Below are 72,089 nucleotides of genomic sequence, written 5' to 3'. Positions count from 1 at the left end.
AACATGAAACCTATATTTCATTTTGATCTTGTTAATAGCTTTGGAATTAGTACACTTATCCATTCTCCACTCTCTTTAGGGGCTAATACAATAGGTACAACACATGGACTCAAAATTTCTTTGATCAAACCCTTTTCCAAAAACTCAGTCCTCTAGGAACTATAGCAAAACAAACTTGATTCTTCTTTACTTCTTTTTAAAAATGCCTTCCATTAACCATGCAGAATTTTATTGCAATACAACTAACCTCATCTAGACTTTCAATCAAAGGCAGCAATGTTTGCTTCTTCCTATTTATGTAAAGATTATATTGATTCAATCTTCCATCATGTACAACATATCTATCATGTTGCCAAGGTCTACCCAACAAAATATGACATAATATCACACAACACTTCATCAAAGTAATGTCCAATCTTGAAGTTCACAATAGATTGTTCACATACCAATAACTTATGCTCATCTTTGATCCATGAAACATGATAAGTTTTGGGATGTTTCAGCTTTTGCAATTGTAACTTTGTAACCAACTCTTCTGATGCCAAATTTTGATGAACTTCCACTGTCAATAATCACCTTGCAAGATTTTCCATCCATCTTACATCTGGTCTTGAAAAGACTTCTTCTAAGAATAGGTTCCTCATCATTTCCCTTGTTACATAAGGTTCTTCTCACTATTAAATTATTTCAATCCTCAAGTTCACTTGGTGAACTCTCAATGTCCTCTTGGATTACAACATTCCTACTATTCTACCCACTTTTAGAAGATCTACATTCACAAGATCTATGCCCTTCTTTACCACATCTAAAACAAATACCATGATAACCACCTCTAGAATAAGAGTTGCCTCTTCCTTGGTAAGAACTAATACCTCCTTAGTATAAACTACCACCACTCCACTTGGTCTTTTCTTTGTCATCATTCTTCCATTCATATTTTCTTTTATCTTGCACAAAATTATTAGATCTACCACCTTCACCATAAGATCTATCTCTGCCTCTCTAGAATCTACCATCTCTACTTCTTTGTCTTTATTCATGCTTCTTTGTCAAGATCTCCTAAGCTTTCAAGGCATATTGATATGCTTCTTCTACACTTTCTAATTTCACAAAACTTATCTCATCTTGAATTCTAGATCTCAATCCATTTATGTATTTTGCAATTTTCTCAACATCATCATCCAAATGTCCAGATCTGATGTCCAATCTATAGAATTCCTTAGTATACTCTTTCATAGTCATGTATTTTTTTCTCAAATTTTGCATTTTTATTAATAAACTAACTTGATAATTAGTAGGAAGGAATTTGTTCTTTACCTTGTTCCCCATTTTCACACAAGTTCTAATCTTTTCTTTTCCTCTCCTTTTTTCTATCAATTTGGAAATTCTCCCACCATAGTGAGGTATGTCCTTTTATCCTTGTAACTAAAATCTTCACCTTCCTATTATTAGGGGTGTTTTTGTGCTCAAAGAGCTTCTCCATATCAAAGACCCAATCCAACACAAAATTTTTGTCCAACTTTCCATTGTAAGGAACAACTTCTATAGTAGGCTTCGAATGTGCCCTAGACAATATTCTTAGCAGTCTATCCTTATCTTGATCTTCTTTTGATTAGGGATTAAGGTTTGGTGCTCTTGCTTCATCATCACTTAGATCCTCAAGATGTGCTCCTCTCCTATAGGTTTTCTCCATAACATCTAATCTAGCTACAATTTGTCTCAATGCATCTAACATGACATTATCAACATTTCCTCTACCATGAACCATATTTACAAATCAGGTTCCTAAAAGATCATAACCCTCTACAAGTTATAGGTCAAATCTGTAGATTTTCAACCCTACAAAAAAATTCACTTAGGGTTCTACATGATCCAATCTCCACAAGGACAAATCTCAACCTCTAATACCACCTAACATAGGGAGGCATGAATAACTAAGGCTAACTGGCACACTTAGCTACCCAAACCATCTTGCAAGAGTTAACACAACATAAGAAAACAAAAAAGAGAAAAACAAAATTGGTAGAGAGAATTTTTTTTTGTATTGATTCACAAAAATATCATCATATATGTCTAGCTATAAGGCCTTCTAGGTTATGACTAGATACAAAATACATTCAAATTCAAATTTTTGAACACATATGCAAACTTCTACATCCAAAATTCTCCACCTAAGAATCCTTTACCAAAATTAATTGATTAATACTTTACCCAAGACCACTAATTATACTAATCTAAGCCACAATTTGGCCCAAAATGTTAAAAACTAAAATTAAATACCGGAAGAGCCACAAGTCAGCCTCCAACAAAAATTAAATGTCCAAAAATTGATGCCCAAGAAAAATCATGATATCTCCTACCTCTAATTGAATTAGAACTTGTACATCAAGCTAAAGGTAGAAATTTAGGTCCTCTACAACCCCTTAAATGTGGAAAGGCTTCTTCACCAAGAAAAATCATGCATCCATTCCTGAAAGTTAAGCATAGAAAACTATCATGCAAAACTGCCAAAAATTGATACTCTAGGAGAATTGGCATATCTCCCAAATTATAATGAATTAGGAATTTTTCTTTGGATCATAGATATTACTATAGGCCTATTCAATGCTTGAAATATGCATGTTCTCATTCATTGTGAAAAATTAGTTACACAACTTGCAATAGGAACCTAGAAACTAGAAAACACAATTCCAGCAGCAAGGCAAAAATGACTCAAAGAACGGAAACATGCAGGATAGCAGTGCAACCCAAGATACTCCTTCATTAGAATTTGATGTGTTGAAATATTCCTTTCTCTTCCATATCTTTTTCATCTCATCTTTGACATTCTCAACATCTGCCTTGGCTTTGCCTTTGTTGAACTCACTACTTGGCACCTTTGACCTTGTTGGACAATTCCTGCTTATGTGACCATCCTTTAAACAACTAAAACATGTGGTTTGACTCAACCATCATTTGTAGTCACTTGTAAAATGTGTTCTTGTGCAATTTACAACAAAATTTCCATACTCTTGACAATAGTGACAACTATACATAATATTATAATTCCAATTATAATAGTTGCCATTGTGCTTTACCATTGTCTACTTGTTTGATGACAATTTAGGCTTGGATTTGCACTCATATGCTCTATTTCCATAATTCTAATAGTTATATTAAAATATTTCAAATATTTGTGTGCTTATGGTCTTGATTTTGCATACATGTGCTTGATGTCCTTGTTTGTTGCATTTGTGGCAATCACTCATGAAATTTTGCTTAGGATTTTGATTTGCAATCTTGCTCCTACAAACATTGGCAACATGACCTATCTTACCACAATTATGACAAGTAGGTTTGGAGTTATTACCTTTTTTACTTCTTTCTTCACCACTTTTGGATGATTATCCTTCTTCAATACTAGTGTAACCCAATACACTAGTATTACTATTGAATCTAGGAGAACTCATCAATTCGCTAGGGTTTTTGAAGCTTCTAGCAAACTCTTTTTCTCTTTTTAGATCATTTATTAGTTGTTCATTTTGCAACTTTAGTGTTGTGATATCAATATATTTTCTAATTATTTCATGATTTTTAATCATCATTTGATTCAATATTTCCAATTGCATGTGAGCAATCCTATTCACCTCTGATGTTTTCTCTTCTAGTCTATTATTCAGTATTCTTTTGTCATCTTCAATCATGACTTTGTCCTCTTCGGCTTTCTTCTTTTTCTCAATCATCTCACATAGTAATATTGACTAGACTCCTTGTTCTCTCTTGTGATTTCTAACCTCTTTAGTTAGGGCTCCATTCTTTTCCATCTGATCTACAACTGCTACATCAAATTCACTTGTGTTTCCATCTGCAATCAATTCAGTAGTGTCAATCTCTTCTAGTAGTATGTGTCATTCTCTTTAGTGGTTATTTTAACTCATTTCTTGCTTCATTTAGGTAATGTAGGGAAAGTTTTATTTCAATCTTTTGGTTCTCAATAGTCTTTCCCAACTTGTAGACTTCCATCTCCAAGATCTTTCCTCAAAGCTACAAAGCTTGACTTTCAGAGAACTACAATTTGATACCAATTATTGGAAATACAATAGGAAATTAAACTTTGAGAGGGGGAGATGAATCAACACTTAAAACTTCAACCTAAATTTTGTTTAGCACACACCCATTTCACAATCTATGCATATAAACTAAAATACCAAATTAAGCATCCACATCCATAGCATAAAAGTAAAAACATTCAACACATGTATGACACAAGATATTTGGTTATGCAAAAACCCTCCAAGGAGAAGGTAAAATTGGGGTGGAGAGGAAACCAACAAATCTCCACTACTATAGTAATAAAGTGTATCTAATAAAGGTTACAATGTTTTGATCATGGAACATGATCTACCCTATGAAAGGTCTTCCTTGTCAAAGGCTTACAAGATTGTTAGATCTTACCCTATTAAAGGATTTCAACACTCTATTAGAAGTGTTCCGAAATAGAGGACTTCAACTCACAATGAAGTAAGCACGATGTTAAAGGATTTACCATAGCCTATTAATACTACTTTGTTAAGAGATTTAATTGATTCACCTATTAGAATGTCTCAGCAATGATCCTTTAGTTAGCACTCCATTGCTTGATGTCAAATCACCTCTTTCCTAATGTGTACTTGATCCTTTCTGATCAGACATATCTTATTGTCTTCTAATTCCTTTCTTATGTTCTCCTCTAACTAAATCTACTATGTATCTCAAATCACAACTCCTTAGTCACCATGAATGCTCTGTTTGCAGATGAAAAATTCTCTTCAATTCTCCTTACACATTCATAAAAAATTTAGGATCTTTCCTCCTTAAGAAGACTTAGGGTTAGGTATGAATCAACAATTGTGATTCACCCATATTGCTGCTTAATCCTTCCCTATTTTCTGATTGGGTGCATGAACTACATAAGGATCGTTAATTAAGATTCATCCTTAACATCTAAGATCACAAAAAAATCCTTAAGTTGACTAAAAAATGGTTTAAATAGAAGTTTGTGCTATTACAAAGAACTATGTCAAAACTATCTTACTCGACACTTGAGGTCCCTAGTGCTTAGCATCAACTACAACTTTAATGTTGTAACTCAACCTCTAAATGACTCAACATCCATTGATCACTCAGCATGTGAATAGCTTAGCACATACTATCTGCTCAACACTTGAATGACTCACCACTTACTAGTTACTCAACTCATATCTATCACTCAACATATACTATCTGAAAACTTATGCTCATTATGTATTACTTGTTTGGAATGAACTAAGTAAATGACTTAAGTATATTGTAACTCATATGTCAAAACCAATCTAAGATTAACACAAAAAATTCTAGCTCATAGTTTAAGAGATGAGTCGAGTATCATACCATAGTGATGTTGGAAGTTTGATGTATGCTATGGTTTTTACAAGACCATACATTTCCCAAGTGGTGGGAGTAATTTCTTGTTGCATGTCTAATCTAGGAAGAATGCATTAGGATGGAGTAAAAAGAGATTTTAGATACTTGTGGTGTACCTTAAAGTACTCTATATATTGTCATGGAGCATGAAATGAGTATTCCTAGGATATTTGATACTATGTGCATTCAGAATGGGTTGGTGATATTGATTGAAGAAGATCTAGTAGTGCATATGTGTTTATATTATTTGGTGGTGCAATCGGTTTGATGAGAAAGTGGCAAGTTGTATTCATTTTTTCCACTAGAAAGGAATCATACAGGGAAGCTAGTCATGCCTACAAGGAAGCCATTTGTCTTGAGCAATTGTGTTTAGATATAGAGTTCAAATAGGGTATAATAAAAATTTATAGTGACAGTCAGAGTGCAATCTTCCTAGCAAAGAACAAAATTTTTCATTCTAGGACAAAGCACATTGATGTACTATATCATTTTATGAGAGATATCATTCATGATGGAATGATGAAGCTTGAGAAGGTAGAGACTTTGGTGAATGTTGTTGATGCTTTAACTAAGCCAGTGAGTATTGAATAGGAAGAAAATGGATCTATAGTAATGTATAGGATATTCACCACTTATCATTTGTTTGTTTTAGAGTAGATATGAAATAAGTAATATAAACACTTGAAATTTGACAAGATAAGATACATACCTCAAAATGGAACCAATATGAAAATACCTATTTTTTGATGCCTATGCATAGTTTCCAAAAAAATTGCAAACCCATTCCACACTAGAAATGTCAAAATGGAGAATACCCATAAATATTTTGTCTTTTTAAAGGGAGGTCAACCTTGACATTTTTTGTGGGCTATAATTGTGCCTGGGTGTAAAATCTTGCCTCAAAAAGTCAACCTTGACCTTTTCTACTCTAATGAAAATTTTGTTTGTGGATCTCAAAAGTTTGTTGAAAAGGGTATCCAAATCTATACTCTGATCTTCAAAACAACACTTGCATATATCTGAAGATAGAGTTTTTGGATGGCTATATAGGGTTTTTCCTTAGTTAAACCCCCATTTTGGTGATTTCCACCTCCACAAATAGTTTTATATAGAATGTGTGTGCGTATTGAACGTGTAATGCCAAGATCTAATCTAATAGATTGAAACCCTAGCATGAATATGTATGTATATGTGTCTGATAAAACAACACATAGACTTGAATAAGATAAGAAAGCATAACAAGCCCCCAAGGATAAAGTACTCCTATGAAACTCATAATTTTAAATTGCTACCACATGATTGTATCTTTGAATGCTTCAAAATTGATAATGGTGGACCAAGGAAGATTGGATCTCTTCTTGCTCTAAATAGATGTTCATAATGGTATAAAAATGCTTGATATCCATAATAGCTTGGCTTTCTATATCATTCTCTTGAAATCTTGCATCTTCTTAATATTGTCTCTTGATTGTAGTTATCATGTTCATATTATCTTCTTGTTGTTGTCTTGTTCTAGTTGTAGAAAGATGCAAAATGTGAGTCTTTATATAGAGGCTTCAAGGTGAGGTTCCTAGAGTAATGTGAGGATCCATAATTCAAATTTCACCTCAAATTGTGGTCCAATAAACATAATCAACTAAGGAGGGAAAAGAAATAAATGAATATGAAATTAATCCCTTCCTTATTAGAATCTGAAAGCCCGACACTAATTTTAGAGCCCTTCAGGACCAAAAATGAAAAAGGGGATCAAACTCCTAGAGAGGTCAAGGATGACCTCAACCCTAACCTAGGTTAGAGTTGACCTTGGCCTTGCCCTAGGTCAGGGTTGACCTAGGAATCATCATCAAGAAGAGTAGAAAAAGAGGAATTTAGAGGATGCCCAAAAACCTAGAAATGATGTCTGAATACGACTAAATGCCTAGAGTAGACACCAAGCCTTGTAATGCATATGATAAAGGATAGGAGGACCTATTATTAAGTCCTACCTAGAAAATAGAGCCATAGAGGAGGGAAATTAGGGAATCAAGTGTAGAATACATCCTAAATGCAAATATATCATGACAAATGTACTAAAAGAGGGTGCTAAACCTAGCAAGATGGAAGTGCTTCCATTTAGCCCTGACTTTATCTTAGATATGAAACTACATGAATATTCAAACTAAAGCAAGAAAATGTCATAGTAAATAAAAAGGATATAGCCAACTCCTTGATGTAGAGGTCCTACAAAAAACTATTAGAACATGCAACAAACAAGGTTAATGAAAATCTATAAACAACCTAAATCTTACTAAATGATAGTTGAGAAGTGCACAAAGCCCCTTATGCCCCAATGTTTTTGCTTTCTACTTCTAAAGGGTCAAACAAGGTGATAAGGATAACTCTAAGCACTGAATATGTGGTTTATTCAAAAGATATTTATTAAACCAACTATAAGGATTCATAATCATCCTAGATTGATTCAAGGAGTTAGGTATCTAAATCACGTTTCCAATGCCACTGATGACACCAAAAATGGAGTTACCTAGCTCAAGTTACGATGGAAAGAGTGAATGTATATCTAAATGTGTGAGACAAGATGAATTTGAATTTACCATGAGTAAACCCTAAAAGAAATCCTAAGCTACTAGAAATCACCTTCTTGAGGTGAGTTTGTTGTTGTTTTAATTTTGTACTTTCCAAATATGTGATTCCTATAGGCAAGGTCAACCTTATCCTAGAAATATTGACATGGACTATTATATTTGCACTCATTCTTGGATGAGGTTGTCCTTGACCCAAAAAGGTCAATCCTGACATAAAAAGGTTGACCTTGACCTAGCAAGGTCAACCTTTACCTAGGTGAGGTTGACCTTGACTGATGCAAGAGAATCCTAGGTTGCCTTGTTATCCTACTCATTTTTGTTCATTCTACATGTTGGAGCTGAGTGCCAGTGGTTTCTGATCTTCTATTACTATCACGATATTAAGTGGATGTTGAGTTACTATACCTCTAGTGGATGTCAAGTTACTATAGCTCTAATGGATGTCGAGTTACTATAGCTCTAATGGATGTCGAGTTACTATAGATCTAATGGATGCTAAGTTACTATAGCTCTAATGGATACCAAGTTACTGTCGCTCTAGTAGATGCCAAAATACTATAGCTCTAGTGTATGCTGAGTGTTCTTTCATGTGCTAAATGAATCTATTGGTCCCAAGTGTTACTATTGGTGTCGTGTGTTCTTGTTGGTGTTGAGTGCTAGTATTTGTCTTGGTCCTTCTTTGACTATGTTTTCTATGTCTGGTTCTAGTTTGGGTTGACCTTGCATGTATTTAGTTTTTCTATTGGTAGATAATATTTGATGTGAGCCAACTTGTGGCTGTGTATACATTTAATGTAAGGTTTAATTTTGTGATAGGCTAACTTGTGGCTACACAAGTATTTAAGGAATTCTAGGATTTAGTTTTAAGGAGAGCTGAGAGAAGATGTGAAAGGGGGAAGCATATGTGTCTGGAAATCCAAAATTGAAGCTAGATCATGGATTTGAATGTATTTTGTATCTGGGAATAAGCTAGAAGGTCTTACAGCTAAGCATGTATGTGGATTATTTTATGAATCAATAAAAGTGTTTTATCTTCTCCCTCCGTTGGTTGATGTTCTTTGTGTTGTGTTTTCACTATGTTAACTCTCGCATGGTGGTTTGAATAGCTCAGTGTGTCCTTGGCTATAGTTCTTCATCCCTCCCTGCATCAAGTGGTATTAGAGCCAAGTTTTTCCTTATGGTGATTGGATCATGTGGAAACCTGAGTGAATTGGGTTGTAGGGTTTCAATCTATGGATTAGACCTATAGCTTGCAAAGGGTTACAATCTTGTAGGAACCTGATTTGTAAATATGGTTTGAGGTAGAGGAAATGTTGATAATGCAATATTAGATACATTGAGACAAATTGTAGCCAAATTAGATGATGTGGAGACAACCCAGAGGAGAGGAACACATATTGATTATGTAAGTGATGATGAAGTAGTAGCAAAAAACTCTTATCCAAAACCTAAAGAAGATCAAGATGAAGCAAGGTTGTTGAGAGTGTTGTCTCAAAAAAATTTAAAGCCTATTGTAGAAGTTGTTCCTTATGATGGAAAATTGGACACCAATGCTCTGTTGGATTGGATCTCTGATATGGAGAATTTCTTTGAGTATGAAAACACTCCTAATAATAGGATGGTGAAAATTGTTGTTACAAGGTTAAAGGGTCATGCCTCACTATGGTGGGAGCATTTGCAAACTAATAGGCAAAGGAGAGGAAAGGAAAATATCAAGACTTGGCAAAAGATTGTAAACAAAGTGAAGAAATAATTCCTTCATGTTGATTACTGTAGGACCAGAAAAAATGGGCTAAAAGCATAACATACTATGAGAAAATCACAAACTCAATAATCATACGTTAGCACCCACTAGTCTACCATGAAAGCCAAACTAAAAAAAAGAAAAAAAACATAATCAAAAACTCCCTTTTTTGTTTGTAGCTCCCATGCCCTTCTTTATTCTCCAAATGATTGTAGCTCCAAAGTTTCCTATAGCACACACAAAATTCAAGAAAAAGCCTATGATAGTGATAATTCCATGAGAATACTTGAAGTGTGATTTTATGTGAGAGAGAGAATGCAAAATGAAAATTAGTAAAGACTCAAAAACTCAAAGATTCAAGGATTCAAGATTTAAGCATTCTAGATCCAAGAGACCCCAAAATGAGAGAAGAGTGTTCATTTTATAATCAACACTCAAAGTGAGGGCATTGGATTTGTCACCCATAGATGTGCGATGTGGCAAGAGATTCCTATGACCCATATGACAGAATATGCCAATTTTGAGATTCTATGACACATGCAAGTCAAATTTGGAAGAGAATCTATGGTGCATCATAAGATTCTTCAACCCAATTAAAGCCAAGAATCTATGACGAATAAGCCAAATAGGGACATGCGTAAGAGGTAATAATAATTCCTATGACGCATATGATAGAATATGCCAAAAGTAAGATTCTATGACACATGAGAGTCAAATTTGGAAGAGAATCTATGAAGCGTCATAAGATTCCTCAACCCACTTAAAGCCAAGAATCTATGACGAATAAGCCAAATAGGGACATGCATAAGAGATAATAATATTTGATTATGAAAAATCTCGGCCCAGTGTCAAAGGAGAATCCACGAGGTGTCACATCCAAGTGTCATGATGATGAAATATTTTATGGAATATTTGAATCAAAAATCCTTTTATTCCACAAAATAAGAATTAGTAGAAAATGGAATTAATGATGGAAAATAGAACTTAGGAAATTGTAAATTTCCATGGTTTGTAGTTAATGAATCAATTAATTAATAAAATTAATTAATTGAGGATGATAATCAGGAAGAATAATTAGTGAGAATAATAGAATTAAATTATGGGTTATTTAATTCTATAGAGAAAATTAGTAGATAATTGGCCAAATTGATTAAATGAATTCGACCGTCTCTTTTGATGAAAATGTGACGATGATGGATATCGAATAAGATGATGAAAAGGTAGACCAAAGCCATGGTCAAATTAATTGATAGATCAAAATTGATAACATGCCAAGGACACATGACATGAATTAATTGATATGTAACATTTAACCGACATTGTAAATGCTACAGGATTGAAATTGATTGATAAGGTTTGATCATAATAACATTGACGAACACTGTCAATATTATTAAAATGGTTGATGATTCCATGATCTGACATTGAAAGCCTCAACAACATCAAAGATTGAATGACATGAATGATATTTTGACCTAGTACTGAGAGCCATGACAATACTAAGGTCAGATTGATAAGATTGATAAGTTGACAGGTTTCCAAGTCACTGAAAGCCACAACAATGCCTAGGAGCAGATAAATGATGATTGATTTGAGATGTTTGATATGTTTTGGGTTGATTAGGACCAATTTTAAGTGATTCCAAGTTGATTTGGGGTGATTTCAAGTTGATTTGATATGATTTTGATTTGATATGAAATTGATGTGAAAGGGGATACAAATGACAAAATATGGTCAATCTGGCCAAAAGATCAAAGTTAGTAGAATGAGAAAATGGGACAAATTAGTATGAAGAAGTGATGAGGTCATAGATGCGAACCATTTTTGAGCATCTACATTTTGCCCCTCTTTGATACAATCTGATTTAGAGCGTTGTATCAAAGAATAACTAATGAGAAAGCCACAACATGCCTGAGTAGGGATGATATATATGGGTGCCCCCTTGAAAAATTGACTAAGATAAGAATATGATAAGTCAATTTATCAAAAACAAGAAGACAAAACCATAGCAACTGACAGAATGAACATCAGAGCTAAAATGTGAAAGTTATGAGGCCTAGAGTGTAGACCCAAAATTGTGTGTGCATGCCAAAAATGATGGAAAGATGTCATAACATGAGGGAAATCATCAAAAATGGTTGTATTTGGTCAAATATGATGAGAAAAATGTTAGACTGTTGAACTAGGTGGAAAGCCATAGAAAGTTGATTGATAGCGTAGGATGATGCAAGAATGCATGAATGCAAGATGAAGATGATTTGGTGAATCAGAAGACATGATCATGGTAATGGAGAATGAGATGATGAAGAAAGATGAGATGAGGAGATGTTAGTATGATGGAAAGACTTTTGCTTCTAGAAAGTGCACTATATGTCAAATGGAGCTTTATTTTGATATGGAAAATGGAATGCAACGCATCATGGCATAAAGGGCCAGAGCGCAAATGCAAGCCTTTTGCGTAAACAAGCACAATGCAAATAGAGAATGACCTTGTCCTTCCTGAGGCATATGTACATGCCCCAAACTCTCAAAGGTACATTTTAATAGACAAAAATGGGAAAAGATGACCATGAACCATCCTGGCCACTCTCATAGATCAATTTATATCATCGAGTAGCATACGGACATGATCAAAGAAAAAACAAAGCAAAAATAAATCACTTACTAAACAACGTGAGCCAACAACTATTCTTGTCCATTATTACATTCTTGTGAATGTTTTAGGTGTGTAGATAGTGTTTGACATGTTGATAATGTGATAGTTCTGGTTGTGGATTCAGTTGATAAGTTCATAGTGACATGTTGGATTGATTGTTGGTTCATGCTGCACAGATATTGTGATCGGCATTGAAGCGTAGTACTTTGATTTTTAGTCTGCAAAGCGCAAGTGTTTATGCAAAAGGGGTGGTTATCCATAGTGAAAATGTGCAAGGTTTATTGCAAATTTTTGATGAGTTTTGTGATTTTTAGGGCTTTGTGGAGATATTTGATTTTTTTGTGTGACTAGTTTCTTCAGGACATTTTACAATTTTTAGGGTTTATCTCAGGACATTTTATGATTTTTAGTGCTTTTTTCAGGACATGTTATGGTTTTTAGTGATTTTTTCAAGATCGTATTTGAATGTTTAGGATTTTTTTCAGGACATTATGTGATTTTTATAGATTTTCTCAAGACATTTTATGATTTTTAGGGATTTTTTCAGGATCGTATGTGAATGTTTAGGATTTTTTCAGGACATTATTTGATTTTTAGTGATTTTCTCAGGACATTTTATGTTTTTTTAGGGATTTTTTTAGGATCATATAAGCATATACAAGTGTTAGCTCCAATCCGTTATGCGATAGATCCAATGGATAAAAAGCACTTAGGGGTATGCCACTAGTTCAAATTAAAACTTACACACCATGTAGGTAATACACCCCCAAACAAGATGCAAATTATGTACAAAGGCCAATGACAGAGTGTGTCCAGACTGGTGATGCTTAGGCAAGGTAACAAAGGACATTAACCAGTTCATGAGCCATGATAAGGGACCAAGGATGTCTTGCAATAAGAAGGATATGATCAAGGAATGGTGGAGGGGGAAAAGACCAGATGGAATCCTGATAGATGGAGGAGAAACACTGATTACACATGGCGCCTATTTTCCAGGTTTTCACTTTTGGACAGAATTTTTCTCTTGACTCAAATTTTCGTGCCAAGACACCTGTTTGCCAGGTTTTCATCAAGGCGTCCATTTTTTCATGACTTTTTTCACTTTTTTTTTTTGATATTTTTAGGACTTTTAGATGAAATCAAGAATGTCACTGAAAAATGCTGAGAAGATATCTGTTGTTGGTGCTGCTAGTTGATGAGCTCTTGATCCATGACTAACCATAACTATGGAGGATTTTTTCTGAGTCTGTAGCTAAAATCAAACCGCTAGAAAGGCCTCAAGATATACCATCATGTACCATATGTAAGACAATGTCTATCTCTTGCGAATCAAGGCATCTAAGGATAATTGGGTCAATAGAAATGTCATGTGGGATGTCATTGATGATGACATATGCAAAGGCTTGTTGGATAAAGGACTAATTTTGGTTATTGGACAAAGTAGGTAGTTGGATTTGGGCATAAACAAAGGGATATAAGGGAGGGTTGGGAGGGTTGAGGCCAATGACCTTTTGCATGAATGCTGATTGAGAGAGCTCCAAAAAGACTTTGTGGCATGTTGAACACTAGAACAATGATATTCATGGCATCATATTTTTCATTTTGTATCGGTGGGAGCTGCTTAGCTTTTGATTTTTTATAGTCTAATGGCACCTTTTGATTTTCACCAAGAGACCTATGCTTTCTATCTTTTTCTCTTTTTGCTTTGTAACTAGAAAGTGGAGTTGGCTCCCCAAAATATGCCAATGTGTTCTCTTTAGAAGAAATTGCTTCTTTATGTTCTTCAATCATAATTCCTTCAAAGTCTATTATGAGAGTGTCATCAATGTCGAATTGATAAAAAATTGGTGGTCCACGTTGGTCCCAATCCAAAGGTTCAGGATAACTTGAGGAGATGTCATCATCAGTGTTGAATGGGCTTTGGTTGAAGGTAGATATGTGGGTAACTAATTCAACTGGGTCATTAGGGTTATGCTCAGAGGCTAAGGGTTTGTTGGTTTCAAGTGGGATATCATCAGATGCCTTTTCATTGTTCGAAACATCCATAGTCTTACATGTAGGTACTGTGGTACTAGGAGGACCTATTCGTAATGGTTTAAATCCAAGCCCCAAACTAGGAGGTTGTCCTCCTGTAGTGATAGGTTTAATGATTCCTTATTTTTGAGATCCAAGACCACTATAGCCATCATAGCCTTGTTTCTGCATGATGGTAAACCCAAGTCCATACTTGCTAGGAGATATCAAAGTGGGTTCTCATTCTACTTTTTCTTTCTCAATACATACGGATGTATTCTCATGGATAGAAGTATCATTCTTTGTACTGATGGGAGAAAGTGGTGACTCCCTAATGTGAGAGACTTGAGACATAAAGTACTCTCCACACCCATTGTCTTCAACCTTCATCTTTTCCTTGGCTTTACTGAGTAGTATATCAGCATCCACATCCTTAGAGGGATTTGTGGGTTGTGCTTCATTGTTTTTTGAGATTTGGAGTGCAGTAGCATCTCTTAGATTAGCACAAAAATGGAAAGGGCTGGATCGCCAGGGATGGTAACCTCCATGTTATTATAGGAAAACTTCAGACATTGATGATATATAGAAGGGACTACTTTCATAGCATGAAGCCAAGGGCATCCTAGTATCATGTTGCAATTCATTTCGATGTCTAGGACATGGAACAATGTGTCTTCAGTAGCTGGATCAACTCTAACAGGTAATGTGATGATGCCCTTGGAATAGCATTCACCATCATCATAAGCTTTTATTGTGATTCTTCGAGATGGATCCAAATCATCTTCAAAATAACCCAAATTATTGACAACCTTAAGAGTACATATGTTCAGTCCTGCTCCTCCATCTATTAAGACATGTCTAATTTTGGCATTATGGATGAAGACTTCGAGATAAAGGGGATCATTATGGTTAGGTTTGTCCTTAGGAATATCTCGAGGTGAAAAAGTGATATGTTGTGATGCAGATAGGTTCCCAACCATGGCTTGGAACTGGGCAACATCAATGTTATCTAGGACTACTGACTCTTTAAGGGCTTGATCCAAGATCTTTCGGTGTTGGGGGGATGCACGCAATAGGTCCAAAATGGATATTTGTGCAGGGGTTTTTCCGAGTTGTTCAACAAGGCTATAATTAGATGAAGTAGGAGCAGTAGGTCTAGATGGGGGTACAGGTCTAGTAGAAGCAGTAGGTCTAGTTGGGGCTCCAGGTAGGGTGATCTTGCTATGGCATGTAGTGACAGCACAACAAGGGTTTTCAGCCTTTAATATGAATGTGGATATGCAAAAGTCAGACTCATTAAAGCAATTAATGGTGTAGTCATAGCTGGTGCGTGTGTAATTCACATTACCTTGTGAGTTTGAGTTTGAAATTGAGGGTTTTTCTTTGTCATGATTACACAAAGGATCTTTGAAAATAGTATGATCAAAGTTGGATGCTAACAATGATGGATCAACTGTGATGACATCATCATCAATAAGGTCTTGTATTGCATGTTTCAGTTGGAAGCATGATGAAGTCTTGTGTCCTTTGGTGCGATGGTAATCACAATACTTTTTGTCATCCCACCAATCAGCTTTAGTCAATGGTTCATCTTTGATTGGGAGTAATTGCAGAAAGTTATTATTCAGTAACTGCTGTAATGTAGTCTCAAGTGGTATCCCCAATGGTATGAATTTCCTGTCTTTTGTTCTAGGATGTCTTCGAGGTTTATCTTGCATGGGAGTCTTAGTTGTCTATTGTGGAGTTGATGTTTGATTAGAGGTTTGTGAATTTGTAGGGTTTACACCTTTCAAAGTCAATTGAGGTTGTACTGTGCTAATTGTGCGAGCATCCACAATACCATCATTAGTCACATTCTTGTTTTTGGAGAAAAATTTTGCCTTGTCATTAGATGAGTTGGTGTTTGTGCTTTCTTTTTTTATCTTGAGGACTCCCTTATGGATAAGAGAATCTTCAATACTAGCCCCTTTTTTCATTAGTTTAGAAATGGTGCTTGGACTCTTGATTTTGAGTTCATACATTAAGTCCAGGACTAAATTTTCAATGCATAGGTTTACTTGTTGTTCTTCAGGAATATCTAGTGAGCATTGACTAACTAGGTTTCTCCAACGCAGTAAGAATGTGATGAATGATTCTCCTACCTTTTGTTTAGTTGAGCACAAATCAAAAAGTGTCACCTCATTTGCGATGTTAAAGGCGAAGTGGGAGATAAACTTGTCTGCTAGTTCTGACCAAGATTTGATATTACCAGGAAGTTTGGAGTACCATTCAAGTGCAGGCCCACCTAGAGAACGAGGGAACAATCTCATAAGGTACGTGGGCTCATCACTGAGTTCAGTGCATGAAGCACAAAATTCTCAGATGTGATCAATAGGGTTTCCTTTTCCTCGATATTTTCCAAACCTTGGAGCTTCAAAGTGTTTTGGGAATGGAGGCATATACAGACTTTTATCAAATGGGTTAGGACGTAGGTCTCTTTATGTATATAGAGCTTGTTTCTTTGGACTGCCAATGTCTCAACTTGTTTGAATTTTTGTAATAGTTCTTCATTGGGGTTTTGCATGATGGTCTTTCCTTCAAGTCTTTTGTGTCTATGAGTAGACCGTTTGCTGTGGTGAGAACAATGTCTACTTGGTTCTGACATTTCTGTGTCTGATGAGTCTGATAAGGTGTCACTAGGTGGTGGAGGTATGTTGTGACCTTCAAGACAAAAAGGTCCCTGTTGTTGGGGAACTTGTGGTATTTGATGTGGCACTTGTTGTGGGATTGACTGTGATTGTTGTACCATGTGTTGTTGTTGTGCTGTGTGTTGTGGTTCTTGTTGGGATACCTCTGTTGGTTGTCTGTGAGACCATGTGCGTGCTTGTTGTTGTAGAGGTATTTGTTGAGTTTGTTGTGGCACATGTTGTTGTTGTAACAAATGTTGCTAGTATGCAATTTTTTGCTCAAGGCGTCTTTGGTATTCCAACTATTGCTTGAGTTGCTCTTGTTGTTTAGCAAACATCACTTGTTGTTGTTGGAATAGCTACTGAAATTGTTGTTGATAAATTATGTGTAAGTCAAGTGGGTCCACATGGGATTGCGTGTTAGGAATGTTGGATGTTTTCCCCACTTGTGGTTGTTGTCATTGCATTTGATGTTGTTGTTTATATGGGGGATGTGTGTCAAGTGGATATAGACTTGGTTGTGCCTTGGAAGTGTTGAGTCCTTATACCATTGTAGGTTGTTGTTGTCGTGGGGGTTGACTAAGTCCTTGAGAATTGAACATCATATTTGTATTGTTGTTTTGGTACCTTTTTGTTTTAGATGTTCCTGCTCGTGACATCATATTGACTTGACTATGAGATGTGTCCCTGTTAGGAATGGGCGTAATGTCAATAAAACTTTTCCTTTTTGCATCCATAGGGATGGTTGTACTTGATATTTCACATGTTGTATTAATGACAGGCTCCATAGCATTTGATGCCATAACACTTGGTAAAGTTAGGAGCAAAGGTGTACTTTGTTGATTTTCCTCCAAAGAAGGTATGTCTGGCATCCCTAGAGCACAAGTCCCTTTAGGTGCATCTTGTTGTTGCATCATGTGACTAAAATCAAGTCTTAATGTTCTTTTGGGGTGTTTAGGGATTGGTGGTATTTCATCAAACAAAGGGTTGACATTGATGTGTTCAAATGTACTTTGGAGGATTTCAATTGTTGGTTCTTGATGGGATCTTATAGGTGCCATTATTGCATTTGAAAAATCCAAAGGTTGTTTTCCCTTGTCTAAGTCCAAATTATCATGGGTTAGATGTTTTCAATTGTTGTGTTGGTTTGATTTTTGGACCTAGGACCTTCCAAGTTTGGGTTAAATTTGACAATTTCTTGAGCTGCCAAATGTTTGAAGTTCTTGCGAAAACTTTTGTCTTGACATGCCCTAGCCATTTCTTCATCAGTGATGCCATAATCAGTGTTAGAGTCATCACTTAGGTGTACAATACCTTGTTGTATGTTTGATGTGTTAGGTTGGCTGAATTCAAATGAATGTGATTGTTCATCTTCAGGTGAGGTTGGTACACTTCCTTCTCCTGGTGGAATTGGCATGAATATAGGTTCAAAGTCAGGACTCCATTGAACCATCCCATGTGTGGGGGAAGTGTTTGGAGGAAATCTCATGGTAGGTGCATTTTTCAAGGTTTGTTGTGCCATAGCTTTAGGATCTTGCGGATACATGTTCAAGGGGTCTGCTAGTAACGGTTGTGATGCCTCGATTTGGTCTTCGTCAAAGGTTTGTTGGTTTTTCTTGCTCTTTCTTTGTCTTGGATGAGGTTTTTGTTGTGCTTGTGCCTCAGAAAACAAAGGTTGATAGAGTTCTTTGGGTCTTTGAGCTGATTGTGTCCTAGTAAGTGCTGGCATGATACCTAAGAGTGCAAATGCAATGGAATTTTTGAGTGTTTTGGGATTTTTTAATTGTTTAAGAATGTTATTCAATGTGAGGAAATGCTAAATGAATTAGGGTTTTGATGTGCAAAGTGCAAATATCCTAGGGATGTTATGCAAATGCAAATGCAAGGTGATGTTTTGAAGTTTGACTAGAGGGGATGAAAATGACTCTAAAGTATGCAAAATGACAATTAGGGTTATGTTTTGGACTTGTTAAGGGTGATAAAGGTTGATGTATGCAAGGTGTATCATGTAAAGGATGATGTTCTAGGGTTTGCAATGACGTTTGGGACATGCAAAATGAAGGTAAATTCTCAAGAAGGTAATTTGGTTGATGGACAATTTGATAGGGTTTGGTAGTGAAAATGATGCTAAGGATTTTGATCAATGCAATATGAAGGGGATATACCACTAGGGTAGGTCAAAATGATGTTTGAGGATGCTATGGATATGATTATGCTATGACAAGGGTATATGTAAAATTTTGAACTTAGGTAAAACCTTTTAGAAAGTATTTTGTCTAGGAGTTTAACCTTGTGATAAAGGACTTTGGATCTTGACCAAAAATTGATAAAAGATGAAAAGATCAAATTGATAAAAGATGAAAAGGTCAAAGATATCAAGACATAGATAGATTTTGACCAAAGAAAATGATAAGAAAAGATAAAAAGACTAGTCAAGATCCATTATCCGTCAACACTAGGAGATACTCTAAGACTTATACTTTCTCTAGATTTTTAACTAAATTCAAAGGTTTTGGGGGTTCAAAATGACGTTTTGAGGACTCAAAATGATGGTGATTCTAAGCGGGATGTCACAAAGAGGTAAATGGTAGAGGATAGTGTTAGGGCCAGTTTGGATGCTCAAAATGATGATTAGGACACCCAAAATGATGGATAAAGTGGTCAAAATGATGAATAGGTATGCAAGGATGCAAGGTGGTGAATGCAAAGTGCTAATACTAAGATGGGAATGCAAAAACTAAGGAAAGTGAATTGAACCTAAATGGATGCAATATGAAAGGTAGTAGATACTAAATGAGGACTAAAAGGTGCAATATGAAGTCTATATGATGCAAGAATGAAGCTTGGACTAGGGTGAATGCAAGTGAAATCTATGCAAGTGTGAGATCTATGTTTTGCCAAGCACATTTAAGATCACAAGTCACCATGTTTTCCAAGGTTTGAGTTTGTTGAATCAATGTTTGCAAAGTTTGATAAAGGTTGAAATGTTTTGGAAATGTGTGAGGTTTTGACGAGTTCAAATGATATCCAAGGTGTAAATTTAAAAGTTTGGCTTTTATCTTGATTATGTTTTACACACACGCAAGACACATTAAGACAAGAATAGCTGTTGTAAAAGTTAACAAACACACCACAACCTAGGCTTTTAGGATTGTATCCACTGAATTCCTACTTGAACCAAAGTTCACCTGCACTTATCCAGAGTGAACAACCTAGGATCTTGGCACCACAGGCTCCCCCTTACAGCGCACTCACTTCTCGGGGCTACCAAGATTTTCTTCCCAAGGGGCATGACTTCCCAAAGGACTGTTGCCTCTACTAAGGACCATGAGAATGTAGGATGTCTTCACAAGCATGGGCGACCCCTTGAGCCAGTGGATAGAAAGGATTTTGGCCACTAAAACATGGTTTTCAGTAAGGGCATTCCATTCGGCAAGTTAATGATAAACTTCCATAGAAGGTCTCCCAGCCCTGAGAACTAGAGTTTGACGCACCACAAGGGTACTAGAGGAGAGCTATCACACAGAAATACTGTCGACACAACTTTCACCATAATCGAGTTTTATTTAGCGACTGGAACGTTGACCTGGCTTTGGCTCGTTACTGCTCTAAGGTCGTCCCCTGGCATACCCAATATCAAGTATCTTGGTCCAAGGCAGGCCTCCTATAGAAGTTACATGGATTTCTCTTACACCTAAGATCCACAAATGGCAAGGGGAGAGGATACGTCCAATGCAACTCCTAGGGATCTAACACCATAGACACGCTAGGCAGAAAAGAAAAAGGTTCTTTTTAAGCACCAAACGTAATGTTATCTAATCTAGAAAATCCACACACATAGTTTTGAAAGACACACAAAGTCTTTGAAAACGTCCTGCAAAGCACACATCAGTAGTTTGTTATTATCATATCTTCATCCAACGATAGCCACATGCTGCAAATAGACCATTAGTAACACAAAATCACCTAATCTATGTCCTAGAGAGTGATAGGAGCTTGAAATGTAGATTTTGATTGGTGCACGTGCTTACTATGAACCTAGGTGTGCTCCGATAGTACAGATCTAGATGTGAAAAAGAAGAGTAGATAGTCATTATACCCTTCCAAGTGAGCTCCTTCCTTGCACCTACAAGCACAAAACAAGAAAACCCAAGTTAGATATGCATGTTCACGTCGGGTTCACCAAATGTAGGACCAGAAAAAATGGGCTAAAAGCATAACATACTATGAGAAAATCGCAAACTCAATAATCATACGTTAGCACCCACTAGTCTACCATGAAAGCCAAACTAAACAAAAGAAAGAAAACATAATCAGAAACTCCCTTTTTTGTTTGTAGCTCCCATGTCCTTATTTCTTCTCCAAATGATTGTAGCTCCAAAGTTGCCTATAGCGCATACAAAATTGAAGCAATAGCCTATGATTGTGATAATGCCATGAGAATACTTGAAGTGTGATTTTATGTGAGAGAGAGAATTCAAAATGAAAATTAGTAAAGACTCAAAAAATCAAAGATTCAAGTATTCAAGACTTAAGCATTCTAGATCCAAGAGACCCCAAAATGAGAGAAGAGTGTTCATTTTATAATCAACACTCAAAGTGAGGGCATTGGATTTGTCACCCATAGATGTGTGATGTGGCAAGAGATTCCTATGACGCATATGATAGAATATGCCAATTTTGAGATTCTATGACACATGCAAGTCAAATTTGGAAGAGAATCTATGGCACGTCATAAGATTCTTCAACCCACTTAAAGCCAAGAATCTGTGACGAATAAGCCAAATAGGGACATGCGTAAGAGGCAATAATAATTCCTATGACGCATATGATAGAATATACCAAAAGTAAGATTCTATGACACATGAGAGTCAAATTTGGAAGAGAATCTATGATGCGTCATAAGATTCCTCAACCCACTTAAAGCCAAGAATCTATGACGAATAAGCCAAATAGGGACATGTGTAAGAGGTAATAATATTTGATTATGAAAAATCTCGGCCAAGTGTCAAAGGAGAATCCATGAGGTGTCACATCCAAGTGTCATGATGATGAAATATTTTATGGAATATTTTAATTAAAAATCCTTTTATTCCACAAAATAAGAATTAGTAGAAAATGGAATTAATGATGGAAAATAGAACTTAGGAAATTGTAAATTTCCATGGTTTGCAGGTAATGAATCAATTAATTAATAAAATTAATTAATTGAGGATGATAATCAGGAAGAATAATTAGTGAAAATAATAGAATTAAATTATGGATTATTTAATTCTATAGAGAAAATTAGTAAATGATTGGCCAAATTGATTAAATGAATGCGACCGTATCTTTTGATGAAAATGTGACAATGATGGATATTGAATAAGATGATGAAAAGGTAGACCAAAGCCATGGTCAAATTAATTGATAGATCAAAATTGATAACATGCTGAGGACACATGACATGAATTAATTGATATGTAACATTTAACCGACATTGTAAATGCTACGGGATTGAAATTGATTGATAAGGTTTGATCATAATAACACTGACGAACACTGTCAATATTATTAAAATGGTTGATGATGCCATGATCTAACATTGAAAGCCTCAACAACGTCAAATATTGAATGACATGAATGATATTTTGACCTAGTACTGAGAGCCATGATAGTACTAAGGTCAGATTGATAAGATTGATAAGTTGATAGGTTTCCAAGGCACTGAAAGCCACAACAATGCCTAGGAGCGGATAAATGATGATTGATATGTTTTGGGTTGATTAGGACCAATTTCAAGTGATTCCAAGTTGATTTGGGGTGATTTCGAGTTGATTTGATATGATTTTGATTTGATATGAAATTGATGTGAAAGGGGATACAAATGACAAAATATGGTCAATCTGGCCAAAAGATCGAAGTTAGTAGAATGAGAAAATGGGACAAATTAGTATGAAGAAGTGATGAGGTCATAGATGCAAACCATTTTTGAGTGTCTACAATTACCAAGTTAGCTTGTTGACAAAGATTCAAAATTTGAGGCAAAGAGACATGAGTGTGAAGGAGTATACTAAATAATTCTATAGGTTGGACATCAGATCTAGACATCTGGATGATGATGTTGAGAAAATTGCATGGTATATAAATGGATTGAGATCTGGAATACAAGATGAAATAAGTTTTGTGAAATTGGAAAATGTGGAAGAAGCATACCAAAATGCTTGGAAGGTTGAGGAGATCTTGACAAAGAAGCATGAACAAAGACAATAGAGTAGAGGTGGTAGATTTCAGAGAGGTAGAGGTAGATCTTATGGTGAAGGTGGCAGATCTAATAATTCTATACAAGATAAGGACAAATCTAAATGGAAGAATGATGAAAATGGAAAGACCAAATGGAAAGGTGGTAATTCTTATTGAGGAGGTACTAATTATTACCAAGGAAGAGGTAATTCTTATTCTAGAGGTGGTTTCCATGGTAATTGTTTCAGATGTGGTAAAGAGGGACATATATCTTTTGAATGTAGATCCTCTAAAAGTGGGAAAGGTAACATAAATTTTGTGATTCAAGGAGATGATGGGGGTTCACCAAGTGGACTTGAGGCTAGAGAAAATCTAATGGTGAGAAGAACCTTATGTAATAAGGGAAGTGATGAGGAACCTATTTTAAGGAGAAGTCTTTTCAAAACAAGATGTAAGATAGAGGAAAATTTTGCAAAGTGATCATTGACAGTGAAAGTTCTACAAATTTGGCATCAAAAGAGTTTGTTATAAAGTTGCAATTGTAGAGGCTAAAACATCCTAAACCATATCATGTTTCATGGATTAAATACAAGCATAAGATATTGGTAAGTGAACAATGCCTTCTGAAGTTCAAGATTGAACATTACTTAGATGAAGTTTTGTGTGATATTATTCCTATGGATTAATGTCATATTTTGTTGGGTGAACCTTTGAAATATGATATATATGCTTTACATGATGGAAGATTAAATCAATATAATCTTTGGGTGAATGGGAAGAAAAAAATATTGCTTCCTTTGATTGAAAGCCTAGATGTGGTTAATTGTAATGCTGTAAAAATTTGCATGGTTAATGGGAAATAATTTGAAAAGGAAATGAAAAAGAATCAAGTTTTCTTTTCTATAATTCCAAGGATACTGAGTTGTGTTAGTAGTAACTAAGTGCCAGTCAGTGGTGACTGGGTGACAATTGGTAGTATTGATCGAGTATCAAAAGAAATTTTGAAATTGCTAAATGGGTATAAAGAGATTGTTGCAAAGTATATTCCCCAATGGTTTACCTCTAATGAGAAGTATAATTAATTGTATGGATCTGATTCTTGGAGCTAGTTTTTTGAACAAAGCACCATATAGATTAACACCTATAGAGAATGAAGAACTTAATAGACAATTGGATGACTTATTGCATAAAGGTTTGATTAGACAAAGCTTGAGTCCATGTGTTGTATTTGCTATATTAGCACCTAAAAGGAATGGAGAATGTGTATTGATTCCAGAGATATTAACAAGATCATAGTGAAATATATGTTTCCTATGTCGAGCATGGATGACATAACAGATTGTTTGAGTGGAGCAAAGTATTTTACAAAGATTGATTTGAAGAGTGGTTACTATCAAATCAGAATTGGAGAAGGTGATGAATGGAAGACTACTTTCAAGACAAAAGATGGTTTGTATAAATGGTTGGTTATACCTTTTGGTTTGACTAATGCACCTAGTACTTTCATGAGGTTGATGAATGAAGTTTTGAAAAGATTTTTGGGTAAGTTTTTGATTGTTTATTTGGATGAAATTATGATATTTAGTAAGACTAAGGAAGAAAATCTTGAGCATGTTAGATGAGTATTGCAGAGATTGAAAGAGGAGAAGTTGATGATTAATAGTAAGAAGTATTCTTTTATGCAAGAGGAGATTGTGTATTTAGGATTTGTGATTTTAACACATGGTTTGAAGATGAATTTTGAGAAGGTAAAAGAAATTTTGGAATGGCCTACACCTAAGAATATGGGTGAAGTAAGATCATTTCATGGTTTGGCTAGTTTCTACAAAAAGTTCATAAGAAATTTTAGTACTATTTGTAATGCTATGACTAAGACAATGAGAGGAGATAAAAAGGAATTTAAGTGGACACATGGAGGTGATAAGAGTTTTGAGACTTTGAAACAAAAGGTTGTTGAGTTACCTTTATTGGCTTTTCTTGATTTCAATAAGGTATTTAAAGTTGAATGTGATGCAAGTGGTAGTGCAATAAGATCTGTATTAGGTAGAGAAGGTAAACCTATTGCTTTCTTTAGTGAAAACTTGAATGATTCTCAAGGAAGTATTTTGTGCATGATCAAGAGTTTTATTCTATTATTCAAGCATTGAAAAAGTGGAGACATTATTTGATTCCTAAGGAGTTTGTGTTGTATACTGATCATAAAGCTTTACAATACTTGGGAAGTCAACATAAATTGAACCAGAGACATATGAAGTAGGTTGAGTGCTTGTAGAGTTTCACATTTTTCATTAAGCATAAGAGTAGAGTTAATAATAGAGTTGCTAATGCATTGAGCAGAAGGCATTCTTTATTAAGTGAGATGAAGTTTGAAGTTCTTGGTTTTGAAGAAATTATAGAGTTGTATGATACTGACCCTAATTTTTTTGAGGCATGGATAGAGTGTAGAGCACCAAATATAACAAATCACATAAGTATGATGAGTATTTCATTCAAGAAGGTATGATGTTAAAAGGAATTCAATTGTGTATTCTTATAAGTTCTTTGAGGTTGAATTTGATTAAGGAAAAGAATAGTGGTGGATTGGCTAGACATTTTCTAATTGATAAGACATTGAGTTTGTTGAAGGATAAGTATTATTAGTGACCAATGTTTTGTGAAGAGTTGTGGAGTTTATCAAGTTGTAAAAGGAGTGAGTCAAAATACTGGTGTGTATACCTATTACCATTCATGGGAAACCTCAAAGGGACATCAGTATGGATTTTGTTCTTGGATTTTCTATGATAGTGAAGGGGTATGATTCTATATTTGTTGTGGTGGATATATTTTCTAAAATGGCTCATTTCATACCATGTAAGGAGACATCAGATTCTGAGCATGTTGTTGAACTTTTCTTTAAAGAGATTGTGAGATTGCATGGATTACCAAGAAGTATTATTTTTGATAGAGACAACAAGTTTGGTTGTTATTTTTGGAAGACTTTGTGGAAGAAGATGGGTAATAATTTGAATTTTTGTTTTACATTCCATCCACAAACAGATGGATGGAAAAAGGTTGTTAGTAGAAGCTTGGGTAATTTGCCGAGATGTTTAGTGGGAGATAAGCCAAGTAATTGGGAAACAATTTTGGTACAAGCTGAGTTTGCATATAATAATTTTGTGAATAGGAGTACAGGGAAAACACCTTTTGAGATTGTTACTAGAATGCAGCCTAGAGGTGTATCAAACTTGAGAAATGTTGCTAGTAAAGAAAAGAGAAGTGCTACAATAGAAGAATTTACTGATTTTATAGAATTTTCGCATAAGGAAGTCAAGTTGAGGATGGAACAAAGTAATTAGAAGTATAAAGAGAATGTTGATAAGCCTACAAGACATCATGATTTTGAAGTTGGTGATAAGATGTTGATTCATTTGAAGAAAGGAAGATTTCTTGTTGGAACATATAGTAAGTTGAAGATGAAGAAGTTTGGACCTTGTAAGATCTTGAAGAAGTTTGGGAGTGGTAATTCTTATGAAGTTGAGTTACCTTATGACATGGATATATCTCCTATATTCAATATTTTTGATTTATATATCATGAGTTAGATGATGAAGTTGTTGTATCAGAATATTATCCTACGAAGAAAATTGAAGAAGTTGAACATATATTGGATCAGAGAGTTGTCAAGAGAACAAGAGGAAAAAACTAGTATGAATATTTGGTGAAGTGGAAAAATAGACCTATTGAAGATGCTTCATGGATTTCTCAATCTGAGTTGGATTCAACTCAAATTGTGACATCTCAATGATTTAGGAGAATCATTTCTTTCAACCTCGGTTGTATGATGCAGGAGCATCCTAGGTTTCCTTGTTATCCTACTCATCTTTGTTCATTCTGCATGTTGGTGCTGAGTGCCAGTGGTTTATGATCTTCTCACTAGTACATTTGGTCTCTATTTTCAATGAAAGTTTTTGACAAGAGGCCAAATTGGCTTGTGAACTACTTTTTTATTTATTAATGCTCTAGTGTATGTTGAAATAGCCATGAACATGGGATTATATTTGAAAAAAAGGGAGTTGAAACAAATTTTTCATTGTTTGCAGGATTCATTGTTCATAGGAGGCAGATTCAAATACAGAGGCTGGTTCGCATACAAAGGAGGTAAGATTTTTTTGAGGTAATGCATGAAAAAGTTGAGAGACCCATTTTGTATATACTTAGAATCCAAAGGTGTAGCTTTTCAGTAGAATGAGCTTGTGGAAGGGCTTAGTATCCTCATCAAGTCATGCAAACCCTAATTAGATTTGTCATGTTTTGTTGCGAAGGATGATTGGCGTAAAATAGGATAGTGTTGTGGTAGGTCAGACAAATACAATCATGATGAATGCAAAGAATTAAATAGGGAGAGAGATAATGAACTATGAAAGAGTTTTCAAATGATATGTTAATGATATTTTATGTATATATAGGTGAAGATTGAGAGCTAATTTTGTGATAGGGAATATGTATGAACAAAAAATCCTTCAACCAAGTGAGAACAACGTTCTCATGCAAGTTGTTGGTTGGTGGATACAATGTTAAGGTTTGGTAATCCTATGGTCTTGATTGCAGGAGTTATCAATGATACCTTAAGAAGATAATGTTTAAAATTGCTTATGTAAAATTATTATCCATATTTTTATCAAGGGTTGCAATTTATGTCAATGTATTTCAATTGATATTGGGATTATTCTTTTTTTTTTTTCATTTTGATAATGGATCATTAAATGTTTTTGATTGAAAAATGAAAACATTTAAAAGTAAAAACAATCATATTCTAGTTTATAGATTGTGAAAAACTAATATGAAGAATCATTTAAAAATAAATCATTAGTCCTCTTTCTTTGAATTTATTTCCCATCCAAGTTTGAAATCTCATGCTCTCTGAGCAACATCTTTATCTTCAACTAAATTTCACATTGGTCCAAACCATTTAGCATTGAGAGTTATACCAATGCACCCTCTTTTTTTCTCCTACATGAAAGAAACATCATTTAGCTTGTAAGATAATCTAAAAAGTTTATACATAGATTTGAGTCCTAGCCGATCCATGAAAAGCTCACAAAGGAAGCACCTTCCTCCACAGGACCTCTTTTTATTTAAAATAGAAATTTGAAAAAGTAGGTTGAGACCTTTAAATGTTGCTTGTACATATTGACAATAGTAGAATAGGATAAAAGTATGTTGTTAGCAACTATGTAAGGTTTTTTTGAAGAGTTCCCTTGCTTACAAAGAAAGTAAGAAAGTATTGAACATCTTCGTGGAGCTCAACCTTAGATGAACACACCCACCACCTTTAAGAGGAAATAGTTCTTCCAAGGAGCCCTTCTCAACAATATTTGGGGTTACAATCTCTACAGATGAGTACATATTTTAACTTGATGAGCCAAATATTTTGAACATATTCTCAATTCTATATATAAAGACGAAACTCACAAAGTTTATTAAAAACAAACTTGTTTAAGAAATGGTGTCGCCCTTGCTATTAAGAAGTGACACCATTAGATTTTCTTGAAGATTTAGTATAGGGCTACACCGAATTGAGATCATTAGTAGAAATAAGAGAGTAAAAATTATAGTTGTAGAAATAGTCACTTATAAAGAAAATTTTGAATTCCATGCTATTGTTTCTCTTCCATTTACTTCAGAAGGACTTGTTTGGAATTCTCTTTTGCCAATACTAACTGAATACAAAAGGAAAAATAGTATCATTGCTTTACACTTCACATCGATGATTCATTTTAGTGAATAAAAGAAACATCTAATGGGTTACTCAAAAGGTGAAGCCATATGTTGGACTGCAAATGAATGTGTAGCCTCAACAATAGACATTTCAAAAGTATATAGATACAATTTAAAACAACATACCTTTAATTGACACATATTTTCTTCATATTCAATATCAAACAAAGTGCTATTAGAACCTTGCTAGATAGTCCTGATAATTCATTATTGTACCATGTTTCCCCCAAATTATAGACCAAAATAACTAAGGAAGGTTGAAAGGATAGAATTAGGTTTTCTTGTCTATGAGATATTTATTAGTGTTAGGATTTGACAAGTTAAATCTTGTCAATATGAAGAATTTTCAATATTCAAAAGTCATTAGAGTGGATTTGATGCAGGAGCATCCAGAGGTATAAGGGCAATCCTGTGTCACCCAAAAAAATGTACTTAGACTTAGTTTCTATTTTATGTCTTTGCATTTTTGGATACCCATTTGGCTCAAATAAAGGTTCCAACTCTCATAGTTCAACTATCAGTGCATTTAAAAATCCCGAAAAAATAGGAGCATGCAATTTGACCATCATTTTGGTGACCTAGAAGGTGTGACTTGGCCAGATGAATGTAATTGAGATTTAGAGCATTCTAGAAAAAGAATTAGGTCAAAAGGCCCCACGGTTTGAAAGTTATTGCAGTTTTTCGGGTTTTGGAGACCCCCTAAGAATGCTTCAGAGTCAGGTTTGGGGCATTAAATGACCTTGAAAAGGGTCAAAAAATGGGGGACGAGCAAAGCTTGTCCATAGGTCTATAGAGCGCTTCGAGATCTTTCCAAAAATGTAAACGGTTCGTTAATCGGAGTTACGGTTCAAAAGTTATGCCTCCCGGAAGTTCGGCTACCGTTTCTGGATTCTTCTAGAATCGCACCGACTTCTAACGCAGCTTCCGGAACCTTCTATTTTGTCGGTGGATGCCTACTAGCACTTTCTAGAATGTACTCCTAGTCCTTAAACCTCTGGGGTCTATTTAAGGAGATTTCTGGCATTGTAAAAGGCAGTTCGGATTGGAGCTTGAAAGGAGGTGCTAAAAGGAGAAATATTCTCCAGATTTATGCTATTGTAAGCCCGCAGGGCATGTTTTGAGTTTATTTTCTCTGCACTGTTTCTACCAGCTTATTTTCTCAGTTAATATATTTCCCCTTTCTATTGGGTCTATTCTGGTTGTTGGGTTGTGTCTCCATCAAGTGGTATCAGAGCCAGGTTTTCCTGAGTGTGTAGACAGAGCGCCGACTGTGAGGCAGTTTGCACCAGGACTGTGTGGTTGTGGGTTTGAGTTAGAAGATGCCTCCACAAAGAGAGCATGGTGGAAGAGCCAGAGCTGTTGATCCTGAGGAGGTTAGAGCCCTCCAGAGACAGGTACAAGCATTGCAAGAGGAGCTTCGTAGAGGAGCAAATATTGCCGCAGATGACAATAGTGAGGATGACAATGAAGAGGAAGTAATGGAAGTTGACGGGGAAGTTCTGAATCCTGTAGAGGAAAGGCTTTTTAGGGCCATTTCTAGGTTTGGGAAAAGACCTACAATTGAAGTGGGTATATTTTTGGGAAATTTGAAACCAGATGAGTTGATCGATTGGATCAATGAACTGGACGAATACTTTGAGTATGAGGATATAAGGGACCCAGATAGGGTTAAGTTTGCAAAGGAAAAACTAAAAGGCCATGCCAAAATTTGGTGGCAAGAGATTCAACTGGAAAGACTTAGAAGAGGAAAGGAGAAGATCACAAGATGGGATCGCATGGTGGACAAATTGAAGAAGCAGTTCATTCCTGTGGACTACGAGCTTGATCTGTTTAAGAAGATGCATGGGTTAAAGCAAGCAAGAAGATCAGTCCAAGAATATACAGAGGAGTTTTACTGACTCCTGATTAGAGCGTGGCATGCAGAGGCAAATAAGGAGAAGGTTGCTCGTTATATCAGTGGGTTACGACCTAGCATCTAGGAGGAATTAAGTCTGGTAAGAATGACCAGCGTTGAAGAAGCATACTAGTTTGCCCTACGAGTTGAAGAGAAGCTGAGTAAAAGGTTTGAAGGAAGACAAAGAGGGCGAGGTCAAGGAGGAAGGGGAAGCGGTAGATCATCTGGAGGCCGCAATGAAACTCAAAAGAAAAATGAAGATGAGGGTACTAGCAGGAACCAGAGGAATGAGGGTTTCAACCGCTCCCGTGATCAAGATTTTGGAAATCAAAGAGGAAGAGGTAGAGGACGTGGGCAAGGAAGAGGAGGCTTTCGTGGTACCTATTTCCATTGCAATGAAGAAGGTCATCGTGCCTTTGAATGCCCTCAACGACAAGGAAGGACAGATAGGAGAGCTGAGGGCCAAGCTAGGGTTGCTCATGTGGATGAGGATGCACAATCATCACATTCAGAGGATGCAGAAAGAGGAGAGACCTTGGTAAATGAAAGAGTCCTACTAAGTGGTGAAAATGAACCAGGACAACGGAGGAGTTTGTTCCGTACCAGATGCAAGTGTGAGGATAAATGTTGTGATGTGATCATTGATGGTGGTAGCACTGATAACTTGGTATCCGAAGAGATGGTCTCTAAGCTGAAGCTCAAGAGGGAGAAACATCCCCAGCCCTATAGGATTTCTTGGGTCAAAGATGATCATAAGGTCCTGGTAAGTGAACAATGTTTAGTAAAATTCAAAATTGGGAGTTACCATGATGAAGTTCTTTGTGATGTTATTTCGATGGATGTTTTCCATCTATTGTTGGGTAGACCATGGCAGTTTGATAGACATGCAATACATGATGGACATGCAAACACATACTCTCTGATAAAGGATGGAGTTCGCCAAAAATTGAAGCCCATGAAAAAGGAAGGTGAAAAGGTATGTAGCAGTGCTAGGATTTGTCTTGTTGATGGAAGGAAGTTTTTAGATGGCATGAAACATCAGCGCATGTGCTATGCTTTGATTCCTAGAAAAGATAAAGAAGGTAGTAGTGAAATACCATTTGAAGTTTCAGATTTACAAGGAGAATTTGGAGATATTATCTCTGATAATGTTCCAGATGGATTGCCACCAGTAAGGCAAATCAGTCATAAAATAGATCTAATTCCAGGAGCTAGTTTGCCTAACAAGGCTGCTCACAGGATGACTCCTACTGAAACAGAGGAGCTAAATAGACAGGTTCAGGAGCTGTTGAGGAAGGGCTTGATTCGAGAGAGCCTGAGTCCATGTGCAGTACCTGCAGTACTTGCACCAAAGAAGGATGGAGAGTGGAGGATGTGTATAGATTCTCGAGCTATAAATAGGATAACCATCAAGTACCAGTTTCCTTTACCAAGGATGGATGATCTTATGGACTGCTTGAGTGGAGCTCAGTACTTCACAAAGATAGATCTGAAGAGTGGCTATCATCAGATATGGATTCGAGAAGGAGATGAGTGGAAAACAGCCTTCAAGACCAAGGAGGGTCTTTATGAGTGGTTAGTCATGCCCTTTGGATTGACGAACGCCCCAAGCACCTTCATGCGGCTCATGAATGAGGTACTTAAGAAGTTCTTGGGAAAATTTGTTATTGTCTATTTGGATGATATTTTAATTTTCAGCAAGACTTTGGAAGAACATTTACTGCATATTCGTAGTGTCCTTGAAAGGCTAAGGGAAGAGAAACTGTTAATTAATCTAAAGAAGTGTGTCTTTGCAAAAAGGGAGTTAGTCTATTTGGGATTTGTTATATCACCTGAAGGTCTCAAAATGGATCCAGAGAAGGTAAAAGCCATCTTGGAATGGCCTACTCCAAGGTCTTCTACTGAGGTAAGATCATTTCATGGTCTGGTTAGTTTTTACAGGAAGTTTATTAAGAATTTCAGTGGCATATGTGCACCTCTAACTGATACAATAAGAGGGGATAGAAAAGAGTTCAAATGGACTGCAGTAGCTGCGAGAAGTTTTGAATTGCTGAAGAAGAAGGTGACTGAACAGCCTGTGTTGGCACTTCCAGATTTTAGAAAAGTATTCCAGGTGGATTGTGATGCTAGTGGTAGTGCTATTGGGGCTGTATTAAGCCAAGAAGGTAAGCCTATTGCATATTTTAGTGAAAAATTGAATGATGCAAAGAAGAAGTATTCTGTTTATGATCAAGAGTTCTCTGCAATAGTTCAGGCCTTAAAGAAATGGAGGCATTATTTATTGCCAAAGGAATTTGTTTTGTATACTGATCATCAGGCATTACAGTACCTAAATAGCCAAGGTAAATTGAATCAAAGGCATATGAAGTGGGTAGAATTCTTGCAGAGTTATACATTTGTGTTAAAGCATAGAAGTGGAAAATCTAACAGGGTTGCAGATGCATTAAGTAGGAGACAATTGTTGCTTACAACAATGCAGGTTGAAGTAGTTGGGTTTGATGAACTCAAGAATTTATACCCTGAGGATCCTGATTTTGCTGAAGCATGGAAAGCTTGTAAAGAACCTGTTGCTGTAGATAGAACCAAGTGGTTAGACTATTTGATTCAGGATGGCATGTTGTTCAAAGGTAGTCAATTGTGCATTCCAAGGAGTTCCATGAGGGAAAATCTGATTAAGGAGAAACATAGTGGAGGGATGGCAGGACATTTTGGTCGGGATAAGACCATTGCCATTCTTAGAGAACATTATTTTTGGCCTCAAATTACACAGGATGTGAAGAAGTTTGTACAGAGTTGCCAGGTTTATCAAGTGGCCAAGGGGTTTAGTCAAAATACTGGCCTATATCAGCCATTGCATGTTCCATCAAGGCCATGGGAGGACATAAGTATGGATTTTGTTCTTGGATTGCCAAGGACCCAAAGGGGCAATGACTCAGTATTCGTGGTGGTTGATAGGTTCTCCAAAATGGCACATTTCATTCCATGCCACAAAACTCATGATGCTGTCCATATTGCAGACTTGTTTTTCAAAGAGGTGGTAAGACTACATGGTCTTCCAAGAAGTATAGTTTCTGACCGAGATACTAAATTTGTGGGGTATTTCTGGAGGACATTGTGGAAGAAGTTGAGAACAGACTTGAAATTCAGTTCCACGCATCACCCACAAACTGATGGCCAAACAGAAGTGGTAAATAGAAGTCTGGGCAATTTGCTGAGATGTTTAGTTAGAGATAAGCCCAAGGGATGGGATTTGATTCTACCACAGGTAGAGTTTTCTTATAATAACTCTGTAAATAGGAGTACTGGAAAATCACCATTTCAAATTGTATATGGAAATAGCCCAAGGACTGCACCAGAATTGAGGAAGATAGAACAAGGGGAGAGAACAAGTGCTGAAGTTGAGGATTTTGCTGAACACATCAAGCGTCTACATGAGGAGGTCCAAGCACACATTATCAAGATGAATCAAGAGTATAAAGCTAGGGCTGATCAAAGGAGAAGACATAAGGAATTCCAAGTAGGGGATCTTGTCATGGTGCACTTACGAAAAGAAATATTTCCAGTTGGTACTTACAACAAGCTGAAAATGAAGAAATTTGGTCCCTGCAAAATTTTGAAGAAACATAACTCAGGAAATGCATATGAGGTTGAGCTGCCAGATGGTATTCACATTTCTCCCATTTTCAACATTGCAGATTTGACAGAGTATCATGATGATGGTACTGATGAGGAGCTGGTTTTAGAGCCATGTCCAATTCCTGCTTCTAAGAAGGAGGAGATAGAAGACATTCTAGATCATCGTGTGGGTAGGAGTACCAGAAATAGGCAGTATGAAGAGTATTTGGTCAAATGGAAAGGACGACCGATCGAAGACTCAACTTGGATTTCAGCAGCTGAGGTTTCCCATTTGGGATTTCCTCTACCATCCATAAAGTGACAGGGTCACTTTTCAATCTACCCTGGGTGTCTGATGCAGGAGCATCCAGAGGTATAAGGGCAATCCTGTGTCACCCAAAAAAATGTACTTAGACTTAGTTTCTATTTTATGTCTTTGCATTTTTGGATACCCATTTGGCTCAAATAAAGGTTCCAACTCTCATAGTTCAACTATCAGTGCATTTAAAAATCTCAAAAAAATAGGAGCATGCAATTTGACCATCATTTTGGTGACCTAGAAGGTGTGACTTGTCCAGATGAATGTAATCGAGATTTAGAGCATTCTAGAAAAAGAATCAGGTCAAAAGGCCCCACGGTTTGAAAGTTATTGCAGTTTTTCGGGTTTTGGAGACCCCCTAAGAATGCTTCAGAGTCAGGTTTGGGGCATTAAATGACCTCGAAAAGGGTCAAAAAATGGGGGACGAGCAAAGCTTGTCCATAGGGCTATAGAGCGCTTCAAGAGCTTTCCGAAAATGTAAACGGTTCGTCAATCGGAGTTACGGTTCAAAAGTTATGCCTCCCGGAAGTTCGGCTACCATTTCTGGATTCTTCTAGAATCGCACCGACTTCTAATGCAGCTTCCAGAACCTTCTATTTTGTCGGTGGATGCCTACTAGCACTTCCTAGAATGTACTCCTAGTCCTTAACCCTCTGGGGTCTATTTAAGGAGATTTCTGGCATTGTAAAAGGCAGTTCGGATTGGAGCTTGAAAGGAGGTGCTAAAAGGAGAAATATTCTCCAGATTTATGCTATTGTAAGCCCGCAGGGCATGTTTTGAGTTTATTTTCTCTGCACTGTTTGTACCAGCTTATTTTCTTAGTTAATATATTTCCCCTTTCTATTGGGTCTATTCTGGTTGTTGGGTTGTGTCTCCATCAGGATTATATAGGGCACATCAATCACATATAGTTTGACAACAAACTAGTAGCTTTAACTTAGAATGAAAATGTTTATTAAATCAAGAACTTCTGAAATAAATTTACCAAAAAAAAAAGTTGATTGAAGTACTTTTTATTTCTCACCTACTACTTCTAGAGGCAAATCTACTAACTTGAGATTAATTACATGACTTGGACCAAAAGGACACAAATATGTTTATTCGGAATAAAAGATGAATGTTAAACTAGGTAAACCACCACATCCAATTATTAGTATGGTGTACATGTAAGTCATGGAGAAATTGATTGAAGAGATGACCTATAGCCATCTTGAATTTGTAAATGTTAGAATTTCAACAAATGTAGATACAGAAAATCTCAAGAACAATAGCTGACCTTCGTCATTCTTACATACACTTCTAAAAAATGTCTAAACAAGAAGTGGATCCTGTAGGTAATTAAAATCCAAAACCAATTATATTTAATTCATCACTTATGGTTAGCAAACCCTTTTTTTCCCTACTTATAGAGAATTACAGAAATGCACAAAATATTTAAGCATGCAAATAGGATCTGGTGATATAGAACTCTACCATCTTTACCTAGCAAATTTTTGCATAGATCAACATCAACATTGAGAATGACTGTTGATCTAGTATATAAAACCCTTCATGATCTAAAGCCTCCATTACTTTAACCTTTTACTTAATTAAATACATGTAATTCACTACTATAAAGATTTAGTCCATATGATAGCATGCTATTCAAATATATAATTCACTTCCACCACTCAATGTTTTTGTAGATTCTTGCTCATGTATGGATGGTAGAATCAAAATAATCTAAGCCAATTGCTTGTTAAACACATAAACTAAAAAACAAGTGAAAATAAATTACATATTCTTAATCCACCATAAATTCAAACTTAGTTGAGATGAGTTTAGGCAAGACACCTAATACTTAGATACTTAATGGCATTGGATTTTTTCCCTCTTAATTACCTCTTCTTTCATTTAGTTACAATGCAATTAGAAACTAATTTGATATCTCTCTATGTACAATTTATCCCACAGAAGGGTATCCAAACAAAATGAATGAATTTCTTACTCTTTCAAACTATTAGTGATATAGCCCAAGTTGCAAGTAGAGAGCCCAATGCACAAAAAAAAAAGATTACAACTGGCCATTTATGTACAAGGAATGGTCATAGGCAAATAAAAAAATAAATTGAAACAATTATGAATCCTATTGTCTAATAGATTTAAGAAGCTTCTCTTTACAATTGTCTTTAGATTTTAATAAACAACTCATGTAGGTGGAAAGGGGAAGCCTTTTTCTTTAATGTTGGTAATCATAATTTTTTTTTTGTTAGGGTAATTGATTTCTCTTTGAGACTTCTATAACACTCTTCCAATTGAGATTATTTCTACACTAGCTTGGCAACCATAGCCAAAAGACTAAAGAGTTTATTCTTTAGCATTTTGCAAAAGTAGGATTCCTTCACTTTGCACTTCCCTTGTCAATAGAATTAATTATAAACCCACATGTCCAAAAATCAAAATGAAATTCAATTAGCATTTCAAATACCATACACTTTCACAAAATTAGTACACCTACATGCTCAGTAAAAGCTCTACAACTGCAAGGTTGAGACTCTGAGCTTTAGGCTACACTTAATAAAGACCAGACTATTTTTGAAAATTTAGGGCTCCTTGGAAGAACTATTTTCTCTTAAATGTGGTGGGTGAGTTCATCTACTTGTTTCATGTATTTCTAATTGATATTGGTCCCTACCATAATCAATGATTATATTATTACTAGTGATGTAAAGATATTTTTGGTTGGTCTTGTGAAATAACCGAAGAGAAATAATGCAAGGTTAGATAATATATGAATAATTTATAATGTGAATATTAATGAGTGTTAAATATTAATAGATTTATATATTTTTTTCAATCCAACTATCACCCTACCAAAAGGACACTTTATTATTAATGTTGGATGTTCTTTTAATACACTTGATATCTAGAATCTACAAGTTGCAAAGAAATCATTCTTCTCCCACCAATGACACATTCCATTCAAGAAAGACCATGTCTGATGATATCAAAACACAAAAAAATAGGGAGAAAATTGCTAGATTATGGTCTAACTTAAAAAGAGAAGGTGATGGAAAATTTTATTGTCATTGCAAAATTTGTAAGGGCTTAAAGACTCAAAGATATCTAATCAAAATAGCTGAGGAACATTGTAGGCAGCATGGTCGCATTGAAGGGGGAATGAATTTCACCCATTGGTACATATTTTAATAATTTATAAAATACATAATACATGATTTGATCATGACATCATGGTCATGGTTAATATAAGGTCATCATTTTGATATAGGCCAACCACCCTAGGTTTCATGTTATGGACCATGAGAATTCAGAGAATGTGGATTTCAAAATGAGGGAACATGGAGGTGTGAATATAGAAGTAAAAAGTAATGATCTAATTGAAGAAGATCATGATGATCAAGATGATGATGATGATGATGAAATTGACACAGACCTTGATGTACCTATACTTGACAAGGCACACAAGCCCTTATACGAAGGCTTCCAAACAAATCTTCTTACTGCTATATTGTTGTTGGTGAATTTGAAGGTTATGAATGGTTTATCCAATGTAGCAATGATACATATGTTAAGGTATGTTATCTTTTTTCATTTTTTTAGTCATAATTTGCTTACAATTAACATTGGGTGAATTGTGTAGCAATTAATATTCTTTATATTAACAAATTATATTTTTTGTCGTAGGTTGATAGGTGAGTTTTTGTTATCACCATCAAACATTCTACCTCACTCGTACCAAGAATTAACTGCCATTATGAAAGATATTAGAATAGAGTATCAAATAATACATGCATGTCTGAATGATTGTAGTATATATCATAAACAAAATGAATTTGCAACATAATACCATATTTTTCATATTAGTAGATATTGATTAGATCGAATAACAAAAGAGGTGCCTTACAAGGTTCTTCAGGTTATTCCCATTATTCCAAGTCTGTGACAATTATTCAGGTCTAATAGCTTGGCACATCTTATGGATTACCATGCATGCAATAGAAGTCAAGATGAAATCATGTGAATGCCTAAAAATAGTTCATCATTTAAGGAAATAGAGGAAAAATGGTGACACTTTAAGGAAGATCCTCATAATCTCAAACTTTCATTGGCAGCGGACGGTGTCAATTTGTTTGGAGAGATGAGATCTACTTACTCAGCGTGGCCTATTTTTGTTATCAACAATAACATTCTTCCTTGGATGACCATGAAGAGGGAGCAAATAATTTTGGCACTAATTATTCCAGGCATTTTTTCATTTAATAGTCACCTAAATTACTTTATTATAAACAATCCATCAAAATGGTCATAATAATTATGTAATGTTTTTGTTCATTCAACTCGGTAAGTACTAAGTTAAAGATATCAATATATATATTGAGCCCCTTGTCGATGAGTTGATGGTGTTATGGAATGGGATCACTATGTATGATGTCTCTAGACCAATAAGATAGAGAAAATTTCAATTCCATGCAATGCTTGTATGGACAATACATGATGCCCCTAGGTTAACACATTTTTTTGATATGTCCTCTTCTTAGCACCTCTTTTTTGGTATTTTATAGTGCTAACACAAAGTTAATGTATTTAATCCAATTATACATGATCTTGTAAGTCTTCAGACAAAGGGAAAATTTGCATGTCTAGTTTGTGGTCCAAAGATGAAATCTCATCATTCAAAAAGTTTAGGAAAGCAGGTGTTTGATGAGAATAGACACTTTCGCCACATAAATCATAAGTACTAAATTATCAAAAAAATCCTTTTTGATGGGAAAGATGAGACTACATCAAAGCCATGGAGAATGACACGTTGCCTATGGAAGTTAGAATACAATAAAATAAATCATAGAGGTAATGTCATTCCATCTTATGGTTTTTTGTTTGAAATTCATAATTTGACTTTTTTTATTGATGATGTAATTGATGCTCCTAAAGGTTTTCAATTCATTAATAACAAACTTCCAAAGGAGTAAAAATTTATCCTACACAATTCAGTAGGTTGTCGTACTACAAGCAACTCCCAATCATGATTTGTTTGATCCTATGCATAATGGAAAGAATGTAATAGAGACATTATGAAAATTTTTGGATGGAAGGTGTGACAAAGACAAAATTGTCAAAATTTTTAGTGACATTGAAGAATTTCATTAAATCAAATAACAATCGAGACTAGATTGATACAAGTGCCCTTGGTTGGTTATTTTCGGAGCAGCAAAGAAATGCCATAAAAAAGTCATAAAATAAATATGATTTCCCACAAGATTTTCTACGAACATAAATGATCTTATATAAAAAGAAAAGTGAATTTGGGCTAGGGATGAAAACACATGATTGGTATACATTTATTAAGGTAATTCATGCTATTTTGTATTCACTATATATTTCTATACTACACATAGTTTTCATTGCATTCTTTTATAAAATATCAATAATCTCATTTTACAAATATTGCAGTACGTTCTACCTCTATCTCTTCCACACCACTTTGAGAATAGTGTCAAACAAGTTATATATGATCTTGGAAAATACATAAGATGATATATCAAGTTAAAGAGATTTAATTGTGTGGAACTCAACCAACTAGGTCAATATGGATGGTTGAGAGGCACTTGAAATTTTTTAAAGGCTTGGTTTGACAGAGAGCACATCCTAAGGGTTCTATGGTGGAGGGATATATGATATACTAGACCATGGTGTACATTAGTGAATATCTTCACAAGTTTGTAGCAAAGATCCAAGTTGGTCATATTTGGGATTTGAACTCCATTAAAAAATTTGAAGGGGAGTACTTCATGGGAAAAGGTAGATTGAGGAAAGTGAAAGATAAATATAAGATGTTATTGTAGTTAATTAATTCTTATAAATCTTCAATATAAGTTATTTATAATTGGTGTAATTTTTTAATATAGTTGGTTGAGAGTGGTATGCAATACATGTGTATATTACAAACAATCTTGATTGAATGATAGTATGGATTGGATGATGTCAAAAAAATGGCTGCTCATTAACATGGGAAGGTGTTGCTTCATTGGTTACAAAAACTCATCATAATGGAGATTCCAATGTTACGCCGATGGTAGTTGATCTAGTAAAGGGTTTAAGAGGTGGACAGGTTCATACAAATTTATTAATGATAATCACTCTTATGTTTCATATCAACTCATGATGCACATAATTTTCACACACTTCAAAATTTGTAGGTGAAGCACCAAAAAGCTATGTACTATCATGGGCACAAATTTTGCATAAAAATGTTGGATGACACTAAGAAAACTTGTGATTCTTAGATAGTTGTTGTTTTCAAGGTCACTAATATATCATCTAGAAATGACATACATCCTCAAAAATCTCAAAATTGATACTATTGAATCTTGGATGATATAATTGAGTGTGACTTTAACTCCTTCAAAGTAGTTCTATTCGTCATCAAATGGTACAATCTACAACTAAATAAAAATGATCTAGATAGAGCTGTTATTCAACATGATAATGGATTGAAAATGATTAATATAAGGTTGTTTGAGTCAGTTGGCAATGAGCCCTATGTTCTTCCAAGCCAATGTGAACAAGTGTTTTACTCAGAGGTTCCACATAAATAGGGTTGGTCATTTGTTGTTAGACATGAACCATGAGGAAGGCTGATAAAGTATAATGTTGTGGAAGAAGAATATGTTGAAGATGATGAAGAAGAAGAAGATCAAGATGATGGTGATGATGATGATAATGCTGGTGATGATGATGATGATAATGATGATGGTGATGGTGATGGTGATGGTGATGGTGATGGTGATGGTGATGGTGATGGTGGTGATGATGATGATGGTGTTGATGATGATGATGATAATGATAGTGGTGATGATGATGATGATGATATAGATGAAGAAGATGATCAATGAAATGATTGAAATGCACAAAGTATGTGATCAATGACTCCTACTAAGCTTTGATCACTAAGTACAAGATACACCAATTATTTTTTCAAAACTATATGTGCAAATATAAACATTAAGTAGAACATGCCCAAATTTTTAAAATATACATGACTCCTAATAAGCTTTGATTGTTAAGTACAACATACACCAAAAATTTCTTTCAAAACCATATGTGCAGATATAAACATTAAGTATAACATGTCCAATTTTTCAAGATATGCATGGCTCCTAGTAAGCTTTGATCATTTCACATGTAGGTGTCCTAAAATAAATTGAGTGAAATGTTCATGGTGTCTTCTAAGTAATTTGTAGCTAACTTAAGATAAATGATTAACACATGTAGGAAATTTAACCCCTTTGGTGAGGATCGTGCACAATGACATGGATCAACAGGTATAAGTCAATAAATAGACATAATTTTCTTATATTCTTCTTTTTTAAATAGACAAGGAAGTACCATATAGAAATGTAATTATATAATCACTTTCAACTTAGTACATTTTATATCTCTCACATATAGACAAAGAAGAACCATATGCACGGGTCACCATTTGATTATTCTATGTATATTATTTAATTATTATCAGAATTCTCTAGTAGTTGAAGTGAGGACATCACAATATATCATTTGATGCATTGCAGGGTCCACCAAATAGGTACTTTTTAGATCTATCTACATTGAATGAGGGAAATGAGGGAATGGTAGATGGAAGTTGTACATGTATTACGGCTAAAATGGGGAGATCAACTAGAGGTCAAAAGATTTAAATTTTTTTCAATAAATGCATGCAATTTTTCCTTGCTAAAGGGGGATCATGTTCTTATGATGATGAGAGCAAAGGTGACATCAAGATGCCCTTTTAGTACATACATATTGAGAAAGAATGGGTACCTAATGAGCTACCTCCATTTAACACTAATTTTTGTGTTAATGAGAGGATATATTGCATCGCTCCATCCCCATTACATGGTTTGGGCCTATTTTCCATGGATGAGATAAATGTATGTTGCAAAAAAGTTGTTAAATTGATGAAGTATGTCAGTCCTTGTTATAATTACAATGATTGGATGTAGATTTTTCAATATAAAACAAGTATGTGTAGGTATGCACTATGCATAAATTATATACAATGGAAAGAAAACTATCAAAGTAAAATATTTTCAATGTACATTGATAGGAGACCAAAAGAAATAGGTAACACTGCAGGTTTTATAAATAGTACACAACCTTCCTCAACTAATAAGCAACCCAATTACATTTTTGAGGCACATGAGGGGAATCAAGTTTTTGTATGTGCGATATAATCAATAAGTACATAGGAAGAACTACTAATAGATTACCATTTAAATCACATAGATACAAACAAAGTTAATATCATGAGGGTGGTAAGTACTATATACCATTTTATTAATAATTTTTTTTTCCTAAGATTAGTGGGCTGAAGTTTTTATATTTAATATTTGTCATAGGATGATATGGATCAAACATGGGATAGAGGCCACAAGGATGCTCCTCCTACCCATTCTTCAGACACGATAAACCTTATTGAAATTGTACAAATTAGATAGTTGATGAATGTTATATTATTATCAAGATTGCACTAGGATAGGGGTAATTTGGGTACTTTAGGTACCTGTACAACTATTTTTCATAATAGGGGACAAGGGTACTTGGTTATCAAACTTAATTTTTAATTATACTTCTATATTCATAGAAAGTCTGAAATTAGGAGTCATGAAAAGTTTTTTTAAAACAAGAAAAATGATAAAGCTTGCTAATGTAATGTATTGTTTTTAGTTTTAGATTGTTGTATGTTTGTATTAATAATATATGATAACTATTTAGATGCCTAACAGACAAGGTAGACTTTAAACATGACCAAAAATATCATAAATCATATGAAAATGATATATTGCAAATGATAAACCTCTGACTTGTACAATGATAAGGTTTATTGTTAATCAATATTGTATCAAAGTTTCAAACTAATTAGGTATTGAATTAAGCTTGATAAACAACAACTTGATATGCAAACAATTTAAAAAAAAAAAAATCAAAAATCTTAATCAACATCCTTAGCTATGATTTTGGAGTTTTTATGAAAGTTTTACTGATACTTCTATCACAATTTGATGTTTAGGATCAGGGAAGAGCATCTGCAAGAACAGAGATAGGTACTAACCCTTCTGATGAGGATATCATAGATGTCCCTAATTTAACATAAATTACACATAGGAGCTTCTTGTTAAAGCTTTTCTCAATAGTTGTTGATAATATTTTAAACTCACTAAGCTGCATGTATCATTTCTCTATAGTTTTCCCTTCATTGTTTTAGGAGGATTTGTCTAATTAGTTTGGTATTTTTTTCCTACTACCATTATGAAGAAAAATACATTCACACATGTATTGATCTTGGAAGCTTCTCATGGAACCTTCCAAAAAATTCTTGATGTCATGATTTTTCATTCCAAGAAAACAAGATTATGTTGTATGACACATTCTTGTTAAATGGTTTTCATAAACATATTTTTCTTCCACACTAATTTCTCTCTTTGATTCCTATCCTCGTGGTTAACAAAAATTGTCTATGAGCTATCATTTTGGGAGTCTTGAGAAGGTTCCTTGCTTATCTTTCATTTTATGGTCAACACCATTTTCAATTTTAAAACACATAAATGAAAAGATGTTAAGTAAATGAAAATGATGAGAATATGGTTATTCATGAATCCCAAAGCAAATCAAATCTGACATTTAGTCTATTAATTTGTTAATCACATTTATTTAGTATTTGAAACTACAATAAAAACTTCACTAAGTGCATGCCCTCCAAGAAAAGCATACACTAGATTTATCTTATATTTAATTTTGTACTTTACTAATTTCCCCTCAGAATCTCAAATTAGATTACCTATTTGGGTCGATAGTAACAACAAATTTTTTTCATAAGATGTGAGTTGGAACCTCAGAAGGATCATAATATGCACTTGTTGCACTTAATGCCATCACTCTTCCAAGGCAAAAGCGTTGGAAAATAAAAATAAAATTAGATGTTATAAAGAATGTCCCTACAATTAGGAGTCATGAAAAGTTTTTTCTAAAACAAGAACAGTGATAAAGTTTGCTAATGTAATGTATTGTTTTTAGTTTCAGATTGTTTTATTTTTGTAATAATAATATATGATAACTATTTAGATGCATAACAAAGAAGGTAGAATTTAAACATGAACAAGAAGATCATAAATCATATGACAATGGCATATTGCAAATGATAAACTTTTGACTTGAATAGTGATAAAGTTTATTGTTAATCAATATTGTATTCAAGTTCCCAACTGATTAGGTATTGAATTAAGCTTGATAAACAAAAACCTAACACGCAAACAAAAAACCAAAAAAAAATCAGAAATCTTAATCAACATCCTTAGGTATGATTTTGGAGTTTTTATGAAATTTTTACTAATATTTCTATCACAATTTGATGTCCAGGATCGGGGAAGAGCACCTACAAGAATAGAGGCAACTACTAACCCTTTCGATGAGGATATCATAGATGTCTCTAATTTAACATACAAGATGAAAAAAAAAACAAAAAAATATCAATATAGAAATAATGAGCATTTTTTATGATCACTGAAGATTTTATATTTAATCTTTGTCATAGGACAATATGGATCCCCCACGGGATAGAGGCCACAAGGATGCTCCAACTCCCACCCATTCATTAGCAATGGTAAGCCTTATTGAAATTGTACAAATTAGATAGTTGAAAAATGTTATATTATTATGTTACTTTATTTAGGGTTTTGGATTTTAATGAAAGTTTTACTAATATTTCTATCACAATTTGATGTTCAAGATAGGGGAAAAGCACCTCCAACAACACCGGCACCTACCCCTTCTGATGATGATATCACAAAGGTGCCAAATTTAACATATATGATGAGGAAAAAGATGAAAAAAATCAATGTGGAAATTATGAGCATTTTTCGAAGATCCAAATCCAACAGAGGAGGTGCTAAAGAGGAAATAGGAATTGATGGCTACAACATGTCATTTTGAAGTAAGCAATAATGAATCTTTAATTATAAAAAAGGTTCAATAAAGGTTAAATTTATGTTGTGAACTAAAATATGTGTGTTCTTGTTATAGGATTTTTTTCAAACTCAAGTGCCTAGTCTAGGACATTGCGGTGAGGCTAGTACTAGTGGAGCTCTAACTACCTTAGGTAAAATAATCCTTAAGTTGACAAGTTACAAGGAATTTTTTCTTTGACTGAACATTCAAAAACATCTTAAGTTAACTCTTACTTTTATTATATTAGAATTTCTTTTCTAACAATGTATTTTTCACTAGGTCATCAAGTGCAGGAGACTCTTAGGAAGTCGACAAAGGTCCATTAGAGATTGTTGACTACAATGTTGGCAACAAGGGCCTTGCAAACATCGATGCCTTCATGGTCTATGCCTAGTAAAATCCTTGTTTTTCTATATTTGGTTTTGTGTTAATTATGAATTGATAGTTTGTACTTTAATTATGGGTGCATCTAGTAGTACATTCATTACTAAGGTCTGCGACACCAGATACAAATCATAGTACATGTATTGGTGATAATTCACCACCATTTCCTAGATCTACCCATGTTTCTAGCATAGGAGCTATGCAAATGTCATTATTGATTAACAAAAATGAATTGATTCCTTTGAAATTTCCTAAGCTTCATGGTACTTGTAAATTATTATTATTTATATTGTAATATGCATTTATGTATTCATGACAAATTTTGGATTGATGATCCCATGACATTTTTTGCAAGAAATAATTGCATTTATAAGACACTTCATGACCATGCACTGAGATATTTGGGCCCAACATGCGTATTAGGTACACACCTTTTATTTTAGTATATTCAAGGTACACAACTTTAGTTAATTTTTCTATCTAACAATTTTGTGTTTCTTCTTAAAAGGTGGAACTTGCAAGATAAAAATTAAAAGATTAGTTCATTGCAGATTTAGAGCATGAATTTGGTAAAAAATTGAAGGAGAAGAAACTTTTGGAAAAAGCTGCAAAACATCTAAGCACTATGAGGGACTCCTATAGGAGACTCATCTACAATCCAAAGTATGAGTGTTCTCCTTTTATTTCAGTGAGAGATTTGAATGACTTCATTTTGGATGCAAATGAAAAAATGGATGTTAAAAGAGGAGTTACACCTGCAAATAAGAGAAGGTATGCAATAGTATTAACTACTAGTTCAATGTAATAATGCATGGATTAGACATCTTTATATCTATATCATCTAACATATTTCAAACTTTTCATAGGTTGCAGGATACATCAAAGGCAACAAAGGCTAGGCTAGAAAAGATTGGGCAACACAAACTTGGCTCTGGTGGATATCTGAAGATTAAAGCACAAATTGTAAGTAGGATTAAATAAATTCCTGAAAAAAATTATTTATAAGATGGAAATAATTTTGTTTAATCAAAAAATGTAGGGCTCTGAATTTAATTTAGAGGTCATAAGAGAACACCAAAAAATTTCCTTCAAGGAAGGCTATCAAGCCATGGCTAAACGCCTATGCCAAGCTTCCACTGACCCAACCCAAGAGCCCACTACATCATGTGAATAGGTAAGTACATATAAATTTTTTTATATTATAAATTGAATACTTGAGCAACAATCTATTTGATAATAATGTGTGCATGACATTGCAATGTAGCCTCCTAACTAGAACACAAATCCTTATTATACACTACATGATGAAGCCCCTGATGTGCATCATAGTGTCAATGGAGGTGTACATTTTCTATTTAAAAATAACTATGCAATTATTAATAAAATTTAACATCTTAAATTGAACTTGGTGTAACCTTTTTTGCATTTATTTTAGAGGATATTGAATGTCATGCTGAACGAGTGTTGGAGGATGTTCAGACTAATCACCATGTAGATCATGTGGCACATTCAGGTAAAAAAAGCCTATATTTTGTTCATTTAAATATTTTTTTTGATTTATATTTCTTTTACTTAAATAAATACATGTAATTCACTAATATAAATGGTTTGAATTTAACTCATGATGTAGTTGTTTTTGCAGCAAGCTCTGCTTTGTCACAGTGGCCACCTATTCTTAAATAGATGAGGAGGAGACATGCATTGGCATTAGAATTAGTAGATGAGGGTAATGGCAAGGGGAATGATTAGGACATTGATATTCTTCTTACAAAGAAGCCCAAAAGGAAATGATGTTAATGAGTTTTATGTGTTAATGAATGTTATTGTGTGATTATAATGATTGAATGTTATATTTCAAAAATGGTTGAATGAATGAATGTTATTAGATTTTAATGAATTTTATGTGGTAATGAATGTTATTGTGTGGTTATAATGATTGAATGCTATATTTCAAAAATGGTTGAATGAATGTTATTAGATGTTAGGGTATGTGTAGGATCATGGTGTGCCAAAAAGTGGCAATCTAAAAAATTTGTAGTTCTGAAATATCTCAAATCATATCAAAATCTATTCCAATTTTTTTCCCACCCAATTCAATTCTAAATGAAAAAAATTAATATCTTAATGAGGTCTACTATATCTTTTGATACGACACCTATATGGTCAACTTTAAAAAATCCTAAAAATGTGCTTTTGACCTGTTTTTATATGATTTTTACTTCAAACATGTAGCTAATGAATTTTTCTTCACCAAAATTTGATGAAATGAAAAGGGTTTCTTAAAAATGTTCTTATCTTTCCATAAATGTAAGATTTGTCAAATTATGGGTTTAGTAAGTAATGATTGCTTATTTTTTAATGGAGTTACATATAATATGTTGACTAACACACTACTTGAAAATCAACTATAACTTTTAAATGGTACAACATTTTTAAAATCCAAATGATGCATCACATTCTATGTTTCTTCTACTATAAGGAAAAAAATAAAAAATTGAATTTTGCAAATTTTTGAATTAGTTAAGGTGGCCAGACACAAGAGTTTTTTAATTCCAAAAACACTAAAGTCAAAAATTAATTAATTATTATTTATTTAGAATAAAATACCCAAAAATATGTATCACATCTAGGCATGAGTCACTACCAATATCTAGGATATTATTAAAAAATATTATCATTTGATTTTAATTAAGGTGGTTAGACACATGTCTACTTATTTTTGTTCTCAATTTTTTGTAACATTGCATTAAAATTCAAAATTTTGTCCAATCATTTTTTTTTTTGAGATAAGTCCTAGTAGTTTAGAAACTAGATTTAATTTTCTAGAGATTATTTTCTCTCAACTATTTGATATAAAGTTTATAACAAGTAGAAAATTGCATGTCATATTGACATAACCTTGATTTTTTGATTTTTTATTGCCACTTAATGGTATAGTTTGGTTGACGATGATCTTGCACATACCCGTTAATGAATTTTATGTGTTAATGAATGTTATCATGTGATTATAATGATTGAATGTTATATTTAAAAAATGGTTGAATGAATGAATGAATGTTATTAGATGTTAATGAATTATATGTGTTAATGAATGTTATCGTGTGATTATAATGATTGAAAGTTATATTTCAAAAATGGTTGAATGAATGAATGATTGAATGTTATTATATGTTAATGGGGAATTTAGTGTGATGTTGTTGTTGGGTGGGAGGGGGGGGGGGGGGAGGGGGAGGGGGTGTGGAATGAGCTTCCATCTTCACATGGTTGGCCTTGTTAAGTAGAGAATATTAAGCTATTCTCAAAACCAAGTGAAGCTCAAACTAAACTAAATAGAAATCAAATTTCTAAGGCCATCTATTTATAATGATCTAATTCTTATTAGGCAGAGGATGTTGATTATCTTCTACACATGCACTTTGCAGCTTATAATTAACCACTAAACTCTTTTCTTCTAGTTCATTACCATTCTCATCAATTTTAGGTACAAACATGGTATGGCAAGAAAATGGACTATTGCATTGTTTGATTTAGTTTTTTGGATATAAGATTAATGATTTCTTTCTCACACAATTCTTTCTCTTTTCTTTTTATTACTCATGCTTGTGAATTGTGTTCATTAACAATGGCCTCAACCTTGGAAGGAAAATATTAGAGTATATTTCTTAGGCTGAAATTTGTGAGAATCCTACATCTAGAATCTTTGAAGATCTTATTAAGCAGATTTTGTTATTCCTCCATCAAAGTGAAGGGCTATCAAAACATGTACCTTTTTTCCTCCAATCTTTGTCATTGTTAGAGATGAAAGTGCACATGTCACTACTTCTCAAACCACTATCAAAAAATGATGTAAATGTTGTCAGTACTTTAAGGTATTTACTTCTTTTATTTTCTTTTATTATTGTGAAGCTATTATTTTTCCAACAATTCTTATTTATTGAACTTTGAGGATAGACAAGATTAGATCCTTGATTTGAAAAGGTCTCTGTTTGGCCTTTTTTTTCTAGTTTTATATGCACACTACTTCAATTCTGTACTATTTGGTCATTGTAGGAGTTTTCAATCTTGTGCATGCAATTTACAAGTGTTAGATACTATTTTGACATACTTGGAAGAGGCTATTGATATTGTAAGAATAATGGAGGAGCTTGGATATAGTTGTACAATTGATGTTGCACATTGCGAAGATGTTTTGTCATTGTTTTGCCCACTTATAGAGAAAACTATTTGTGTCATGCTTTAAGGAGCTGTGTGTGAAGTTGATGCTGGTTGTTACTGCAGGTCCCAACCATTAGTTGGGTTAAAGTAATGGAGGTTTTAGATCATGAAGGGTTTTATATACCAAATCAATAGTCATTCTCAATGCTGATGCTGACCTATGCAAAAATTTGCCAGGTAAACATGGTAGAGTTCTATATCACCAGATCGTATTTGCATGCATATATATTGTGTGCATTTCTATATGCTCCCTAATTAGGGAAAAAAAGGGTTTGCTAACCATAAATGACAAACTAAATAAAATTGGTTTTGGATTTTAATTTCCTATAGGATCCACTTCCTATTCAGACATTCTGTGGAAATGTATGGAAGAATGATGAAGTTCAACTATCATTCTTAAGATTTATTGTATCTACATCAGCTAAAATTCTGACATTTAAAAATTCAAGAAGGCTATAGGTGATGATTTAGCTTACAAGCTCATCTATTTTTTTGATTGATATTCTAATGGTGGAGTACCCTTTACCTTTCAATGTTAAGAGTGGGGTCATCTCTTCAATCAATTTCTTGATGACTTGCCCAAACCATTGCCCATTGGAGTACACCATACTCAAAATTGGATGCATTGTTTTACCTGGTTTAACATTCATCTTTTATTTCAAATAAACATATTTGTGTTTTTTTCCAAGATTTGAACACAACTCTCTATTATAAAAGTTTCAATGATTTAACATTTTATCCCATCACATTTGACATAGCCTTCTTAACTGTTATGCTATTTTTCAATTTTTGATTAATTAAAAAAATCCCACTTTGACAAGCACCCTTGGAAGGTCCACATGGAAATAAACTTCCATTTGGTAATATGAATCAGCCATGGTTGTCTATTGATTTGGTAGAGGTACTGTGTCATTTGGTAGAGATGGGGCATGGGCCTGTTGTGCACTCAATGTTTGAGTATCCTATTAATCATTGTCCAAAGACTTTGCCCGTCATTGTTGCCCAAGTCAAATTTAGTTGCATGTAACACTTTTATTTCATTTCTTTTCTATTTTTGTGACACTTAATTTATGTTGATTAATCAGAATGCAACACCACTTGTGTAGACCAACTTCAACATGCTTCAATGTGATATGTTTTCTACTCTTTTTTCCTTATGGCTTGGGGGAAATCTTAGTAGAAAAATTGTACTTAACCAACTTTGGCATATTAATACTTAAATTTTCTTCTAGAGTATGATGGACATCCATTCAAAAGATTATAGTAGTATCTCAAAATTTGTAGATGCATGCCAAGAGATAAAGGTAAGATAGTGAATTCATTACAACACAATTATGTTTGCATATTTTTATTGTTGTGTATGTAGGAATGAAGCTATATTTCTTTCCCACATTTTAACATGGACTATTTATGAATATCATGTCTCACTAATGTTCCATAAAAAAAGAACCAAGTGCTGCAACTGCTGGTAATTTTGGGTAAAATTTAGTATTAGAAACATTAGCCATGTCATTGCTCAGGGATTGTGTACTGGGTATAGCTGGGGAACCCCATGTTTTCCTTACCCTCCAGTTAATTTCAAAGAAACAACTAGAGAGGGCCCCAATTATTTATGTTTTATTATCTTAGAGTTCCTTTTGGTTTAATATTTAGGTTATTGTTATCATAGTTAAACACATAACTTGTAATTTTCAAGCATTGTCTCTTGTGTTGAACATGACACCATTTTCTTTTGCAATTGAACTTGTGGCTTTTGCATCTAGACGGGAGTATTTAAATTTGGAAACATGGCTAAATGAAAATTTGAGCACTCATAGGGATACCTTATTTCATGTAAATGTTTTGAATGATGCTTATCCCTTTCAAATTGGTTACAATGAGCAATGTTGTATGCTTTTTTTAGTTACATGGATTTTATTTGTTTAAAATAAATTTTTATTTAAAGGTGGTTTACCTTTCTAGTGAAAAAAGGTGACCCAACAAATATTTTGGTCATTAATGCATAATGTTTCATGAGATTGACTACTTGTATACCTTTTAATGGCTCTTCACCTTTCTAGTGAAAATAATGACCAAAGAAATGTTTTGGTCACTAGTGCATACTCTTTCTTGTCATTGACTACATGCATGTCTAAATATTCTAAGAGAGAGAGAGAATATTATTTGAAGCATCAAATGATGCATAGGGAAATTTAGCCCAACATTCTGGACCTATAGTCAATTTTTCTTTGGATACCACTGCAAGCTTCTTTAAGGTTGGTCATATTTTTTCTCACCCTGATATATTTAGAATGAATGAATGTATCTTGCTTTGCTATAGGACAGTGATTTTTTTTAGGTGCTTTAGTCTAATGTTGACCAATTGCAGTCCCAAGATCTTGTGGAAGAAATGAAATAGTTACATTCTGCAATGGTCCTTGTGAAACCCCAATTATTAAGTGTTGGTGCTATAGAGCAGTCACTGTCTGAAGTATTTGCTACTAATATTTATGAAGAGTCAAATTCTCATTTTTAGAAGATCTATGTTGGGAAGTTGACTATTGAAGATTTAGTGCAAATGCTTGCATGCTTCAAGGAGTCTTATGAGAAAAGGTATATTACTTGCTAACCAATCAACTACTATAGTTGACTATTGTAGCTAAATAAGATGTCATTTGATGGATTTGAAGTCTACATTATTTTCATTTTGTTCTTTTAAATTGTCATTGATTAAAAAAAGAATGCAAACTATCTTAAATTTTTTTCCTTTTAGATCATCTAATATCATTCTAAGCATATCTGTATATATTCACTAGTGTCAACCTACTCAGTCATATATGGGCATTAATGCATTTGATTTCTTCATTTTCTCTACCTAGGGGGTAGTACCCATTACATCGATCACCAAAAAATAGATACATATGTTATGGAGAAGATCCTCCAATACTAAACTGAAAATACATCCTCAATGATAAAGGTATCCAATACCCTTGCTAATTGAGGCCAACCTAGCTACAAAATCCTCTTAAAAAGGCTTTTCATTAACTTGATAGAATGACAAAAACTTTTCCATATCATTAACTTGAGCAACACAATTCTTGACGATTCTCCAAGATTTTTTCATAATTTTTTTCTTTTCCTTATCTTTTAGAGCAAACAATGCCTTTAGCAACCCACCTAATAGATTGGCATCCATCAGGTCTAAAGCCATAGTCACTTGGTGAAAGAGTTCATCCATGAGTATTCTTTTGACCATACCATTGACAAATGTCAGGTGGCCTATAACTTGAGCAATGGGTAGGAAAAGGTCATGAATAAGATTTTCATCATGAACATGATGACCAAACTAGTAATCTACCCCCAAAAGTACAATCATCATCACCTTCTCCCTTTCATTGGCTTTACTAAAGATGCACTGCAATTTCTCTCCTAGCGATTCCCTTAGCTCCACTTCCTGCAGGCACTTACAATTGATTCCCATTGTCTACACCATTGCATCCCTTAGCTTTGTAAACTACAAGTCTTGTAATGAAAAAATTTGAGAGATCTTCCCTATCAAGGGGATTTTATTAAAAACTCCAATAGTGCTGAAAAATGTAGCAAACACTCTACACTTGCCTATGTAGGCCACCATTGCAGAGCTTGAAGGACTTTGCAATAGTCACATGCGAGTGCAGAAGGAGCTTGTCCTTCCTGTGCAAACACTCTAGACTTGCATACAGAGGCTGCCATTATAGAGCTTGAAGGACTCTGCAATAGTCACATGTGATAGCATTACATATTTTAATCAATAATATAATATTTTTTTTAAAAAAAGAACTAGATGTCACAATTTCAATGAAAGGGACCACAAAATTTCAATGAGGATGTTATATGTGCTATGTGAGTTTTGACATATGTTTGCCACCATTGTGACAAAAAAGAGCATAACATTTCGATGAGGAAGCTATATGTGTGACATGAGTTTGAAAGAATCTTCATTGCCATTACAATGGAAAAGAGCAAGGAATTTTGATGAGGATGTTATACATGCGACATGCATTTCAATTTGTACTCATCATAGTTTTGATAGAAAAGAGCATAACATTTCAACGAGAGTATTATATGTATGATGTGCATTTTGACACGTATTCATCTCCATTTTCAAAGAAAAAAACTTAGTATTTTGACGAGGATGTTATATGTGTGACGTGAGTTTTGACGGGTGTTTATCACAATTTCAACAAGAAAGATCTTAATATTTTGGTGAGGATGATTACAATGCTTGTGAGTTGAGGCAAATATCTTGACAATAGTTCCATTGATATCTCAACAATAGTAACATTGCAATTTTGAACAACATTTTGGGTGTTGTAAGCTCGATGAAAAAAGATCAATGATAGGGTTCATCATTTTGTCAACATAGTGGTGTCGTAATTGCGATAAATCCTCATAAAAAATTAGGTCTAAATTTACTAGTGTTTGCTACTGCCATCATGTTCAATGGATGTCAAGTTATTGTAGCTCTAGTGGATGCCAAGCAACTATAACTCTAGTGGATGCCAAGTTACTATAGCTCTAGTGTATGTCAAGTTACTTTAGCTCTAGTGGATGCTGAGTTACTATAGCTCTAATGGATGTTGAGTTAATGTAGCTCTAGTGGCTATTGAGTTACTATAGCTCTAGTAGATGCTGAGTTACTATAGCAATATAGTATTGACTAAGTTGTTCCTCCATGTGCTAAGTGAATCTATTGGTTCTGAGTGTAACTGTTGGTGCCCAGTGTTCCTGTTGGTGCTGAGTGCCAGTATTTGTCGTGGTCCTTCATTGACCAAGTTTTCTATGGGGTAAGTGCACCAAGTTGTGGTGGCATAAGGGGGGTATAAGTGGACACCTTTTTTTTGAAATCAGTAATTTCTAAACTTTAACAAGAATTTGAAGATAGTTATGCTAAAAAATTTAAGATATGATAAAAACAAAAGTAGTATTCGTTTGAATCTAGTTTCTAAACTGCTAATTTTTTTCCAAAATGGTTTAGTTTTAGTTCATCAAAAAAGGGGGCCATAGAAAGTGTTATTGTTTATTCCAAGAAAACATAACACAGTACAAAGTGTGGCCCCCCTAAAATTTGAATCTTTTTTTTGGAATTCTTTAATCGCTCTACTCAAAAGTTACCTAACACTATGTAGTTTATCCCAAATTTTTTGAGTAATTTTATAATGTCTATTTTTTTAATGAATTTTTTAATTAGAAACATCCCAAAAATGTGAAATATCTATGTGCTCCCCCTAGAAATGATTGAAAACTAATCTAAAATAAAAACTTTTTTTTTTCAAAGTGTGTAGAATGGAGTCTAGTTTCTAAAAAACTAAGTTGCTGCAAGATTTGATGAACGGGCTAAAATCTAAAGCCCAATTAGTACATGTTGGTTTTTGACAAAAAATGGACATACATTCAAAAGAAATTATGGTTGAAAGGCTTGAAATAGTTCAAATAAAAAATAAATTATATGGTTATATAGCTATCACAGAGACCTACAATGTCATGTAATCTTATTTTATCAATGCTCAACCATGAAGAAATTTGAAGGAGAACACACAAGAAAAATCAATCATTTTTGTATGTTTGTAGTGAAACACATCTCAAACCAGTTTATAGACTCCAAACCTTTGGGTTGGATCCCCAAAGAAAAACCAAGCCTTAGGCTTGGTACAACGAAAAGCTTTAAATAGCGCACATTCTATTTAAAGCTTTTTAAATTTTGAGTCTTAATAGTGTGTGTGTACTTTAGTTTAGATGCACTTTAGTGCACATGCCCTATTAAGACCCAAATAGTGCATATAGAGGGAAGGAGAGAGAGAGAGAGAGAGAGAGAGAGAGAGAGAGAGAGAGAGAGAGAGAGAGAGGGGGGGGCGGGGGGGGGGGGGATGGGTGTGTGTGTGTGAGAGAGAGAGAAAGAGAGGGGGGGATGGGAGATGAGAGAGAGAGTAGGGGATGGGAGAGAATGGAAGTTTGGTAGAGATAGTAAGGGTGGCAAAGAGAGTATGAGATGGGAGAGAGTAGGGGTGGTAGAGAGAGAGTATAGGATGGGAGAGAGAGATTGTGAGTAGGGGATGGGAGAGAGAGGAAGTGTGACAGAGAGAGTAGGGGTGGTAGAGAGAGAGTATGGGATGGGAGAGAGAGAGATAAGAGTCGGAGATGGGTGAGAGAGAGAGTAGGTAGTAGGAGAGGGAGAGCGAGAGAGAGAGAGAGGAGGATGGGAGTGTGTGTGAGCGAGAAAGTACAGCCTGAGAGAGAGTGTGAGAGAGAGTAGGGGTGGTAGAGAGAGAAATTAGGGGATGGGAGAGAGGAGAGAGAGAGTAGGGGATGGGAGAGAGAGGAAGTGTGAGTGAGAGAGTAGGGGTGGAAGAGAGATAGTACATGATGGCAGAGACAGATTGAGAGTAGGGAATGGGAGAGAGGGAGGGAGGGAGGAAGAGAGAGAGAGATAGATAGATAGAGAGAGAGAGAGAGAGAGAGAGAGAGAGAGAGAGAGAGAGAGAGAGAGAGAGAGAGAAGGTGATGGAAGAGGGAGGGAGAGAGAGAGAGTAGCGGATTAGAGAGGAGAGAGAAGGGGGATGGGAGTGTGTGTGTGTGTGTGAAAGAGAGAGAGTAGGGGATGGGAGAGAGAGAGTGAGAGAGAGAGAGAGAGAGAGAGTAGGCAATGGGAGAGGGAGAGAGAGAGGGGGGATGGGAGTGTGTGTAAGAGAGAGAGTAGGGCATGAGAGAGAAAGTAGGGGTGGTAGAGAGAGAGTAAGGAGAGTAAGAGTAGGAAATGGGAGAGAGTAGAAAGGGAGAGAGAGAATGAGAGAGAGAGTAGGTGATGGGAGAGGGAGTGGGAGAGGGAGAGAGAGGGAGGAATGGGAGTGTGTGTGAGAGATATAGAGAGTAGGAGATGGGAGAGGAGAGAGAGAGGGGGGATGGGAGTGTGTGTGTGTAGAGAGACAATAAGGGATGGGAGAGTGAAGAGAGAGAGAGAGAGAGAGAGAGAAAGAAGGGGATGGGGGAGAGAGTGAGAGAGAGAGAGAGTAGGTTGTGGGAGAGGGAGTGGGAAAGGGTGAGAGAGAGAGGGGGGATGAGAGTGTGTGTAAGAGAGAGAGTAGGGGATGGGAGAGAGAGAGTGAGAGTAGGGAATGGGAGAGAGATAGAGTAGGTAGTGGCAGAGGGAGTGGGAGAAGGAGAGAGAGAGAGTAGGGGATGGGAGAGGAGATAGAGAAGGGGGGGTGGTAGTGTGTGTGTGTGTGTGAAAGAGAGAGAGTAGGGGATGGGAGAGAGGGAGAGTAGGTGGTCGGAGAGGGAGTGGCAAAGGGGTAGAGAGAGAGGGGGGATGGGAATGTGTGTAAGAGAGAGAGAGAGAGAGAGAGAGAGAGTAGGGGATGGGAGAGAGTGTGAGAATGAGAGAGAGAGTAGGGGGTGATAGAGAGAGTAGAGAGGGATAGAGAGAGAGTAGGTAGTGGGAGAGGTACTGGGAGAGAGTGTGAGAGTAGGAGATGGGAGAGGGAGAGAGTGAGAGTAGGGGATGGGAGAGAGAGAGTATAGAGGGAGAGAGTGAGTGAGAGAGAGAGAGATAGTAGGAAATGGGAGAGGGAGTGGGAGAGGGAGAGAGGGGGATGAGAGTCTGTGTGAGAGATCTGGAGAGTAGTGGATGGGAGAGGAGAGAGACAGGGGGAATGGGAGTGTGTGTGTGTGTGTGTGTGTGTGTGTGTGTGTGTTTGTGTGTGGGTGTGTGAAAGGGAGTGAGTAGGGGTTGGGAGAGGGGGGAGAGAGTAGTGGATGGGAGAGAGAGCATGTTTGAGAGAGAGAGAGTAGGTGGTGGTAGTGGGAGAGGGAGAGAGGGGGGATGGGAGTGTGTATAGGAGAGAGAGTAGGGGATGGGAGAGATTGTGAGAGTGTGAGATAGAGTAGGGGGTGGTAGAGAGAGAGAACAAGATGGGAGAGAGAGATTGAGAGTAGGGAATGGGAGAGAGAGTAGGTGGTGGGAGAGAGAGAGAGGAGTATGAGAGTGTGTGAGTGAGAGAGAGAGAGTAGGGGATGGGAAAGGGGGGAGAGAGAGTAGCCTGAGAGAGAGAGAGAGATAGTAGGGGATGGGAGAGGGAGAGTAGGCAATGGGAGAGGGAGTAGGAGAGGGAGAGTGAGAGAGAGAGAGTAGAGGATGGGAGAGGAGAGAGAGAGAGAGAGTAGGGGATGGGATAGGAGAGAGAGTGAGAGAAAGTAGGGGATGAGAGAGGAGAGAGAGTGAGAGAGAGTAGGGGATAGGAGAGAGAGAGAGTGAGAGAGAGAAGGTGGTGAGAGAGGGAGAGAGAGAGGGGGGATGAGAGTGTGTGTGAGAGAGTAGGGGATGGGAGAGGAGAGAGGGTGAGAGAGAGTAGGGGATGGGAGAGAGAGAGTAAGCAGTGGGAGAGGGAGAATGAGAGAGAGAGAGAGGGAGTAGGGGATGGCAGAGGAGATATAGTAGGGGATGGGAGAGGGGAGAGAGAGAATATAAGATGGGAGAGAGAGAGAGAGTAGGTAGTAGAAGAGGGAAAAAGAGAGAGGGGGGATGGGAGTGTGTGTGAGAGAGAGTAGGGGATGGGAGAGGAGAGAGGGTGAGAGAGAGTAGGGGATGGGAGAGAGAGAGTAGGTGGTGGGAGAGGGAGAGGGAGAGAGAGAGAGAGAGAGAGAGAGAGAGAGAGAGAGAGAGAGTAGGGGATGGGAGAGGAGAGAGTAGAGAGGGAGAGAGTGTAGGGGATGGGAGAGGAGAGAGAGAGAGATTAGAAAATGAGAGAGAGAGGGTAGGCAGTGGGAGAGGGAGATAGAGAGGGGGGGATGGGAGTGAGAGAGATAGAGAGAGTAGGGGATGGGAGAGGAGAGAGGGTGGGAGAGAGTAGGGGATGGGAGAGAGATAATAAGCAATGGGAGAGGGAGAGCAAGAGAGAGAGTAGGGGATGGGATAAGAGAGAGAATGAGAGATAGTAGGGGATGGGAGAGGAGAGAGAGAGTGAGAGAGAGTAGGGGATGGGAGAGGAGAGAGAGTGAGAGAGAGTAGGGGATAGGAGGGAGAGAGAGTGAGAGAGAGTAGGTGGTGGGAGAAGGAGTAGGAAAGGGAGAGCAAGAGAGAGAGTAAGGGATGGGAGAGGAGAGAGAGTATTAGATGGGAGAGGAGAGAGAGAGAGTAGGGGATAGGGGATGGTGGGATAGGGAGAGATTATTTTTTACATAGTGTGTATGCGCTTTAGTGCACACACACTATATGAAAACAACAAAAAATGGTCATAAGGAAAGTTTGGTTCCCTGGTAATCCATATTCTGCTTTTTGTTTGTTGTGTATTGTTCTAACAGAAAATGCGGGTTTCAAGCTATTGGAAGTTAGCAAACACTATTTGAAGGCCTTTTGAACATTCTTTCATTCTATTTGAAGCTAGCAAACACCAAATTCAATCATTGGATACACCATTGAAGGCTTTTTGAATATTCTTTCTATAGAAAAGGTTAGTGCAATCCTTTTTAAATATTCTTTGTTGTTATATACAGACAAATTTGATTATAATTTGACATTTTTTTTAATATATATAGTGAATTCATTGAAATTTGTATGTTTGAATGAATTGTTATTTGGAAATGGTTAGAAATTTGGCAAGTTGTTTAATATATATTGTGTATTCATTGAAATAATTGTAATTTTTATATGTATTTGAATGGTTTGTAATTTACAAATTCTAAGTAATTTAGATGTTTGAATAATTTGACTTATAGAAATCATCATCATTCCAAGGAAGAAACCAAAAACTCAAACAAAGGAAAAGAGGGAGATAGATTTGGAAATTAAAAGAGATAAAATGAAACTACTATATGAACAAAGAAAATTTCAAAGCAATAATGAAGAATTCACTTTTGAAGAGGAACAAGAACAACCAATACAAATAAACAAAGAGTAAGAATTGGAAAGACAAAGAGAGTGAATGAAATTGTTATGCTGAAGAAGACAATTGAATTTTGAAGCTACACCATCTTCTAATGTTGGAGTCATATCATCCTCTCATGTTGAAGAGATGCTAATTTTTAGATTTGAAGATATACACATTCCGTCATGTCATGTTGAAGGCACAACAATATCAAGTAGGTGATATTTCATCTTTTGCATCTTATTCCCAAGGCACATCATGTTCGGTTCAAGGTACACAAAACACTCAACCTTATGTTGATGTTCAAAATATTAAGGGAATGGAAGAGATTATAACACCTTCTAGAATTCATTTTAGAAGACTAAAATATTTGATTGATATTGATACTAACATTTTGAAATCAATGCCTGACAAGATTAGTAAGCATACTTGTCAAAGAAAAGATAATTGTATGTGGAGATTGTTCTTTGAAGAATTAAATATTATAGGTCAATGCCAATTATTTGTTGAAATGATGAAAAATTTGAAATTTAGGCCTATCATGAAGATTCTTGGGCTAAGAACAATGGACAATTCAAAAGAAAAAAGCATTGTAAAGAATCTAATGAGTGCTTATGACAAAGTGGGTTCTAAATCATGCACCAAAAATAGTGATATCACAAGATGAGTACTTACATTGACAACAATAAGTACCCAAATCAAGAAAGCTTGACTCATGACAATACAAGAAAAATATTGAAAATTGGTAGAGGCACTCTAAGGAGAGCCATGCTAAGGCATGAGAGATTGGAAGATCCAAAAAAAAAGAGCTATGGAGATTTAGCGGTAGATTACCATGAAAGGATAAAGAAATTAGTGAAACTTTGAAATCATTGATCAAGGATTTTTAGAAAAATAACACACGTGTTTCCCTTAATCAAAGAGATGTTGTAAGAGGGAGGATTGGTAGCCAAAATCATGACCCACGTGTGAAAATTTTTTTGGACTCAACTCAGACAAATTTTTTTGCAAAATTTATTAGTATGTTTCCTCAAAATAAAATAAGTCAAATATTTTTTGAGATGGGTAAACCTTTTTATGTGAAGATAAATCACACACACACAACTTCTTGTTGTAGGATACACATTGAACTTTCTAATCATTTTGATGTTTTTAGGCATATATGTGTGTTTTTGCATTCTAAGTTTGCTTTGTAGAATTATGGCATGAATGAGCCACCAAGATCTTCAAGGGAATTCATATTGAACATTTAATGTGAAATAGGAGATAGCCAAAAAATTTACAAGACATCATGCTTGGATGGTACATGCTTATTTTTTGGTTCTTTGCAATTTTTATCAACTTGTGAACATTTGGATAGTACACATGCAATTGGAAATGAAATAGTAGATTACGAAAAATATAAGATAGTGAAATATGCTCTAAAAGATGGGAAACTAGGTAAAATATGTGATTTTGTCATTGAAAATATTCCATTGTATGAGTTCATGAAGATTTTTTGTGAAAAGATTATTTACGAGTATGCAAGGCATACACATAGAGCTTGATGGTTGGATTTGCAATTCAAGTTGTGCAAGGATACATTTCCACTAGATACCATTGTTTTGGTTGTAGACTTCATAGAGAACTACACACTACAACCACAAAATGAGGTGCAAGCAAAGTATTATACTTCTTAATAGGTTTCCATAGTTATTTACATAACATTCATGCATTCATCTACAAGTATAGAGGATGACAGGAAGATTTTGAGAGAGTATCATTTTCACATCAGAAATGATCAATCACATTCTATGGAGTTTTCACATGGTTGTTTTTAACTATTTTATGGATATTTGGCTAACAAGGGCATACCATATCATCAGCACATTATTTGGTCAGACAATTGCGCATCTCAATTCAAGAATGCACAGATGTTCTATTGGTTAAGCAGGATGCATAAGTTGTGTAGAATTCAATATATGTGGAATTTCACAAGGGAGAGCATGATGGTGTAGGTGCATGCATCAAAAAGAGCCTTAAATCATGAAGAACTAAAGTACAAAAATGGAGAAATATTGATAGATGCAAAATCCATCGTCTAGTGGTGTAATGCTACAATGGGTCTAGGTAAGGAAGGTGAGTCTATGGTTCATAGATTTTTTTGGTTGATAGATAATACTAACATTGCACCATATGAAGATTTTTGCACACTAATAGGATCAAGTGAGTTGCACTCTTTTAGAATCTTTGATGCAGGTTCATGGAGTATCCACACACAAAAAATGGCATGCTATTGTCCATCATGTGCAAAGGAAAATTAGGATTATTGTGAGTCAACTGAGTGGGTGGACAAATGGGATATATGTGTTTTGGACCCAATTGACACCTATCATCCCCCAAAAGCACTAGAAATGGTATAGATGGATTCATCTATTGAGTTTGACCACTTGTCTAATCTACTGCAACCTATTAATATATATATTTATATACTTTTTAAATTTCAATATGTAACTTTATAACTTTTACTTAAGTATTTTCTGAATTAATGACTGCATTTTGTACATTTATCACTGCAAGCCATATTTTTGTTGTTATTGCACCTGCACACAATGAAGAAGGGACATATTAATTTATTTATTTTTTTGTCCAAGTCAAAAAAAAATTGGTTCACTCAGTTATAGATGGTGAAGGTTTAGAGTACCATATTAGTGCAGTGGTTGTAACTGGCACATGGCTTAGATGATATTCTATGAAGAACCCTAACTTGTGGTTATTCGAGGATTGGCAAATAGAGAGGAAGATTCTTCATTATTCAAACCTTGTTATCGCATCAAATGTCCACTTGATAAAATATGATGAAAAATCACATAATAAGACTCTTTAGAAAGTTTTCTAGTTAGACCATGAGGCAATACTTAAGACATTAAAATGTAGAGCAGATCTAGTTGGTTCATTAAAATGAATAGGGAGAGAGGGAGAAAGAGAAAGAGTGGTGCAGGGTCACCTTGAATCATTGATGCAAGTGGTAGGGTACTAACAATGAAGGTTGGGAGAGTACAACTCACAAGGACACCTAAACAAAGTTTGAAAGCCCAAACAAGGCCCAAATCCATGCACTTGCAGCTTGAAAACAATAAAAGCTTAACATATGAAACCTACTCTAGACATGGAACCATTAATATAGACTTAAGGCATGTTGTTTTTACATTAGTAGGGGCATATGGACTGAATTTGAAGGCCTCAAACTGAGAAAAAGTCATAGTTCTTTCATTACCCTCTTATATTCCTAGTAGCCCAAGAAGCAAGGTTATGGCCTACAACTTACTAAAAGTTGAATGGAAGAAAAAACTAACCACCGAGATACCTCCTACTCCTAATACACTATCAAATTCCAAAGTGCTGACATTGCATACACAAAAATGTTGCATTAACCCATGGGGACAATAATTAAGGCTAAAGGGTTGATTAGGCCACTATTGCAAAGGAAGTACTATTTAGGCACATGCTAGAACAAAAAAACTAATTGGACATGTTGAGAAATGTTACAAATAGCCTAAATCCCAAGTTTGAGGGTTTGGAAATGAGTTTTAAGGTCTTAAGTGTTGACTATAGAAAAATAGTGAGTTGGTGCATATATGCTACATTCACCTAGGGTATCATCTTTCTCCCTTGTACCTGCATTTTTGCAACTAAAACCAAAAAAATCTCAAAGATAATTAAGAATACAAGGACTCCACCAAAGGCCATAAAATTCCTATGATGGAATCTCAAGTTATAACATGATTTCCGCCAAAACCCTTGAAACCCTTAAATTTCGGGTTGTCAGCACTAAAATAGGAATAACTTGAGTTCTACTATGTTTCAAGAATACAAACCAGTTTCATTAGAAAGGTAACTCAAATATGCATCCAACCACACTAAGCTTTGGCATCTATTTGTCTGTATAGGTCTGTACCATGTAGAGAAACAACCTATAATGCAGAAAAATAGGTTATATTTTATTGATTTCAAAGTAAAATCTTACATTATACCTTCCACCCACCTAAAAGGGCTATATGAAGGTCTTCCCCAACTGATACAACCAAATTTGAAAGGTTGTAACCATTGGGGGAATGATTACAAACAATTTTTTTAGTTATACAAAAAGCTACAAAGTTGCATAGCAACTTTTGTAACTTTTATTGTCTTTTTGCATATTTGTGCCTAAAAGGCATTTTAATTATGTAAATGAGTCCTAATTGACTCAATACAACTATTGGACTCTAGATGAAAAGCATATGCATTCAAAATACAAAACTTGTGCCCTTGTGACCTCATTGAGAAATGAGCTTATAAAACACCCAATATTGCTAATGGACCACACAAAAGGGTTAATGGTAAATCTAGGAGTCTAAAAACATGACCTTATTGAAAACATTGAAAGAAAACTAGAAAGAGGTCATAAATGACCCAAAGATCTTGATTACATGATTTCATTAGAGGGGTGCTCCTGCACCAATCATAGGGCCCTCACCTTTTCAATTTTGTTGTGTTATGCTCCAAGTGAGCCTTGGAAGTAGAATAAGTGTTATTGGACCTAGGTGTGATAGTTAGGGTATTGGATGCCATTTAATGTCCTTAGAAGAGTCACTATTTTGGCCAAAAAATTAAGGCATACATTTCCATAGGGAAATGAGTAAAATAAGGGATGATTCATTAGCTTAGGGAAGGTTCCCTATCATGGAATTGCTAAGGGATAGCCTAGATAACAAGTTAGAAGTGTTAACACTTGAGCAAGCAAGAAAAATCCAATAGTTACTACATTGCAATTTTGCAATTTTTGCAAAATTTTGATTTTGCAAGAAATTGCGGATTTTCCTTTTAAAACTTGAAGGAGGCCGATGCAAACCATAAGGATGAAGGGGAAAGACCTAGGAGGAGATATAAAGCCTTTCCAAAATCTAAAATGAGAGAAGTTAATATCATTGTGTACGATCATCATCCTATAGCATGATATTTGAAGGAAAAATGATGGAGCAAGCTAGGGTGGTGGGCTTCAATATATAATAAGTTTTAGAAATTTTAGTGGTTTAGGTGCCTGGGCCTATCGACAATCTAAATTCTCCAAGGAAATGACCTAAAACTTGTCTTAATCTACATATGCGTAGTTAGTACTTAATAATACAAGTTAGTTTGGTCATCCCATGAATATTGGGCCCTAAATTATTCAAAATAGTTATGTTGAGTGAACAACTTTATTGATTCTTTGGCATATCAAAACAAGCTTAGTTGAGATTCTCAAGAAAGAATGAACAAACTTGCAAACATGAAGAGTTTTATTGCTACATTTCACCAATCTCACTTTGTATGTCCGTACACCTGATTCTCACATATATAAAAGCTTCAAAATAACTTCACCAAATTGTTTCAACCAACTCTCATTAGTTGGGTTGAAGGGTTAATGCTTTAAAACAATAACATTTCCAACTTCCCTCTAAATCCTAAACTAGCCATTGAATTTTGAAAATTCAAAAGTCCAACATACAATTTATTGAATTCTTTTAAACAAAAAGACCGTTAACTTACTCATATTGATCCTTTATGATCATTAAACTTTCCTAGGCCCTTAAAATTCCAATTTAACCCAAGGACTCTATTGGTCCCCCTTACAAAGAAAATTTTCTCCCTTTAGGACTTTTGACAATTTCTAGGATTTGCAGAATCAAAAAGCCATTATAGGATTTAGTATTTCCCAATTAATTTGCCTTATTCTTTGATTGTCTTGTTGACCTTGATTATGTATTCCATCCTCCAGATTTGCCTTGAGGTTCATGAAGGTCCTCATGATATTTATCTTTATATTTATCTTTCCCTTGAGGTTCAAACCAACCTTATAACCATTGTGGACAACCTATATTATCACTTACAGGTGGGTGATAGGTATGATGTACTTATTTTGGCAAGAAATCAATAAAATAACTTATTATTCTTTCAAAAAATTTTGTTTTAGAGTGTTGTATGGACTGGTACAAATTTTGGGGCATGTACTAGTGAACCCAAGAGTTAGATAGGTGAGTTACCTTTCATTTTTAGTTTGCAAGTTATTCAAGTTTTGCTGAAGGTGCCTATAAATTAGCACTAAACCAAGGGTTTCACCTAGGTGCTTTTTGTTTTGGCACTTTCCACCATTAGAATTTTATGCCCCTTAGTGTAATGTAAGTTCTATCAGTATACTTCATGATTTTGTTGGTTTTATAGATGGCCAAGCAAGGAATGAATTTTTCCACCATACCCTAGGTGTATGGCTCCATACATGCACCATTCAACATTTCACCGTGCAGTCACTATAACTTTTTCTCTAGAGTTATCCAAGGTCTACAACTTTGGATTTGGACTTGTTTCACATGCCCCTAGATGTTCTAATAATTTTTTTTTAGATTGGCATGTGTGAAAGGGTACTTGTAGTGTAACTATAGGCTAATTAGGCCTATCAACACTTTCCAAATGTTGTTACAATAGTGGCTTCTAGTATGTTCTAGTGTGTGAAGTTTACATATGTTTTATATGTCCTAAAAGGGTGTTTGAATCTCACATTAAACTATGTCATCATGTGGTGTTTTTCCATACTATGTTCAATTTATAGTTTGAAGGGCCACTAGCCTTTTCAATGGCAAACTATTGTAAATGTATATCAGTGTTATTTGGACACAAAAAAACCACTTTATCTACTGTATACAAACCTTAATAGGTCTAAGGTGTGTTTGTATTCTATTCCATGGTCATTGTTCTCTTTTCATTCATGTTTGGGGATATGTTCCTGGTGCAGAGCACCAAGGCACTTGGTTTATATTTTGGTTTTCATTTATTTTTCACCTACTTAGGCTAGAATAAATGACCCTTGGATGAGAAGTCCAAGTTGTGAAAGAAAGACACCATTTTGTATGCTTAAGCCACTTTATGCAATTTATAAGAAAAAGTTGCTCATTAGAAAAATTTGGGATTTTTAATGTTTTTGGTCAAGAAATCCTAGGATTAGTTGTTTTTAGTTGGTTTTAGATATGTTGGAACCTTTTTGAAGTCCTAGAAGTGGAATCAAGTGAAAAATGTTAAAATTGCACTTTTTGTGCAAAGTGGCATTGTTGAAAGTTGTAAAAGTTGCTCAAATTTGCAACTTAGTGGAAAAATGGTTATAATTATTAAAATATTGGTTGTAAACATTAAAATAGACATTGGATATATATACCTCATTTTTGAGGTCTAGAGGTCATTAATATATAGATTGGAAGAAGTTGCAACGAAAGAAATTTAGAGTTGGAAGAAGTTGCAAAGAAAGAAAGAAATGTACAAACTTTCGGACTAGATGTGATGGATTTTTGAGATAGATTTTTGAATAATATTTCTTTTTCTTCTAGTCTCATCATTCTACATGTTTTCTAACTCAAGTTATTGCATTTTTGGTGAAACTAGGTTTTTAGGACAACATTTTGGTGCACACAGCAAAAATGGGCTTGCAACTGCAATTTCCTTGGTTGAAATTTCATGGCTACTTGGAAAATGGTAGTTAGTAGGGTCCTTTTTAAGATTATATGGTTTCAAGACTAGAGGATGTGTTTTGTGATTTTTCCAATCAAGCCCTAGGTCAAGTACCATGAAGGATTTGACCTATTGTAGCATGTTGATTTGTGAATGCTAGGAGTTTGGGAATTGGTGAAGGGCTAAGCATTTGAAAATAAGTTATTTTATTTTTGGCAAAAATTACTAAGCATTGAGTTTGTTTCCATGACCTGATTTCATACTAGTTTCTTTGTAAACCATTCATCTACTTGACTGGGACATGTTTGGGAACTGACAATCTCCATTTAAAGGTGGCAATGAGAATTTTGTTGTTCTATTAAGATCATTAATATATTTCTATGAGAACTTTGAGGGATCATGCCCATCTTGAGTATCCCAGCTTCCCAAGTCTTGTAAATGCAAGGCCATTAATGAATAGGCATTTCTAATTGAAACATATGTGGTGCTAGAATGAAGTGCATGACCAGATTCTTTGCCTACTAATGAGCCAATTTGAGGCTTCACTTCACATTGCTTCGTGGACAATTCTATAACACTTGTTACTTCTCTATCTAAATTTTTTGTGTCTATGCGCATGTGCACTCTTTCCCAATAGTTGTAGGTTTTTTCCCTTCATCATAAGTAATTGGCATAACTTGGATGGCACTAAGATAACCATTTTCTTCTAAAATGTCCTTTTCTCTTAGATTAATCTCTCTATTAAGCAGGTCTTCTATATCTTCCTTTGTTTATTTAATAGATGTAGCTGCAATTCCTCTATATATATTCCTCCGTCTATTAAGCTTTCCTTCATATGAATGAGAAGGCATAGGGAGTGAGGCAACTATTGGTCACTGTATTAAAAGGGTAGTACTTGGCCATGTCACTAATGGGAATCATTTCAATATTATTTTCAGAATTGGTACCTCATTTTTCTTGAAAGAATAATATATATTGTTTTTAATGTCTTTGAAATATCTCTAGCTGGTATCCAATTTCTTATTCATTTTCTTCCAATATTCATGGGAAACTAAGGTATATGGTTACCTAATAGGTCCTAGGAATCTTAACTAGGGTCCTAGAATAGTCCTAGATGGACCCATTTGACCTAAATATTTAAAGAGCAAAAATTGCTCAAAAATTGCAATGTTGCTCAAAAATTTGCTTGAGCAAATTTAGCATTTTCTGAAAAAAAGTTTCAAATGGAATTTTTGGAAGTTGTAACTATCCATGCTCAGGTATATAAGCATGGTAAACATTTTTTCAAAGGTTAGAAGGTTTCCAATCAGATTTGCATTTTTAAGCAACTTTTACAACTTTTGCAATTTTGCACAAAAAGTGCAACTAATGCAAAGTTCAATAGATTTCACTTCTAGCACTTGGACAAGGTTCCAAACTATTAAAAAACAACTAAAAACACCTATTCCTAGGCTATCTTAATGAAAAACTCAAAAAGACCCAATTTGACCTAATTAGCAACTTTTGTTCATATTTTGCACAAAGTGGCCTAGTCATACATATCTTGCTCATATCTCCCTCACCATTTGTCATGGGATTGAATTATCTATTCTATTAGCTCCAGGTGGTTGGGTAAACCCTAGCCCCAAGCTCATCTCATCCTATTGAGCACTTGAATGTTCTTTGGCACACTGAACGAAACTGTCCCTAAGAGTCACTAAATGTCATAGGGCAGTGATCTTTGACGAGACATATCTTGGAGTTTGTGTGAGGTATGGATGCGATTCTAGGAGCTATAGGACCTTGTTGTAGATACCTAAAATAAACTCTCTCACATTTCAAATATCTTACTCCTTTTTGATTTTATGATGCCATCTCAGGTGATGCTGAAACTCGTAGTGTTGGCCAATACAAAGTTGCTAATTGCCAAATCTCCCTCACCATTCATCGTGGGATTGAATTGTCTATTCCATTAGCCCTAGGTGGCTAGATAAACCCTAGCTCTAAGCGTGTCCCATTATGTTGAGAATTTGAATGTTCTCAGGCATGCCGAATTGAAATGTCTATAAGAATAACTAAATGCCATAGGGCAGTGATCTTTGACGAGGTATATCTCAAAGTTTGTGCAAGGTATGGATGGGATTCTAGGTTTTATAGCATTATGTCATAGAGACCTACAATAACCTCTCTCTCTTTTTAGAGATCTTAATCCATTTTGATTTTATGATGCCATCTCGGGTGATGCTAAAACTTGTACTATTGGCCAGTACAAAGTTGCCAACTACCAAATCTCCCTAACCATTCATTGTGAGATCAAAATATTTATTCCATTAGCTCTAGGTGGCTAGGTAAACCTAAGCTCCAAGCTCATCCTATCCCATTGAGTGCTCAAACATTCTTGGGCACACTGAACCAAAATGTCCCTAAGACTTACTAAATGTCATAGGGTAGTGATCTTTGATGAGGAATATCTTGGAGCTCATGCGAGGTATGGATGTGATTTTGGGTGCTATGGGACCATGTTGAAAAGACCTATAATAACCTCTCCCTCTTTTTGGAGATATTACTCCATTTTGATTTTGTGATGCCATCTCAGGTGATGCTAAAACTCATAGTGTTGGCTAGTACAAAGTTGCCAACTACCAAATCTCTCTCACCATTCATCATGGGATTGAACTGTCCTATTGAATCCCATTGAGCACTTGAATGTTCTTGGGCACACCGAATCGAATCATCCCTAATAGTCACTAAATGCCATAGGGCAGTGATCTTTGATAGGGCATATCTCGGTGCTTGTGTGAGGTATGGATGAAATTCTAGGTGCTATAGGACTATGTTGCAGAGACCTACAATAACATCTCTTTCTTTGTGGAGACCTTACTCCATTTTGATTTTTTGATTCCATCTTGGTTGATGCTGAAACTCATAATGTTGGCTAGTACAAAGTTGCAAACTTATAAATCTCCCTCACCATTCTTCATGGGATCAAACTATCTATTCTATTAGCTCTGGGTGGCTAGGTAAACCCTAGCCCCAAGCTCATCCCATTTTGTTGAGTGCTTGAACATTTTCCAGCACACCAAACCAAAACATCTATAAGAGTCACTAAATGCCATAAGGTAGCGATCTTTGATGGGGAATATCTTGGTGCTTGTGTGAGGTATGGATGTGATTCTAGGTGCTATAGGATTTTTTTGTGGAGACCTACAATAACCTCACTCACTTTTTGGAGATCTTATTCCATTTTGATTTTGCAATGCCATCTCGGGTGATGCTGAAACTCATAGTGTTGGCCAATACAAAGTTGCCAACTTCCAAATCTCCCTCACCATTCATTGTGGGATCAAATTTTCTATTTTATTAGCTCCCAATGGCAAGGTAAAACCTATCCCCAAGATTGTTCCATCCTGTTGAGTGCTCAAACATTCTCAGGTACACTGAACAAAAACGTCCCTAAGAGTCACTAAATGCCATAGGGTAGTATCTTTGATAGGGCATATCTCAGAGCTCATGCAAGCTATGAATGAAATTCTAGGTTCTATAGGAATATTTTATGGAGGCTTACAATAACCTCTCTCACTTTTTGGAGATCTTACTCCATTTTGATTTTGCAATGCCATCTTGTGTGATGTTGAAACTTGTAGTGTTGGCTAGTACAAAGTTGCCAACTGCCAAATCTCCCTCACAATTCATCGTGGGATCAAACGATCTATTTCATTAGCTCTAGGTGGATAGGTAAACCCTAGCCCCAAGCTCATCCCATCCTATTGAGTGCTCAAACATTCTCGGGCATGCCAAATTGAAACATCCCTAAGAGTCACTAAATGTCATAGGGTAGAAATCTTTGACGAGACATATCTTGTAGCTTGTGTGAGGTATGGATGCAATTCTAGGTGCTATAAGACCATTTTTTAGATACCTACAATAACCTCTCTCATTTTTTGGAGATCTTACTATGTTTTGATTTTGTGATGCCATCTTAGGTAATGCTGAAACTCATAGTGTTGGCCAGTACAAAGTTGCCAACTACCAAATCTCCCTCACTATTTATTGTGGGATCAAACTATATATTCCATTAGCTCTAGGTGGCTGGGTAAACCCTAGCTCCAAGCTCATCTCATCCTATTGAGCACTCCAACATTCTCAAGCATGCCGAACTAAAACATTTGTAAGAGTCACTAAATCCCATAGGGTAGTGATCTTTAACGGCTATATCTCGAAGCCTGTCTAAGGTATGGATGCAATT

This window comes from Cupressus sempervirens, chromosome 3, assembly GCF_028749045.1.
Source record: "Cupressus sempervirens isolate cs-2001-9-10 chromosome 3, ASM2874904v1, whole genome shotgun sequence".
NCBI lineage: Eukaryota > Viridiplantae > Streptophyta > Pinopsida > Cupressales > Cupressaceae > Cupressus > Cupressus sempervirens.
The sequence above is the reverse complement of the archived record's forward strand: the minus strand, read 5'-3'. Positions refer to the sequence as shown.